This window comes from Lolium perenne, chromosome 2 (assembly GCF_019359855.2).
Source record: "Lolium perenne isolate Kyuss_39 chromosome 2, Kyuss_2.0, whole genome shotgun sequence".
In the NCBI taxonomy this organism is placed as follows: Eukaryota; Viridiplantae; Streptophyta; class Magnoliopsida; order Poales; family Poaceae; genus Lolium; species Lolium perenne.
This window is the reverse complement of record NC_067245.2, coordinates 243920562-243992650: the sequence shown is the minus strand read 5'-3', so window position 1 is coordinate 243992650 and position 72089 is coordinate 243920562. Positions and strand designations below refer to the sequence as shown.

Sequence of the window (72089 nt, the reverse complement as noted above, 5' to 3'; positions counted from 1 at the left end):
TGCTGTCTCACAGCGGTGGCTTGAGGGCGCTGCAGGGGAAGTTCCGCCGGAAAGTGCTCATGGCAACCATGCAAGCTCACCAGCGTGCTGTATCCCGAGAGGAACTGGTCAAAGCTTTGCTATTCGCAAAAAAAAAGCGGGCCAAGATCTGGTCAAAGCTTCGTCGATGGCTTGCCGCGAGAGGCTTGGAGTCCAGAGTCAATAAACTAGCTGGTCGAGGACTTGGGCGGTTTACACCGATTCATATTAACTGACTCAAGTTTGTTAGTCTAGTTAACAAATGCATCTAGATACATCCATATCTAGACAAAATTGAGTCAATTAATATGAATCAGAGGGGAGTGCCTGAAAGTGTTTCATGCTACCAATTAATGCGGCAGACGGGGTAGGCTGTAGAAGTAATTGTGCTACTACTCATACAATGAACTGATTGTGTGGGTGTCAAATTTTGCAACACGATCATCCACTGAATGCTTAATTATAGTTCTAGCGCCAAAGGGGTACAAATCATAACAAAGATAGTACATACTACAACACCAGAACATAAGAGTACGAATCATAAAGTAGGTCAACATTTTGCATCAGGGCTGGGTGGTCCTGAGACTACCGGGACGCCCCTGATGATCTCCGGGCGTGCATCCACTTCAACGCAAAGCTGTGTACTCGGTTCACGGCCTCCTTCTGTAGGCTGGATAATCTCAGGTGCAGGACCTTCGTCTATGAAAGGCTCGTCATCAGTACCATCCACAGGTGCATCAGGGCTGGGTGGTCTTGAGACTACCAGGACGCCCCTGATGATCTCTGGGCGTGCATCCACTTCAACGCAAAGCTGTGTACTCAGTCCACGGCCTCCTTCTGTAGGCTGGATAATCTCAGGTGCAGGACCTTCGTCTATGAAAGGCTTGTCATCAGTACCATCCACAGGTGCATCAAACTGAGATTCATCTTCAAATCTCCCATCAAACTGAGAGACCTCTTCAACTCTATGCTTCTGCAATTAGTACATCAACAGATTAGACAAACATCTAAGGGATGCAACCTGAACAAATGCCGTTTTACATATTTACCTTCTCATCTGGCACATCACATGTCCCAGAGCTGAAACCCGTTTCCTGAAGCAAGCGCTTTTTCTCTCCTTCCCGTCCATCCATCTGCAACAAGTTAAATTTGAGTACAGAACCTTGCACAGCAATGCAAACTATTGATCGAAACAGCGGCATCATCAATATAAATAATTAACTACATATGCCAGCACACATACAGTGTGAGCAAGATCTGCTTCTCCCGCTGAAGGATCATTATATGGTTCACCATGATAAACCCACCTAACATATGTGCGGTCCATCCCAAAAATGTGTAAATGATCTTCCACTACATGGTGAGGCCTCTTCTCACCATTCATACATGTGCAGCGCGGGCAATACACGTCCAGGTTGTGACCTTCATGAGCTCTAATAAACCCCATAAAGGGTTGAACACCATTTATATATGAAGGGGAACATAAGTGTCCATGCAGTATCCAAGTTCTGTCCATCTGTTTAATTATGAGATACAATGGTTGGTGATTAATTTAAGGCGAAGTAGGAAATGTATATCCATCGAGTACAAAACTATACTAGTACATGATTATGCATTTCAGCAATCATGTCGAGTACAAAACAAAAATTGCCCATCGACATTTTAGCAAACAGATCGTGTACAAAACTCTGCCATGGCATTTCAGCAAATTAACGGATCGAGTGCAGAACTGACTCTATATGCCCACGCAAATGAACAAATTGATCGAGGACAAATCGAGCGGAAAACTATAAAGTGCCAATTAGTTCGAGCATACTGACGATTTTTTAAGCAGCATCAAGAAAATATAAATCGTTAGGCCGTCTTGCCGGATGCATGATTGAGCTAGAGATAGCAGCCCTACCGTGGATCAACTTGACCGCCGATGCGTCTCGAGAAGAACGACGGGGAGGGGAAGCTTCTTCTTCGCACGGACGGGACGGGGAGGGGAAGCTCTTCGCACGGACGGGGATAAGTTGTGTAGCGGTGGGTGGGGGGTCATGCGGCCGGGCCGCCCGGTAGGTGGTGTTTAATGGATTTGCGTGTGTAATTTGCCGTGCACAAGGTTGAGGAATAGGCGGTTCCCTTTGCCGCACGCACAATTCAAACTATCCCGCCCATGTAGTTTAAATTCGCCCTATTTTCCTTAAATCGACATAAAGTCATGTGAGTGGTTGGAAATTAGCAAAGTTGCTTGAAAAATAGTAAAACTCTGGAATTATCCTTTAAATATGCTCTACTTCGTGTGAAAATCGGGGTGTGGAGGCATGTTGAGCTGTTTTATTTGTACTTTCTTCATTAAAATTCCCATTTTATGCACTTTGGATGGAAAAAAATCATTTGTACATAAATTTTGACAACGCCATTTGCAAACATTAATTGTTTTACATGCCAAGATGCACCCATCCACCAAATATGGGGCAAAAGTTTATCACAATCTAGATATATATGTATAATTAGTGAGGGACCCCTTTTGATTTTGTGCAATTTCCACTAATTAGCTAGAGAGAAGGGGTCAATTAATTAGGCCATGTTAGGGGCTATGTGTTTAGGGTTGTGTGGATTCAAATACAACTTCTTTATTTGTGTTATCAGTACTTATATATATAATTAATTGAATTATCAGTACTTATTATATAATTAATGAATCCCAATAATGTCTATATATATGATCGATATAGGCCATATATATTAATTGGGGTTATATAATCTAGGGTTTACTAGCTATATATAGCAAGGTTTTATTAGATTGGGTTATTAATTAGATTGGGGTTATGTGTTTTAACGAGGGTTTGATTATCTAATTAAGGTTAGTTTTCTATATATATATATACGATTTAGGGTTTAGTTTTAATGGCACATATATTTAATTAGAGGACCGTGAGGACCCCTTGCCTGCTTGATGCGCAATTAAGGGTCGTCGTTGGCCTATAGCTAGCTATATAGGGTTTTATGGTTTATTTAATTAGAGGGTTTATGTGTTAGGGTTAATTATAACTTATTGTGAATTAAATTACAACTTTTTATTAGTGTGCTACACAATTAATCAAAACTCTAGCTAGATCGATCGAGTGTGCACAGACATGCACTATTAGAGGCACCCGCCTTTGCGCGTAAAGTGCAAGCATAATGTGTGTCGTTGCGCTGGCCACACCAATCGATAAAAAGAGAGATAGAGATGAGAGATTATTGAAATCGCCAAGAATGTTCAAATATATATATATATATATATATATATATATATATATATATATATGCATGCATGGTAGGCCATGCATGCATGCACACTAATTATATATATATATATTGTGAGGCAACTTAATCAAATGTACGTGTTTTTCATTCGAAAACTTGTCAAAATTCAAGTTAATTAATTTATCAGTGCTAATTAGTTGGTCGCCTGCTTGATGCACAATTAAGTGACGTTGGCCTATATATATATGTAGGGCTTAATTAGGGTTTAGTGTTTAGTGTTTAGGGTGTTTAGGGTGTACGTTTAGGGTTTTGGGTTTTGGGTTTAGGGTTTAGGGTGTTTAGGGATTAGGGATTAGGGTTTTAGGGTTGTATGGTTTAAGGTTTAGGGATCATCGATCGAGTGCACACACACATTATTATTAGAGGCACCCGCGCCTTTGCGCATAAAGTGCATGCGTATATAAGTGTGTTTTTTGGCCACCAACGATATATAGATCGAGAGAGAGAATGAACTATATATATATCCCCAAGAATATATTCAAATATATATATTGAAATATATGCACGAATGATATGCAAGCTAGGTATGCCATGCGCGCATGCACACTAATTATATATATATATTATGAGACAACTTAATCAAATGTGTTTTCATTCGAGAGAACTTGTCAAAAATCAAGTTAATTAATTTATTAGCGCTAATTAGTTGGTCGCCTGCTTGATGCGCAATTAAGTGTCGTTGGCCTATATATGTAGGGTTTAATTATAGGGTTTAGGGTTTAGGGTTTAGTGTTTAGGGTTTAGGGTGTAGTGTTTAGGGTTTAGGGTCTAGGGTTTAGGGTTTAGTGTTTACATTGTTTAGGTTGTACGTTTAGGGTATAATTAGGGATTAGGATTTTAGGGTTTAAGGTTTAATTAGGGATCCTCGATCGAGTGCACACACACATTATTAGAGGCACCCGCGCCTTTGTGCATAAAGTGCATGCGCGTATATATATATAAGTGTGTTTCTTGGCCACCAACGATATATAGATCGAGAGAGAGAGATTGATATATATATATATATATCCCCAAGAATATGTTCAGATATATATTGAAATATATGCACGAATGATATGTGCAAGGTATGCCATGCGCGAATTCACACTAATTGTATATATATATTATGAGGCAACTTAATCAAATGTGTTTTCATTCGAGAGAACTTGTCAAAATTCAAGTTAATTAATTTATCAGCGCTAATTAGTTGGTCGCTTGCTTGATGCGCAATTAAGTGTCGTTGGCCTATATATATAGGGTTTAATTAGGGTTTAGGGTTAGCTAGCTAGGGTTTTAGGGTAAGGGTTAGGGTTAATTAGGGTTTAGGGTCTATATAGGGTTTAGGGTTTAGGGTTTGGGGTTTAGTGTTTGGGGTTTATATTAGGGTCTAGCTAGGGTTAGGGTTTAGGGTTTAGTGTTTAGGGTTTAGGGTTTAGGGTGTAGTGTTTAGGGTTTAGGGTCTAGGGTTTAGGGTTTAGTGTTTAGGGTTTAGGGTTTAGGGTGTAGTGTTTAGGGTTTAGGGTCTAGGGTTTAGGGGTTAGTGTTTAGGGTGTTTAGGGTGTACGTTTAGGGTATAATTAGGGATTAGGGTTTTAGGGTTTAAGGTTTAGGGATCATCGATCGAGTGCACACACACATTATTAGAGGCACCCGCGCCTTTGCGCATAAAGTGCATGCGTATATATATAAGTGTGTTTCTTAGCCACCAACGATATATAGATCTAGAGAGAGATTGAAATATATTTAGGGTTTATGGTTTAGGGTTTAGTGTTTAGGGTGTATGTTTGTTAGGGTATAATTAGGGATTAGGGATTAGGGTTAATTTAGGGTTTAAGGTTTAGGGATCATCGATCGAGTGCACACACACACTATTAGAGGCACCCGCACCTTTGCGCATAAAGTGCATGCGTATATATAAGTGTATTTCTTGGCCACCAACGATATATAGATCGAGAGAGAGAGATTGAAATATATATATATCCCCAAGAATATGTTCAAATATATATTGAAATATATGCACGAATGATATGCAAGGTATGCCATGCGCTCATGCACACTAATTATATATATATTATGAGACTACTTAATCAAATGTGTTTTCATTCGAGATCGAGAACTTGTCAAAATTCAAGTTAATTAATTTATCAGCGCTAATTAGTTGGTCGCCTGCTTGATGCGCAATTAAGTGTCGTTGGCCTATATATGTAGGGTTTAATTAGGGCTAGGGTTAGGGTTAGTGTTAATTAGGGTATAGGGTCTAGGGTCTAGGGTTTAGTGTTTAGGGTTTAGGTTTTAGGGTTTAGTGTTTAGGGTTTGGGGGTTTAGGGTTTAGGGTTTAGGGTTTAGGGTGTTTAGGGATTAGAGATTAGGGTTTTATGGTTTAAGGTTTAGGGATCATCGATCGAGTGCGCACACACATTATTAGAGGCACCCGCCTTAATTTGCGCATAAAGTGCATGCGTATATATATAAGTGTGTTTCTTGGCCACCAACGATATATAGATCGAGAGATAGAGATTGAAATCCCCAAGAATATGTTCAAATATACGCACACACATGAATTATTAGACGCACCCGCGCCTTTGCGCATAAAGTGCACGCGTATATATATATAAGCGTGCTTCTTGGCCACCAACGATATATAGATCGAGAGAGAGAGATTGATATATATATCCCCAAGAATATGTTCAAATATATATTGAAATATATGCACGAATGATATGCAAGGTATGCCATGCGCGCATGCACACTAATTATATATATATTATGAGACTACTTAATCAAATGTGTTTTCATTCGAGATCGAGAACTTGTCAAAATTAAAGTTAATTAATTTATCAGCGCTAATTAGTTGGTCGCCTGCTTGATGCGCAATTAAGTGTCGTTGGCCTATATATATATGTAGGGTTTAGGGTTCGCTAGCTAGGGTTTTAGGGTTAGGGTTAGGGTTAATTAGGGTTTAGGGTCTATATAGGGTTTAGGGTTTGGGGTTTAGGGTCTAGCTAGGGTTAGGGATTAGGGTTTAGTGTTTAGGGTTTAGGGTTTAGGGTTTAGGGTCTAGGGTTTAGGGTTTAGTGTTTAGGGTGTTTAGGGTGTACGTTTAGGGTATAATTAGGGATTAGAGATTAGGGTTTTAAGGTTTAGGGATCATCGATCGAGTGCACACACACATTATTAGAGGCACCCGCGCCTTTGCGCATAAAGTGCATGCGTATATATAAGTGTGTTTCTTGGCCACCAATGATATATAGATCTAGAGAGAGATTGAAATATATTTAGGGTTTATGGTTTAGGGTTTAGGGTTTATGGTCTAGGGTTAGGGTTTAGGGTTTAGAGTTTAGTGTTTAGGGTTTAGGGTGTAGTGTTTAGGGTTTAGGGTCTAGGGTTTAGTGCTTAGGGTGTTTAGCTAGGGTGTACGTTTAGGGTATAATTAGGGATTAGGGATTAGGGTTTTAGGGTTTAAGGTTTAGGGATCATCGATCGAGTGCACACACACATTATTATTAGAGGCACATGCGCCTTTGCGCATAAAGTGCATGCATATATATATAAGTGTGTTTCTTGGCCACCAACGATATATAGATCGAGAGAGAGGGATTGATATATATACATATCCCCAAGAATATGTTCAAATATATATTGAAATATATGCACGAATGATATGCAAGGTATGCCATGCGCGCATGCACACTAATTATATATATATATTATGAGACTACTTAATCAAATGTGTTTTCATTCGAGATCGAGAACTTGTCAAAATTCAAGTTAATTAATTTATCAGCGCTAATTAGTTGGTCGCCTGCTTGATGCGCAATTAAGTGTCGTTGGCCTATATATGTAGGGTTTAATTGGGGCTAGGGTTATGGTTAGTGTTAATTAGGGTATAGGGTCTAGGGTTTAGGGTTTAGTGTTTAGGGTTTAGGGTTTAGTGTTTAGCTTTTAGGGTTTAGGGTTTAGTGTTTAGGGTTTTTGGGTTTAGGGTTTAGTGTTTAGGGTGATTAGGGATTAGGGTTTTAGGGTTTTATGGTTTAAGGTTTAGGGATCATCGATCGAGTGCGCACACAAATTATTAGAGGCACTCGCCTTAATTTGCGCATAAAGTGCATGCGTATATATATAAGTGTGTTTCTTGGCCACCAATGATATATAGATCGAGAGATAGAGATTGAAATCCCCAAGAATATGTTCAAATATACGCACACACATGAATTATTAGAGGCACCCGCGCCTTTGCGCATAAAGTGCATGCATATGTGTGTTATTCTGGCCACCAACGATAGATCGAGAGAGAGAGAGATTGAAATCCCCAAGAATTAGAGGACCCCCTTGCACAAGTGTTGGCCATCTATATATAATATGAATCCCAATAATGTTCATACATGATAGGGCATATGTGTGAAGCAATTTTATTTCGAGAACTTGTAAAGATTCAAATTTATCAGTGCTAATGGAAACTAGTGCACATTAGAGGGACCCCCTTGCATACGTGTTGGCCATCTATGTATAGTTTGAATCCCAATAATGTTCATACATGATAGGCTATATGTGAATCAATTTTTTCTTCCAAGAACCTGTCAAGATTCAAATTTATCGGTGCTAATGGAAACTAGTGCGCACTAGACGAGCCCCTTGCGCAAGTGCTGGCCATTACATATAGTTTAAATCTCAAGAATGTTCATACATGATAGTCCATATGTGCAAAGGAATTTTTTTCCCCGTGAACTTGTCAAAATTCAAGTTTATCGGTGCAAATGGAAACTAGTCCAAAAAAATACATAGAGGTCCAAAAGAACTAGACACCAACTAATAGGACCTGCAACTTTACAAAAAGGACCCCAAAACATATAGAAGAAAATCAATCGAGTCCTTCTGGACCGCACATCAGATCTCTGCTCCGCATCCTTTCCAGCAACTCCGTCGCCGGGGACGCACCACTTGGGACGGTGTCGCCGGTAGTCGCCAGGACGAAGGAGAAGAAGGGCCTCAGCAATGACATATTGGCTCTGAGAAGGGCCGCTGAAAGGCCAAGATGTTCACGGGCAAGACGGATGACGCCGTCGTATGCCCCGAGCTTGTGAACGTTAGCAGCTTGACTTCCCCACCATTGGCCAGATCTGAAGCACTGACCAAAGCAAGCCTCACCGGTAGCGCCATCACCTTGATGGCACCAGATCGGGGTTTGGCCGGCAAGATCCGCCAGATCTGATCCGCCAGATTCACCATAGTCCAGATCTGAAGCCGATGACGAGATCCCCGACTCCATTGCGCCATTCTGCTCATGGGAAACACTGGATCTAAGCTTACAACAACGCTAACTCCCTCGGATCCAAATTAGCTGACTCAACTTTGCTTATCTAAATATGGGTGTATCCACACATGTTTTTACTCTAGATACATACACGTCTAAGTATAGTTGAATCAATTAATTTAGTTCGGAGGGTGTGCGATATACAGAGAAAAGTCAGCCTCGTCTCCGGCCGGCGAGGCCGCCGGAGAGAAGGGGGAGAGGAGCTGGGGGAGTGGGAGAGACTCGAGAGAGAAAGAGAAGAGGAAGAAATGAGAGCTCCCTGGGGAAGAACATTAGTTTTGTCGTTCTGCTCGTAGCTTGAAACTAAAAATTTCGGCCGCGCGCCAAATCATCCCGCCGCATCCATTCGAAAATCCCGTGACCAGTTTTACCCTTTTAACCCTGGTCTGGAAGCTACAACCCACCGACCATGGAGGGCTCTTTCGGTAACAATGAAATATCTTGCCTAGATCCCGAACCCTCCCCACAGGCCCACACCCACCCACCAACCATTCGCCCCATTAGCTCAAAAATACTCTCACACGCCAAAGCTCTGACTCTCTATAGTACTAGATCTGCTTCGCCACCGGCATACTCCTCCATAGCGTAGCCTTGATCGTGTTGGCTGTCCACCCACCTGATCCGCTCCCCCGCCGCCCTAGCCACCGAAGGATCTGCTTCACCGCCGACCTCGCCACCGACGGATCTGCTTCACCGCCGACCTCGCCACCGACGGATCTGCTTCACCGCCGACCTCCACCGACGGATCTGCTTCACTGCCGACCTCATCCACAGCATAGCAATCAACGCCTTTCCTGTCGACCCACCGGATCCTCTCCAACGGAACCAGGTCTACTTCACCGCGCCCCCCTCCACAGAAGCCGATCTATTCCACCGACTACCTCGGCGCAGCGGCTGTATCAACTTCACCGAATCCCTTGCCAGCCAACCAGATCTGCTTCACTAACGCGTACTTCTACTGAAACAGGGTCGACTCATCGTCTCCCGCGTTCGCCGCCACTGGAATGCAAGTTGTCGCCCCCGTCCACCCCGCCGCAGCTTGGTTAGTACGCTGGCCCGTTATATCGCGGTGTTTCTTTAGCCATGTTTTGTGTAGTTATTTGCAGATCTCATATGCCATTAACTTTCTTGATGTGTTACTTTGCATGAAGTTCGTTTAAATATTGTACAGTACAAAAGCATTATCCGGTCGCTACCATCCTGTTCATTCTACTGACACCTGTGTGCATCCACATATTTATAGCCTTATACCCATTCATTTGCTGCCAACTGTTTTTGTACTGGATGCTATTCCTTTTATAGTCATGCTATGGGCATTTCCAATCTGGTTGTTCTTATACCACGTCATTAGCTCACCGCTAGCCGCTAGCTATTTTCTCGTGCCTGCTATTCTCACACTGCTTTTATAACCATGCTATGTGCATTTCCAATCTGCTTTCTCTTATACCTCGTCTTTAGCTTATAGCTATTTTTTTCCATGAATGCTCCTGTCGCACAGCTTGTATAGTTATTGCTGTGTGCATGTCTTGTCTTTGTATTATCGTTCACTAACTTGTCAATGTTATTTTTCCTAGGGATTGATCATGCGAACCACTTATTAGAATATCCAACATTAACAACGGGGACGCTAGGGAAGGTTGGTATCTGAGTTCTTGGTTGGTAACTCTGGCAGTTTACTTCCGTTATTATCTATAACCTATATGCATTGTTCCTTATGCAAGAGATTAACACTTGGAACCCTGCCATAGCAATGCCATCCATGCTTTACTATGTTTCTGCCTATTTGATATGCTTGTCTTGGAGCAGCTGCGAAAGTGATTTGAACCTGACATTTGGTCATTCTTAATGCCAGTTTACTTTATGTGGAAAACCTTGGCATTACCCTACTCTAAATCTGAATGTCTGAAATTCGTATCTCATGCAAAGCAACATCTAGTTGGTTTTAATCTGATATCTGGTAAATATTGGCTTATTCATTTGGCAGCTCAAGTTTTTTGTTATTTGAAACCAGCTGACTTGGTCTTAAATGTGATATCTAAACACAGATTAAGGACAATGGAGCAGGAGGATTAGCATTTCACTTGATGGCTGAACCTAAAATGACAGGCATGTCGACCATGACTAGTGCACGCAAGAGAAGGACATGCAGCGAGCCAGTATGTGCTTAGTACATGCATCTTATCTTATCTTGTGCTTATTTCTGCTACATGTTGTTATCTGATCTCTACATTGCGTAATACATTTTTGAATAGTTAATTGTTGTAACTATGTTTGCAATATTACCAGAATGCAGTTTTAGTGAAGCAGTCATCATTAGAAGATACTCGCCAAAGCGACCCTGTGCAACATTATGATGTAAGTCTGCTTACTACAAGTTCCATACATTGTCTTATTTATGCAACTTGTTATTATCTTATATCTACATTGCATAATAAATGATTGAATTGTCGTCGTGGTGAACGAGCAGATGCCATAGGATGGCTTAGATTGGGGCCGAATGGACGCAAGAGGATTCGGGGGAGGGTTTGCGATCAGGTGGGAAGAGATTCCGGATGGTTTCCTCAAGAACTTGGCCAAGGCCAGAGGTTGAAGAAGAAAGACACAAGGAAGAACTCCCTCTAGATCACCATTTTCATTGATGCACAAGCTACAGGCTCTGCCTTCCTACATACACGCGTACATACTTGCCCTCTTTTTGAGAAGGGCTGCCCCCTCTCCTTATATAGGGGAGAGGGTGGCTTACACTGCAAGAAACCCTAACGGCATCTTTGACTGGACAAACTACTTTACAGAGCTACTGTACAAAGCTACTTTAATCATAGATGACACCGGGGCCTTCTTTTATCAGGGCTGCTGATGTCCTCCGGCTTCTTTGGACGTCACATCTCTCTTTGGCCCCAGGGCTCTGAATAAAGTTACTTTGCTTGGCTCATCCTTGTCTTCTTGCTCTGAAGAGAATCTTTGACCAGACCTGCCGACAGGCTCTCCTTTCCGGTATCTTCTATACCGGGTTCCGGCATACCCCTTTGGGGATACCGGTTTAGCCTTGCTCTCCCGGATTCCTACTAGGCTTCCGGCAAGAACATTAAACCGGTATCTTGATGGCTCAAACCATCCGGTTTGGCATGCCTTTGGCATACCGGGGGTTATCCCCCCAACATTAGTCCCCGAAGCTGGTATAGTCTGGAGGATCCTATCCTACGGACCATGCCAGGTTTTCATCTTTTTAAGATACCGGTTTAGTCACTCATCTTTTGAGCTTGGTTCCGGCACCTTTACCCTTGTTCCTTTTCTTCTCTTCGCAAGGCTTGTTCCGGCACCTCTTTTCTCCGGCACCTTGTGTCTTTACTCCCTCCTCGGCGAAGTCGAGAATATATCGGGTCCCGCGCCTGCCAGTGACATGCGCACTGTAACTGACGCGCCAGTGTCCGCTGTCACATCGTTTCGACTCCCGCGCACGCATTAAATGCACCGCAGCGGATCCCACTAGCCGCTCTGGATCCTTTGGGTATCTCCGTGTGGCCTCCTGTTTTTGCGTGTATCTCCTTGACACGTGGCGGCCCATGATGCGAACCGCCGTGGCCGCGAGGCGAACCGCCGCGGCCCAGCGGTTCCACGCCCACTTTCTCTCTCTTATATAAACGCAACTGCCCGTTCCTCTTCATCTTCTTCGCATTCTTCTCCTTCGCGCACAGAGCTCCACGCCTTTGCGCCTCCGCCGCTCTCCGTCCGCCGTCGCCCGTTCGAGCTTCGGTGCCCGGCGAACTCACGCCGTGCCGCCGCCGGACTTCGCTGTGCGGAGATCTTCGGCAGCAACTTCTTCGCGTCTGCCGCATTTGTGCTTCTTCGCGAGCTTCTCCGCCTCGCCGTCGACGGTGCTCGCCGGCGGCTGTAGACCCGCTTCTTCGCCAGCAAACTCTCTCCCCAGCGACCGCGCCGCTCAAGGTTGGTATTAATTTCTCTTTACTCGGCGTTCGCTTGCTTTCCAGATCTTGAGCCTTTGGTGTTCTCATTTGCTCCTTTTTCTTTGGTTTTCCTCTTACTCGTAGATCTTCACGCGGGGTTCGAGTCTGGGATTTCTGTTTCTCCACCTACCCTCGCGATGTCCGACGAGGAATCCTCCTCCGCATCTTCTTCTTCCCTTTCTCTTAAGCGCCGTAGACCTTCTCCCGGTGAATCTACGGCCTCAGATCCAATGGAAACCGATTCCGGCAGCCAGCAGGAATCCGGTAACCCCCAAGAGTCCGGCGGCAACCTAGAATCCGGTAGCTTTAGCCAAGCTTCCGGTAGCCAAGAGGCCAGCAGCTCTGGCCAAGCCTCTAGCAGCTCCAGCCAATCTTCCGGCGAGGAGCCTTCCCCACCCACTCGCGGAGCCTGGATGGGCTCCAACGTTACTGAGTTCGAGATTGATTGGCTGTACCGGTCTCGAAGGATTCCGGAAGGAGTTTCCTGTCGGATTCCGGATGACGAGATCGAACCGGATCCGGAAGACGACGAGTTTGTTGTTTTTCTTGCTCACTTTGAGCGTGGCTTCGGCCTTCCTGCCTCTACTTTTTTCCGGGAGTTCCTAGATTTCTACGAACTCCAACCTCACCACCTTCCTGGCAACGCCATTTTCTATCTCTCTTGTTATGCCACCTTCATGGAGGCTTACATCGGCATTCGTCCCACTTGTGAGACGTTTGCCCGCTTCTTCAACTTACGGAGGGCAAGTGTGTCGGTCTGCAGGATCAGCTGATCGCACTCCTTGTGCCCCTCCTCCAGCCGCGCGGCCTTCTCCTCGGCACCCTTCCGGGCCTTGGTCATCTCCTCCAGCTCTGCCCGCAACACCACAGTGGCATTGCAGGCATTCTCCAGAGCCTCGTCCAACTTGGCCGCTGCAGTCACTTCAGCGGCCTTGAGGGCCTTGGCGTGGTCAAGCCCCAGCTGAATCAACTGAGACTTGAGCTCCTGGTAGCTGGTCTTGAGGGCGTTTAGCTCCTCCTGGTGCTGCCGGCTGAGCTCATCCTTCTCCCCTCAGAATCGAAAAATGAGTGTTAGCAAGGCTACACTAGTAAAACTGAAAAGAAACCAAGTTCAAAGGAGAAAGGAAAAAATAGTACGTTGGGCCGTGGCGAGCTGCTCCTTGAGAGCATCGATGGAAGCTTCCGGGATCACTGTTGAACAGAAATTGTAAATATCACAAGGAAAAGAGGTTTCCGGTAGCAAAGATGCCGGTGAAACGAAAAACTTACCTTGGCACTTGTCATGTGCCTCAGCGAGCTCCCGGTGCTCCCATAAAAGCTCCTCGAAGAGGGCCTTCCGAGTGTCAGCGGTGACCTGTTCAAGAAAAAGAAGAAATAAGGTAAAATTTTGTGCTAAGAACCAAGTTCTTAACCCGAAACTCGGGATTTGGCGGTGCCGGTTTTGCGCATTTCTAAGGTAAATTATGTGTTAAGAAGAAGATGTTTAACCCGAAACTCGGGATCGGCAAAGGTGCCGGTTTTGCGCTAGAAACTTAAGTTAAGTTTTGCGCTAAGAGCTGCGCTCTCACCACAAAACTCGGGGACTGGGAAGATAGACAAGAGAGAAACCGGCATGAAACTAAGGAAAAGATAAAGCGGAACCGGAAACGAAGAAACCGGCAAAGGTTGAAAGTTAATAGAACATACCGTCAGATTGTTCGTGGAATCGTACCACGCGCTGTCAAGCTCTTTTACGGCAGCCCGGAGCCGCATGAAGTGCTCCTCAGAACACCGATCCCCGACAGGATCAGGTGCCGGCAGCCGATCCTTGCCCATGCCGCGGGTCGCCGGAGTGATGTCCGCGGCGTTCCACTTTTGGGCGTACGGCAGGAGGTGCCCCAGGTCCCGGCCTTGGCGCTGAAACTCCGTAATGCGGCCGAGGAGGCCGGTGGCCTTCATGCGGCAGGAGGTGCCCCACGGTGGGCGCCAACTGTCGTCGTGGTGAACGAGCAGATGCCATAGGATGGCTTAGATTGGGGCCGAATGGACGCAAGAGGATTCGGGGGAGGGTTTGCGATCAGGTGGGAAGAGATTCCGGATGGTTTCCTCAAGAACTTGGCCAAGGCCAGAGGTTGAAGAAGAAAGACACAAGGAAGAACTCCCTCTAGATCACCATTTTCATTGATGCACAAGCTACAGGCTCTGCCTTCCTACATACACGCGTACATACTTGCCCTCTTTTTGAGAAGGGCTGCCCCCTCTCCTTATATAGGGGAGAGGGTGGCTTACACTGCAAGAAACCCTAACGGCATCTTTGACTGGACAAACTACTTTACAGAGCTACTGTACAAAGCTACTTTAATCATAGATGACACCGGGGCCTTCTTTTATCAGGGCTGCTGATGTCCTCCGGCTTCTTTGGACGTCACCTCTCTCTTTGGCGCCAGGGCTCTGAATAAAGTTACTTTGCTTGGCTCATCCTTGTCTTCTTGCTCTGAAGAGAATCTTTGACCAGACCTGCCGACAGGCTCTCCTTTCCGGTATCTTCTATACCGGGTTCCGGCATACCCCTTTGGGGATACCGGTTTAGCCTTGCTCTCCCGGATTCCTACTAGGCTTCCGGCAAGAACATTAAACCGGTATCTTGATGGCTCAAACCATCCGGTTTGGCATGCCTTTGGCATACCGGGGGTTATCCCCCCAACATGAATAGTCTACTGTTGTAACTATGTTTGCAATATTACTAGAATGCAGTTGTAATGAAGAAGTCCTTAGTAGAAGATAGAGCGCAAAAAAGGTTCCGGGGTGAGCCTATGCAACGATATAATGTAAGTCTGTGCTTAGTACTTGTGACTATCTCATATCGACAATGCTTAATACATGTTTGCATAGTTCATCGTTTAACTCTTTTTGCATTATTATCAGAATGCAGTTGTGATGAAGCAATCTTCATCAGAAGAGAGGCCCACAAAAAGTTCTGATCTTTATTCTAATGCATCCTCTCATAGCTGTCAACCTAGACCATTCTTTTCATCAAACAGTAAATATCTCAAGGCTGTACTTTATAAAAGACATGGTATTGCTGCTTTAAGATCTGTAGCTGATATGTTGACCAAGAGTACACAAGATTCAATCAAGGCGATTGCCAACTGTCAACGTGTTATTGATGATGCTAATAGAAGTCTTCAATGATTCTATGTAATTTTTTTATTTGGGCACATTAATTGCCTTGTAATTTTCCTGTTATTTTATTTGTGTATGTAATTGTGTGTATCATTGATATCAGATTGTAGGCTCATGAAATTTAATGCAATTTGACTAGTCAAACAACCAGGGCCCTAGAACAGATTGGGCCGGCCTATTTACAGTAGTGTGGGACCCACTTTCATTTTGGGCCGGCTCACTTACTTATTGGGCCGCCCCGTTAACACGATAATGGGCCCACCTGCTTATTGGGCCGGCCCACTATCTTGTTGGGCCGGCCCACTTGCTATATGGTGGACCCCACATACAAAATGGGCCAGCCCTTTAACAGGCAAGTGGGACCCACCTGTGTTTTTGGCCCGGCCCACTTTCTTGTTGGGCCAGCCCACTGGCTATGTGGTGGACCCCACATACAAAATGGGCCGACCCTTTAACAGGAAAGTGGGACCCACCCGTGTTTTTGGCCCGGCCCACTTTCTTGTTGGGCCAGCCCACTAGCTATGTGGTGGACCCCACATATTGAGTGGGTCGGCCCTTTAACAGGAAAGTGGGACCCACCTGTGTTTTTGGCCCGGCCTACTATCTTGCTGGGCCAGCCCACTGGATATGTGGTGGACCCCACATACTAAATGGGCCGGCCATTTAACAGGAAAGTGGGACCCACCCCTGTTTTTGGCCCGGCCCACTATCTTGCTGGGCCGGCCCACTGGCAATGTGGTGGACCCCACATACTAAATGGGCCGGCCCTTTAACAGGAAAATGGGACCCACCCATGTTTTTGGCCCGGCCCACTTTTTTGTTGGGCCAGCCCATTTGATCTATTGTGGACCCCACGTACTAAATGGGCCGGCCCGGTAGCAGGAAAGTGGGACCCACATGCTAATTGGGCCGGCCCAATAACTTCTTAGGCCGGCCCAATAACTTCTTGGGCCGGCCCACTTGCTTTAAGGTGGACCCCACTTGTAAAATGGGCCGGCCCGATAACAGGAAATTGGGTCCCACATGTCTTGTGGGCCGGCCTTTTTGCCTGTTGACCGGTCAAACGAGTGCATTCGGCCCGACCCACATGCTTAGTGGGCCGGCCCATTAATGTTTTGACCAGTCAACCTTAGAGGTTAGGCCCGGCCCACGTAACTAATGGTCCAGCCCAGCTATATAGTTGACCGGTCAAACTAAGTCAGCTGGCCCGGCCCGCAAACTTAATGGGCCAGCCCGCTTAAGATTTGGCAGGCCTCGTGTGGGCCTACCATCTACCACGGGGTTTCAGCCGGTTAACGCCGTTAAGTGCCAGTTAACGGTGTCTGCCACGTGGCAGTTTGCATGACGTCAGCAGTCAACGGGCTCCCGGAAACACTTCTGCAACGGTCCAATTTTCCGTGGCGGAAGGGCACCCAAGCGCGACGGGCCGAAAAAACGTGGTAGGAATTTGCCTGACGCAGTTTCGACAACAGAACCCATATCGTCGGGTTAGGCCCATAGGCGACGAAAAATACCCCTTAGCGGACGATTTTGGGACGTTGCCTATCAGAACTTTTCTTGTAGTGAGTTGAACCGACATCTGTCGGGGGCAATTGATACAATGTTAGAAGAGTTCACTGAGCCCAAGGAGGAGGCGAAGGGAAAAGAACCAATGGAGGGTGAGGTTCACACACCAGTTTATTCAGCTGGTGATTACATTAGTATTGACCATCCCGAACAACAAACCACACCCATTACACCTAGGTATTATCCTAGTAGTTTCCATGGAGGATATGAGGGTGGAGAGGAATCCGGAAACCATCAGCGTTCCGAGACTCCTATAGAGAACTCAACAGGTTGGCGTTGGGGGTCAGACACGGGAAGCTCAGGCGATCCAGTCAGAGGTAATTCTGAGATGAATGAGGACGCCACAACCCAGTTCCAGAACAATCAATATAATAGGGGAGACTATGAGGATTACCCTATACTGATTGAGTCAGATACTGACGGTGGAAATACCTATGGCGGAGTCACAGGGGAGTACACCCGATGGGTGGATTATGATGTATTGAATAATCAGTTCGTGAACACAGATTTCTCCCTGGGATCATCCTCTGATTCCGACTACCAGCCGACGGGAAGACCCTATGTTCTAGATTCTGCCAGGAGGACTACACGTTCGACCGGATGGAAGCCTGGATGTACCGGGAGTAAAGCACGACTAGAGACCACCATGGGAGGCGAGACTACAATACAGTTGTACCACATGTATTGTAGTGTGTAATATTTGTAGAAAGTTGTACATATACTTCAATAAGTGAGTTTGCATACTCACATCGTCACTGAGTATTGTAATAAAACCACTTAAGTATGTATATACATGGTATATGTTTGGTATGATTTGGATTTGCTTCTTGATTTCCATTGAGTGACTAGTTCTGTGCACAAAGTTGAGCTCAGAAAACTTGCGCATGGAGTAACTATGAGTACCACTTTGTGTGGGGGATATGTCGGGAGCGACGGGTGAGGAGAGTGAAGCACAACGCCTCGAGCGCGAGGCCAAGCAGAAGGAGGAGGCTGATGAAGCAGCCAGAAACCAGTTTCCACCACCACCACCACCTATGACGCAACAGAACTTCCTCCAATACATGCAAATGTTGGAGGAAAGGCAACGTATGACTATGGAGCAGCAAAACAAGTTCTTTCAGGAGCTGCTTCAGCAGAACAGGGTGGAGAGGCCAGATAATCAGGGAGTCACTTTGTCGGACTTCCAGAATACCAAGCCAATATCCTTCGCATACGCGCATGAACCAATGGACGCGGAGGATTGGTTGATGGACACTGAGCGAAAGCTCAATACTGTAGGATGCAACAACCTGGAGAAGGTCAGATACGCAACACACTTGTAATGTGGACCCGCCGCATCGTGGTGGGATAACATAGTAGCCGTTTATCCGGCTGAAAAGGTGTTTACATGGGAAGAGTTCAAGAGGAAATTCAGGGAATCCAATGTCCCTAAAATTATAGTGGAATTGAAGCGTCGAGAATTCGAGAGTCTCGAGCAGAAAGATAAGGCCATCCTGACTTATGTCAGGGAGTTTTCAAAGCTGTCCCGGTATGCAGTTGAGGAGGTCAATACCGAGGACAAGAAGAAGAAAAGGTTCTTGCGGGGATTAAGTCCCCAGTTCAAGGTACAACTCAAGATGATGAGAGCTATCGAGTTCCAGGAGTTGGTGGATGCAGCCATCACTCTTGAAGATGATTTCAAGCAGCTGCAAGAGGAAAAGAGAAAGAAGGCTAAATTTGAGCCTAAGAGATATGTCAGCAACAAGCCTAACACTGGCTTGAGTTTCAAACCAAGGTACAACAACAACAACAACCAAAGGAGGAACCAAGGATTCCAGCCTGCAAATCAGATATTGTGCCGAAGCTGTGGAAAACCAGGACACGTTTCCAAGGATTGCAAGAGACCAAGGATAATATGCTTTGGTTGTCACGAGGAAGGACACATGCTTAGGGATTGCCCTAAGAAGAAGAATGGAGGAGGTCAGTCAGGAGGAGGAGGAAACTGAGGCGGGAACACCGGAGGGAACTGGAAGAACAAGAAACCCTTCGGCAAGTTGAACTGCACCAGCTTGGAGGAGGTGGTGAACTCCGATCAGGCAGTGATAGGTACGCTTCAGATACTTACTCATCCTGGCAAAGTACTTTTTGATACTGGTGCAACTACATCATTCATTTCTCATCAATTCATCATCAAACATGGGATTAGTTGCACTAAGTTAGATACACCCATAACCATACTTTCTGCGGGGGGAACGATAGTAGTAACCCATACCAAACAAGGACAAGTCATTATGATCAATAAGTGCGCGTTTGACGCAGACCTGTTCATTTTACCGATGAAGGACATTGATGTCATTCTTGGTATGAATTGGTTAGAGGCAAATGGAGCATTGATAGACCGTCTGAACAAGACAATGTCTTTGAAAAGCCCCGATGGAAGTAGAATGATCTACCAAGTAGATAAGCATACACATATAGAAGTAGAGCTACAATTGAATAGCATGAAGGAAGTAAAGCTGGAGGATATACCTGTAGTGAATGAATTCCAGGATGTTTTTCCTAAAGAATTACCTGGAATGCCACCAGATAGGGAGATAGAGTTTACTATCGACCTAATTCTAGGAACAGCTCCAATTGCTAAAGCACCATACAAGATGGGGCCTAAGGAGTTGAAAGAACTCAAGGAACAATTGGATGACTTGGAACAGAAAGGATTCATACAGGAGAGTATCTCACCATGGGGATCACCTGTGTGATATTCGTGGATAAAAGAGATGGAGGCCGAAGGATGTGCGGAGACTACATGATTCTGAATAATGTTACTATCAATAACAAGTACCCACTTCCTAGAATACAAGATCTTTTTGATCAAGTTAGAGGCGCGGGAGTCTTTTCCAAGATTGATCTAAGATCCGATTATCATCAGATAAAGATCAAGAAGGAAGACGTTCCGAAAACAGCCTTTGTCTCAAGGTACAGACATCATGAATACCTAGTAGTACCTTTTGCATTAACCAATGCCCCAGCAATCTTCATGAATCTTATGAATAAGATCTTCATGCCATGTTTAGACAAGTTTGTCATCGTATTCATCGATGATATCTTGATATATTCCAAAGATAAAGCTGAACATGCTGAACATCTGAGGATAGTGTTGTAAACACTAAGAGAACATCAACTCTATGCCAAATTCAGCAAGTGTGAGTTTTGGCTAGATCAAGTAGAATTTCTTGGTCATGTTATTAGCAAGGATGGAATAGCTGTTAACCCAAGCAAGGTAGCAGCAGTTTTAGACTAGGAAGCACCAAAGACTGTTAAGGAAATCCGAGGATTCTTAGGAATGGCAGGATACTATCGGAGATTCATTGAAGGATTATCCAAGATAGCAGGACCAATGACTAATCTGTTAAGGAAGAACACACCATTTGTGTGGTCGGATGAGTGTGAGAAGAGTTTTCAGACTCTGAAAGAGAAACTCACCACAGGACCGGTGTCAGCAGTCCCGGAAGTTGGCAAGGATTACACCGTGTACTGTGACGCATCCAAGCATGGATTGGGTTGCGTACTCATGCAAGATCGGAAAGTAATATCTTATGGATCGAGGCAACTCAGACCTCATGAAGTGAACTATCCAACGCATGACTTAGAATTAGCAGCAGTAGTATTTGCACTTAAAACTTGGAGACATTTTCTCTATGGAGCCAAGTGTGAGCTCTATACGGATCATAAGAGTCTCAAGTACTTCTTCACTCAGAAGGAACTCAATATGAGACAGAAAAGATGGCTTGAACTAATCAAGGATTATGATTTGACCATCAATTATACTCCAGGAAAGGCTAATGTAGTAGCAGACGCCTTGAGTAGGAAGAGCACTGGAGGAGTGGAATAAGAATTATCACGGGAGTTGAAGAAGGAAATAAGTCAAGCCCAGATACAACTTTGGGAGAAAGAAGCTCATGAAGGACTATCGGCTTTACAAGTAGCCGATGAACTAAGTGTTAATCTGAAGAATGAGATAATCATGGGTCAATTGGACGATCCATTCATCGTGGAGGAGATGAGAAGGATTGATGAGGGAAGACCATCAGAATTTCACCGAGGAGAGTCGGGATCATTATGGTTCCAGAAAAGGATTTGCGTTCCGGATATTGATGAGATCAAGGAAGTTATACTCCGGGAAGCACATCAAACACCATACTCTATACATCCGGGAAGTACAAAGATGTACATGGATCTCAAGGAATTGTTCTAGTGGAATAACATGAAGAGAGAGATAGCACAATACGTGGCGGAATGCCATACCTGCCAAAGAGTGAAAGCTGAACATCAAAGTCCGGCAGGAAAGTTACAACCTTTACCAATCCCAGAATGGAAATGGGAGGAGATAGGAATGGATTTCATCACCGGACTACCCATGACTAATAAAAAGAAGGACATGATATGGGTAATCGTGGACCGGTTGACGAAGAGTGCACACTTCTTAGCAGTAAACCAGCAGGACAAAGGAGAAAAACTCATCGATCTTTACATCAAAGAGATTGTGAGTAAACATGGAGTACCCAAGAAGATCGTGTCAGATCGAGGATCCGTGTTCACATCAGCATTTTGGAAACAACTACATGAAGCTTTATGATCCAAGTTAGACCCGCCTATCATCCCCAGACAGGTGGACAAACAGAGAGAATAAACCAGATATTGGAAGATATTCTTTGGGCTTGTGCCCTAGACTTCGGAGGATCATGGGAGGAGCAGTTACCACTAGCAGAGTTTTCATACAATAATAGCTATCAAAGCAGCATCAAGATGGCACCATTTGAAGCTCTGTATGGAAGGAAGTGTAGATCACCGATATGTTGGTATGAGGCAGGATCAAGCAAGGAGTTTAATCCAGATTATGTCAAGGAAAAGCAACAGATCATTGACATCATAAGAGATAGGCTGAAGATAGCTCAAAATCGACAAAAGAGCTACGCACACCAAAAGAGAAGAACATGGGAGCCACAAGTTGGAGACATGGTATACCTTAAGGTAAGTCCGATGAAAGGTCTTCAGAGATTTGGAGTAAAAGGGAAGTTGAGCCCTAGATACATTGGACCTTTCAAGATACTGAGTCAAAACCGAGGGTTAGCCTTTGAATTGGATCTACCGGGAAGGTTAGCTCAAGTTCACAATGTATTCCATGTGTATCAACTCAGGAAGTGTTTAAAGACCCCAAACGAGCCAGTATCACATGATGAGCTCGAGTTACAACCAGACTTGACCTACATCGAGAAGCCAGCCAAGATTCTCGAGGAGAACTGGAAACAACTCAGGAATAGAGCCATTAAGTACTGCAAGATTCAATGGAAGCATCATCCCGAGAGGGAAGCCACCTGGGAAAAGGAAGAAGACCTGAGAAAGTCGTACCCAGAACTGTTTAGGTATTACAACCACAACTTCGGGATGAAGTTTTCTTTAAGGGGGAAAGGCTGTAATGTCCCAGGTTTAGAGACGATCGAGGGGTAGATTTTAGAAAGGGATGTGCATTGCATCGTAAATTCTGGGGAAATTTCGCGCTTTTAAAACAAAACTGCATCGAAGGGGGACAAGTTTCTCTCTCGACACCTTACAGGGTTAGGGTTTCGAGAGTGCGACAAACTTGCATCTCACCTAACTAATTTAGGGTTTTGAGAAGAGAGGAGCGTTTGTGCATTACAATTTAAGTTGCATGATTGAATTCAAACAAACTTGTGTTTGAATTTCAAATTCAAACATCATATAAATATCTCATAACTCAAAATTGAGGCAATTCTTTAACAAATTATAAAGAATAAAGAATATAAATAATTCAACTATTAAGTAAAGCTCATTAGAGAAAATTGGAGCTTTATTGATATTCACACAAAATACAATGTCAATCACGATATCCAGAATTGAAATATGAATTTACAACACATTACAAGAATTGACTAAATAAAAGGAAAAAGAAAAAAGAAAATTACAAGTTAATGAAATGTCCTAAACTACATGTTGATCTTCATGAAATCCTTGATCAAGATGATCTTGCACTTCATCTTGATCATCTCAATGTTCCCTGCACACAAACAAAGAACAAAACAAAGGTTATGCCAAGTGGCAAAGCCACTTGGCAGGTTAGCAAAAGAAAGCAGAATTGAGAGGATATGACCATGATCAGCCGAGCTGATCCATCCACTGGACCAAGTACCAACCAGCACACACATAAGTAGCTCACAAGCCTGTGTGCATGTCACACAGCACACACAAGCCAGGGAGAGTCACGAACAAGTGTCAGGCATTGCCGTCGACCAGTGAAGCAAGGGCAGGGCACATAAAAGCTTTTCATAGCAAACCCTAGTCATTTGCATCGACAAGGAGCTTATGGGTAAGAACACAAGAACACAAGAACAGGAAGAACAGCCACTGCTGTTCAACCTATCCCAACAGCCACAGAGATAAACCAAGTAGCACAAGCTTGCAAGGAGGAGCAGGGCAGGCGCAAGCACATCACAAAAGCAAAACCTCTACACCAACACCATTTTCTAGGAGCTGGAGTGAGGTATACACAGATGAACATGAGCAAGCCATGGTTTTGCTCATAAATAAGCATGTGCATATGTCACAGAAGCAAAAAGGGGTAGAATACCCTATTTGTATCATCACTTGGCTACTAGACATTTGGTGTAAGCAAATATGGGAAAGGCCAATAAGGGATCATCCAAGGGAACACTAGTTATGTCAAATTAGTGGCACAACTAAGGAAATCCAGCAAGGGATTGATTCACAGCTAGCCTAGCCCAACTCACCTAGCACCTACAGCTAGTTACACCATCAGACAGATAGGCAACTTGTGCCTATTCCTGTTTGTCAACAACAAAGATCACTGGAAATCCAACAAGGAATTATCCAGTGATGCATTCACAAAGCCACAGCAAGCCAACAAGGGTGGGAGCTACCTAACAGCAATGAATTGCTGTCAAGGTCACCTCTACCACTGAAACAACCCAAATCACCAAGCCTTGCACAGTTATCATCACCCAGATGGGTTCAAATGGAGGGCTAGGGTACACAACCAAGTGTTGGCATCCATCTAGCCCTGCCATAGTTAATAGGATGATCACAACTGCAAGCAGTTCACATCATTTATCCATTCAACAAAGCAAGTCAACACAGATAAATGAATTACACAAGCAATTGATGCACCAGAACCTTGCAGATGATCCAATGGATCATTGCAAGCATCAACTGATGCTTGAGAAAGCACCATCACACACCAGGACAAGCCTGTGTGACACACACACAGCACAGAGTGAGCAGCAGGGAGGCGCAGATACCAAGGAGCAGCTTTTACAAGCAACTGATGATCATATGATCATCAGAAGCTTGCTAAAGCATGCTAGAACCACTTCTAGTATCAATACATGGACCAGATAATTAAACCAACCATATAACTGAATAATTGCATCACAGATAAGTGAATAAAGCATTACAATTGTATCCAGAAGCACAACAAAGGCATGAGGTACCACTGGATCAAGTACACATGGATAGCACACAGCACACATCACTGGATGATGATGCTTAGCCAATAACAATGCTCAATTGAGCATGACCATGAATTATAGCATAGAGATAGCACAACTAAAGCACTGGCTCTTGCAAATTGCAAGGATGACACACAGTCATCAGGCCAGAGGCAAGGAATTGCACACACAGGAGAGACAGGAGCAAGATAGCAGCAACAGTAATAATTAAATAGAGCCTAGCATCACAGTATGCTAATGAGCAAGGGCTCATGATTTACAACAGCAATTGATAGAGAAGAACATCACAGCACAGTAGCTAGGAACCATGGCAGCAGCACAACAGCAGCATACGCAGAGCAGCAGCACAACACAGCAGCATACGCGCATCCATGGCAAGCACAGCAGCAATAGCGCAGCAACAAGCCAAGCCATAGGACAGCACAACAGAGCACATCGGCATGGCCAGCATCTCCACGAGGAGAGGCAGGCCAGTAGCTAAAGCTAGGCACAGAGGAGAAGGAAGGAAGGAAGAAGACGGAGGCGCACTAACCTGGAGCAGCACCACGGCGTCACCGTGGCGGCACGGCGGCACAGCCTGGCCACGTCAGCGCCAAGCCATGGCCAAGCCAGGCGTTCGCCGAAGCGCAGAAGCTCCAGCGCAGCCGCGGCGAGGCACACGGCCACGCCACAACACCAGGAACGTCGGTGGCGATGAGATCTCCGCGAATCACCATGGCCGCGTCGCAGAGGCGATGGGGGCGACCGGTGGCGGCGAGGAAACACAGATCGGCGCAGACCAATCGGTGCGCCATCGTGTGGCCGTTCGATTGCGACCGATCTCGCCGGCGGGGATGGCCGGTGGCGGCCGGAGTAATTCGGCTTGGCGCAGGCGACCACGGCGTCGCGCGAGAGAGAGGAGAGCTAGGGTTCGCGAGAGAGAAGGAAAAGGGGACGGGTGCATCCGACCGAGCCGAACGTGCGGCTCAGGTTAGGGTTAACCCGCTGGGCCACCCTGACAAGTGGGCCCAGGGGCATATTAGACATTTCACAATTCCATTTAATCCTGAAACTTTGAAAATACATAGAAAATGATAAATAGCTCTAAAAAAATAATTAAAAATATGATAACTACTCAGGATAAAATTCTCTATCATAATAAAATATGAAATGGAATTTTTGAAGACAAACAAGATTAAGTCCAAATTTGATGATTAAAATAATCATTTAAATCACACCTTATATTTTCAATAATGAAAATAAGTCCATAAATGCTTTTGGACTTTAAAAACACCTTGACAACATTTCAAGGTAGTATTTTACCCTAAACAGAGTATCCCTAAATCATTCTTAGTATTAACCTCTCACATGAAATGATAAAAACACCGGAAGGGGGAAACAACCCTAAAAGCTGAATCATGCATAATTGCTTCTTTAACCATTGTCCTTATTGTACAATGATGCTATTTTTCAGCAACAGAGGACAAGGGTCAGCCCACACCATCCAACTGCAACACTTTGCAGTGTTCAGGCAAGTTCATCACTTGCTCATGTCATTTGAGTATTTTTACCAAATTACTTGCAAAGTACTATGTTTATCACTATTGCATAAAAAGCAAAACCACTATTTTCATAACTATGAATATGACTAAGTGGTGGGCAATGGAACCATGGATTATGTTGATATGGTGGAGGTTCCATTGCAAGGGTTTATATCCATCTAGGATTAAACAACAAATGTCGTCCAGTGATTCTTGTGCCGTAATACCCGTGTTAACCATAAGATCTGGAGTGGGACGGAATAGTCAATCGTATTTCCACCTCTTGTACATCAACGGACGCGCTTTACCGTAGACACTTGTAATCTGTTGGGGGCAAGCGGTAGGCTGGGGAAGCCAAAAGTTCCCCACGTCATTTTCCATAGACACTTGTCGCCCGAGGAGCAAGCGGTAGGCTAGGGAAGCCAAAAGTTCCCCACGGTTATTGCGGTCTATGATGGGTTGCAGCTACCGGCGAAGGAGTTTGTGGTAAGAGCCCAGAACTGTTGTCATGGTCGGGGTCCATCCTTAATTGGTATAAGAGGACCGGCGAGGACCCAGGGTCGGGGTATGCTACAAAGGGTGGGTGTGCGAGGTAGAGGAGGAATATGATTGGCTATTCACACCGAAGGAAGTGTGGACGGGAAAGCTGCCCGGTTGGCACCAAGGTTAAGATCTCTTATGGGTAAAGCAACACACCTCTGCATTAAACACCTCTTTTCTATAATGAACTTGTTGAGTACGCTCGTACTCATACCACTCTTAAATCCCCTGCTTAGATTGTCTGAATCGACTGGAAGAGCACAACGACGACCCTGAAGGAGCCGAAATCATCAGCTATGAAGAACCAGACCTCTCTAGAGGTGTTGAAGGTGTAGACTACCTCATAGTCTACGGAACCAGGGAGGGTTCCGGAGGAGAGCACGTTTAGACCTTCCAAGTAGTAGTAGTATCCGAGCAGTACGAACTCTTAGTACTTAACTGCTCGAGGAGAATAAATGTATAACCTAGTAAGACTCTTATATTTTAAGATAAGTTGGATTCGCCTCGAACCCAGGAGTGGTTGGAGATTTGCCCAAGAGGCAATAATAAAATTGGTTATTATATATCTTTATGTTTATGATAAATGTTTATATACCATGCTATAATTGTATTAACCGAAACATTGATACGTGTGTGATATGTAAACAACAAAGAGTCCCTAGTATGCCTCTTAACTAGCTTGTTGATTAATGGATGATTAGTTTCATAATCATGAACATTGGATGTTATTAATAACAAGGTTATATCATTGTATGAATGATGTAATGGACACACCCAATTAAGCATAGCATAAGATCACGTCATTAAGTTATTTGCTATAAGCTTTCGATACATAGTTACCTAGTCCTCATGACCATGAGATCATGTAAATCACTTATACCGGAAAGGTACTTTGATTACATCAAACGCCACTGCGTAAATGGGTGGTTATAAAGGTGGGATTAAGTATCCAGAAAGTATGAGTTTAGGCATATGGATCAACAGTGGGATTTGTCCATCCCGATGACGGATAGATATACTCTGGGCCCTCTCGGTGGAATGTCGTCTAATGTCTTGCAAGCATATGAATAAATTCATAAGAGACCACATACCACGGTACGAGTAAAGAGTACTTGTCAGGAGACGAGGTTGAACAAGGTATAGAGTGATACCGATGATCAAACCTCGGACAAGTAAAATATCGCGTGACAAAGGGAATTGGTATCGTATGTGAATGGTTCATTCGATCACTAAAGTCATCGTTGAATATGTGGGAGCCATTATGGATCTCCAGATCCCGCTATTGGTTATTGGACGGAGAGAGTTCTCACCCATGTCCACATAGTTCACGAACCGTAGGGTGACACACTTAAGGTTTGATGTTGTAATGGTAGAACTTGAATATGGAATGGAGTTCGAAGTATTGTTCGAAGTCCCGGATGGGATCCCGGACATCACGAGGAGTTCCGGAATGGTCCGGAGAATAAGATTCATATATAGGAAGTCATTTTATAAGTTTAAAAATGATCCGGTGATTTTACGAAATGTTCTAGAAGGTTCTAGAAAAGTCCGGAAGGAATCACTAAGGAAGGAGGAGTCCCGGAGGGACTCCACCTCCCCATGGCCGGCCAACCCTAGTGGGGGAGTCCAAGGTGGACTCCACCTAAGGGGGCCGGCCACCCCCCACATGGAAGGGGGGAATCCCACTTGAGGTGGGAGTCCCACCTTGGGTAGGTTTCCCTACTACATGGAAGGTTCTTGTGTTGGGGTCTTATTCGAAGACTTGTAGTCCAACACTTGGGGATCCACCTATATAATGAAGGGCATAGGGGAGGGGGCCGGCCACCACAAAGCCACAAGCTGGCTGCACCCCTTGAGGCCGGCCACCCCCTCTCCCAAACCCGAGCCGCCCCCTGATACGTCTCCGACGTATCGATAATTTCTTATGTTCCATGCCACATTATTGATGTTATCTACATGTTTTATTCACACTTTATGTCATATTCGTGCATTTTCTGGAACTAACCTATTAACAAGATGCCGAAGTGCCGATTCTTTGTTTCTGCTGTTTTTGGTTTCAGAAATCCTAGTAACGAAATATTCTCGGAATTGGACGAAATCAAAGCCCAGGGGCCTATTTTCTCACGAAGCTTCCAGAAGTCCGAAGGAGAGACGAAGAGGGGCCACGGAGGGGCCACACCCTAGGGCGGCACGCCCCCCCCCCCTTGGCCGCGCGGCCCTGTGGTGTGGGGCCCCCGTGCCGCCTCTTGACCTGCCCTTCCGCCTACAAATAGCCTCCGTGACGAAACCCCCAGTACCGAGAGCCACGATACAGAAAACCTTCCAGAGACGCCGCCGCCGCCGATCCCATCTCGGGGGATCCAGGAGATCGCCTCCGGCACCCTGCCGGAGAGGGGAATCATCTCCCGGAGGACTCTACACCGCCATGGTCGCCTCCGGTGTGATGAGTGAGTAGTCTACCCCTGGACTATGGGTCCATAGCAGTAGCTAGATGGTTGTCTTCTCCCCATTGTGCTATCATTGTCGGATCTTGTGAGCTGCCTAACATGATCAAGATCATCTATCTGTAATTCTATATGTTGCGTTTGTTGGGATCCGATGAATAGAGAATACTTGTTATGTTGATTATCAAAGTTATATCTATGTGTTGTTTATGATCTTGCATGCTCTCCATTACTAGTAGATGCTCTGGCCAAGTAGATGCTTGTAACTCCAAGAGGGAGTACTTATGCTCGATAGTGGGTTCATGCCTGCATTGACACCTGGGACAGTGACAGAAAGTTCTAAGGTTGTGTTGTGCTGTTGCCACTAGGGATAAAACATTAGTGCTATGTTCAAGGATGTAGTCACTAGTGCCTTTACGCGCCATACTTAATGCAATTGTCTGTTGTTAGCAACTTAATACCGGAGGGGTTCGGATGATAACCTGAAGGTGGACTTTTTAGGCATAGATGCAGTTGGATGACGGTCTATGTACTTTGTCGTAATGCCCAATTAAATCTCACTATACTCATCATGATATGTATGTGCATGGTCATGCTCTCTTTATTTGTCAATTGCCCAACTGTAATTTGTTCACCCAACATGCTGTTTATCTTATGGGAGAGACACCTCTAGTGAACTGTGGACCCCGGTCCAATTCTCTTTACTGAAATACAATCTACTGCAATACTTGTTCTCTTGTTTTTTACGCAAACAATCATCTTCCACACAATACGGTTAATCCTTTGTTACAGCAAGCCGGTGAGATTGACAACCTCAACTTCGTTGGGGCAAAGTACTTTGGTTGTGTTGTGCAGGTTCCACGTTGGCGCCGGAATCCCTGGTGTTGCGCCGCACTACATCCCGCCGCCATCAACCTTCAACGTGCTTCTTGGCTCCTCCTGGTTCGATAAACCTTGGTTTCTTTCTGAGGGAAAACTTGCTGCTGTGCGCATCATACCTTCCTCTTGGGGTTCCCAACGAACGTGTGAATTACACGCCATCAAGCATATTTTCTGGCGCCGTTGCCGGGGAGATCAAGACACGCTGCAAGGGGAGTCTCCACTTCTCAATCTCTTTACTTTGTTTTTGTCTTGCTTAGTTTTATTTACTACTTTGTTTGCTGCACTAAATCAAAATACAAAAAAATTAGTTGCTAGTTTTACTTTATTTGCTATCTTGTTTGCTATATCAAAAACACAAAAAAATTAGTTTACTTGCATTTACTTTATCTAGTTTGCTTTATTTACTACTGCTAAAATGAGTAATCCTGAAGTTGAAGTTCGTTCGTTTAAGCAACAAGGGGGAGAATGTTTAAGAGATGCTTGGTATAGAATTATTAATGCCCATAATAGGTGCACTAAGAAACACTCCACCACTATTTTACTCAGGAATTTTTATGTTGGTATCTCTAGCTGGAATAGGCATGTTCTTGATTGTCTCGTAGGAGGTAACTTCTTAAGTACCCCTGCATTAGAAGCTAGCTGCATTATTGAGAGTCTATTTGGAATACCCCCTGTTGATAAAGTTAAAACTGAAATCTCTCTTGAAGATGTTATGAAAAAATTGGAAACCATAGAGAAAAATTTTCCAAGTATTGAAGCTAAATTGGAAATGTTACTTGATAAAACTGATGAACTTGATAAATCCTTAGTAGGAATCGATGAAAGAATTAGTGCCCTAGGAACTTGTGTTGTCCATGATGATCAAATTAATAGGATTGATGAACTTGAAAAGGCTATGGGAACCTTGGGTTCAACATTTTCTTCTCTTAAATATAAGGAGAAAGCTTATGTGGGTAAGGAGCAAAAGTTTATGTATGTCTCTAAAGTGCCTAGACCAAAGAAGTATTATTATAGGCCTAAAATTGACAAAGCCCTTAGTACCACCATGGATGGGGGAGCTCATGATAACAATGCTCCACCCTTCGATAATACTTGATACACACTTTCTGCGCCTAGCTGAAAGGCGTTAAAGAAAAGCGCTTATGGGAGACAACCCATGTTTTTACCTACAGTACTTTGTTTTTACTTTGTGTCTTGGAAGTTGTTTACTACTGTAGCAACCTCTCCTTATCTTAGTTTTGTGTTTTGTTGTGCCAAGTTAAGCCGTTGATAGAAAAGTAAGTACTAGATTTGGATTACTGCACAGTTCCAGATTTCTTTGCTGTCACGAATCTGGGTCCACCTCCCTGTAGGTAGCTCAGAAAATTAAGCCAATTTACGTGCATGATCCACAGATATGTACGCAACTTTCATTCAGTTTGAGAATTTTCATTTGAGCAAGTCTGGTGCCATTTTAAAATTCGTCAATACGAACTGTTCTGTTTTGACAGATTCTGCCTTTTATTTCGCATTGCCTCTTTTGCTATGTTGGATGAATTTCTTTGATCCACTAATGTCCAGTAGCATTATGCAATGTCCAGAAGTGTTAAGAATGATTGTGTCACCTCTGAATATGTCAATTTATATTGTGCACTAACCCTCTAATGAGTTGTTTCGAGTTTGGTGTGGAGGAAGTTTTCAAGGATCAAGAGAGGAGTATGATGCAACATGATCAAGGAGAGTGAAAGCTCTAAGCTTGGGGATGCCCCGGTGGTTCACCCCTGCATATTCTAAGAAGACTCAAGCGTCTAAGCTTGGGGATGCCCAAGGCATCCCCTTCTTCATCGACAACATTATCAGGTTCCTCCCCTGAAACTATATTTTTATTCCATCACATCTTATGTGCTTTTTCTTGGAGCGTCGGTTTGTTTTTGTTTTTTGTTTTGTTTGAATAAAATGGATCCTAGCATTCACTTTATGGGAGAGAGACACGCTCCGCTGTAGCATATGGACAAGTATGTCCTTGGTTTCTACTCATAGTATTCATGGCGAAGTTTCTCCTTCGTTAAATTGTTATATGGTTGGAATTGGAAAATGATACATGTAGTAATTGCTATTAATGTCTTGGGTAATGTGATACTTGGCAATTGTTGTGCTCATGTTTAAGCTCTTGCATCATATGCTTTGCACCCATTAATGAAGAAATACATAGAGCATGCTAAAATTTGGTTTGCATATTTGGTTTCTCTAAGGTCTAGATAATTTCTAGTATTGAGTTTGAACAACAAGGAAGACGGTGTAGAGTCTTATAATGTTTTCAATATGTCTTTTATGTGAGTTTTGCTGCACCGGTTCATCCTTGTGTTTGTTTCAAATAAGCCTTGCTAGCCTAAACCTTGTATCGAGAGGGAATACTTCTCATGCATCCAAAATACTTGAGCCAACCACTATGCCATTTGTGTCCACCATACCTACCTACTACATGGTATTTTCCCGCCATTCCAAAGTAAATTGCTTGAGTGCTACCTTTGAAATTCCATCATTCACCTTTGCAATATATAGCTCATGGGACAAATAGCTTAAAAACTATTGTGGTATTGAATATGTAATTATGCACTTTATCTCTTATTAAGTTGCTTGTTGTGCGATAACCATGTTCACTGGGGACGCCATCAACTATTCATTGTTGAATTTCATGTGAGTTGCTATGCATGTCCGTTTTGTCTGAAGTAAGAGAGATCTACCACCATATGGTTAAGCATGCATATGTTAGAGAAGAACATTGGGCCGCTAACTAAAGCCATGATCCATGGTGGAAGTTTCAGTTTTGGACATATATCCTCAATCTCAAATGAGAAAATTATTAATTGTTGTTATATGCTTATGCATAAAAGAGGAGTCCATTATCTGTTGTCTATGTTGTCCCGGTATGGATGTCTAAGTTGAAGAATAATCAATAGCGAGAAATCCAATGCGAGCTTTCTCCTTAGACCTTTGTACAGCGACATAGAGGTACCCCTTTGTGACACTTGGTAAAAACAATGCATTGTGATGATCCGGTAGTCCAAGCTAATTAGGACAAGGTGCGGGCACTATTAGTACACTATGCATGAGGCTTGCAACTTATAAGATATAATTTACATGATGCATATGCTTTATTACTACCGTTGACAAAATTGTTTCATGTTTTCAAAATCAAAGCTCTAGCACAAATATAGCAATCGATGCTTTTCCTCTATGGAGGACCATTCTTTTACTTTCAATGTTGAGTCAGTTCACCTATTTCTCTCCACCTCAAGAAGCAAACACTTGTGTGAACTGTGCATTGATTCCTACATACTTGCATATTGCACTTATTATATTACTCTATGTTGACAATATCCATGAGATATACATGTTACAAGTTGAAAGCAACCGCTGAAACTTAATCTTCTTTTGTGTTGTTTCAATGCCTTTACTTTGAATTATTGCTTTATGAGTTAACTCTTATGCAAGACTTATTGATGCTTGTCTTGAAGTGCTATTCATGAAAAGTCTTTGCTTTATGATTCACTTGTTTACTCATGTCATATACATTGTTTTGATCGCTGCATTCACTACATATGCTTTACAAATAGTATGATCAAGATTATGATGGCATGTCACTCCAGAAATTATCTGTGTTATCGTTTTACCTGCTCGGGACGAGCAGAACTAAGCTTGGGGATGCTGATACGTCTCCGACGTATCGATAATTTCTTATGTTCCATGCCACATTATTGATGTTATCTACATGTTTTATGCACACTTTATGTCATATTCGTGCATTTTCTGGAACTAACCTATTAACAAGATGCCGAAGTGCCGATTCTTTGTTTTCTGCTGTTTTTGGTTTCAGAAATCCTAGTAACGAAATATTCTCGGAATTGGACGAAATCAAAGCCCGGGGCCTATTTTCTCACGAAGCTTCCCGAAGTCCGAAGGAGAGACGAAGAGGGGCCACGGAGGGGCCACACCCTAGGGCGGCGCGGCCCCCCCCTTGGCCGCGCGGCCCTGTGGTGTGGGGCCCCCGTGCCGCCTCTTGACCTGCCCTTCCGCCTACAAATAGCCTCCGTGACGAAACCCCCAGTACCGAGAGCCACGATACGGAAAACCTTCCAGAGACGCCACCGCCGCCGATCCCATCTCGGGGGATCCAGGAGATCGCCTCCGGCATCCTGCCGGAGAGGGGAATCATCTCCCGGAGGACTCTACACCGCCATGGTCGCCTCCGGTGTGATGAGTGAGTAGTCTACCCCTGGACTATGGGTCCATAGCAGTAGCTAGATGGTTGTCTTCTCCCCATTGTGCTATCATTGTCGGATCTTGTGAGCTGCCTAACATGATCAAGATCATCTATCTGTAATTCTATATGTTGCGTTTGTTGGGATCCGATGAATAGAGAATACTTGTTATGTTGATTATCAAAGTTATATCTATGTGTTGTTTATGATCTTGCATGCTCTCCGTTACTAGTAGATGCTCTGGCCAAGTAGATGCTTGTAACTCCAAGAGGGAGTACTTATGCTCGATAGTGGGTTCATGCCTGCATTGACACCTGGGACAATGACAGAAAGTTCTAAGGTTGTGTTGTGCTGTTGCCACTAGGGATAAAACATTAGTGCTATGTTCAAGGATGTAGTCACTAGTTACATTACGCGCCATACTTAATGCAATTGTCTGTTGTTAGCAACTTAATACTGGAGGGGGTTCGGATGATAACCTGAAGGTGGACTTTTTAGGCATAGATGCAGTTGGATGACGGTCTATGTACTTTGTCGTAATGCCCAATTAAATCTCACTATACTCATCATGATATGTATGTGCATGGTCATGCTCTCTTTATTTGTCAATTGCCCAACTGTAATTTGTTCACCCAACATGCTGTTTATCTTATGGGAGAGACACCTCTAGTGAACTGTGGACCCCGGTCCAATTCTCTTTACTGAAATACAATCTACTGCAATAATTGTTCTACTGTTTTCTGCAAACAATCATCTTCCACACAATACGGTTAATCCTTTGTTACAGCAAGCCGGTGAGATTGACAACCTCACTGTTTCGTTGGGGCAAAGTACTTTGGTTGTGTTGTGCAGGTTCCACGTTGGCGCCGGAATCCCTGGTGTTGCGCCGCACTACATCCCGCCGCCATCAACCTTCAACGTGCTTCTTGGCTCCTCCTGGTTCGATAAACCTTGGTTTCTTTCTGAGGGAAAACTTGCTGCTGTGCGCATCATACCTTCCTCTTGGGGTTCCCAACGAACGTGTGAATTACACGCCATCACCCCCTCTCTCCTCCACCTCTCCCGCACGCTTAGCGAAGCTCTGCCGGAGTTCTCCATCGCCACCGCCACCACGCCGTCGTGCGGCCAGATTCAAGGAGGAGCTACTACTTCTGCTGCCCGCTGGAACGGGGAGAAGGACGTCGTCTTCATCAACACCGAACGTGTGACCGAGTACGGAGGTGCTGCCCGATCGTGGCACCGTGATCAAGATCTTCTACGCGCTTTTGCAAGCGGCAAGTGATCGTCTACCGCAGCAACAAGAGCCTCATCTTGTAGGCTTTGGAAATCTTCAAGGGTGAGTCTCCATCATCTCCTCGTTGCTCCCGTCTTCTAGATTGCATCTTGGCTTGGATTGCGTTCTCGCGGTAGGAATTTTTTTTTGTTTTCTATGCAACGAATCCCTACAGTGGTATCAGAGCCGTGTCTATGCATAGATGGTTGCATGAGTAGAACACAATGGTTTGTGGGCGTTGATGCTTTTGTTGTCTTTAGTTTGAGTACTTTGCATCTTTGTGGCATAGTGGGATGAAGCGGCTCGGACTAACTTTACATGACCGCGTTCATGAGACTTTTTCCTCGTTCGACATGCAACTTGTATTGCATAAGAGGCTTTGCGGGTGTCTGTCTCTCCTACTATAGTGAAGATTCAATTTACTCTTCTATTGACAACATTAGTATCACCGTTGTGGTTCATGTTTGTTGGTAGATTAGATCTCTCTCAAAAACCCTAAACCATGTAAAATATGCAAACCAAATTAGAGACGTCTAACTTGTTTTTGCAGGGTTTGGTGATGTGATATGGCCATAATGTGATGATGAATATGTATGAGATGATCATTATTGTATTGTGGCAACCGGCAGGAGCCTTATGGTTGTCTTTAAATTTCATGTTGAGTAGTATTTCAAAGTAGTTGTAATAGTTGCTACATGAGGTGAACAACCATGAAGACGGCGCCATGGACCTTGACGCTACGCCGACGATGATGGAGATCATGCCCGTTGATGATGGAGATCATGTCCGTGCTTTGGAGATGAAGATCAAAGGCGCAAAGACAAAAAGGCCATATCATATCACATATGAACTGCATGTGATTTTAATCCTTTTATGCATCTTATTTTGCTTAGATCGCGATGGTAGCATTATAAGATGATCCCTCTCACTAAAATATCAAGATAATAAAGTGTTCATCCATTAGTAGCACCGTTGCCAAGACTTGTCGTTTCGAAGCATGTCGTGATGATCGGGCGTGATAGAATCAACAAGTGCATCAACGGGTGCAAGCCAGTTTTGCACATGCGGATACTAAGGTGGCCTTGACGAGCCTAGCATGTACAGACATGGTCTCGGAACACGTGATACCGAAAGGTAGAGCATGAATCATATGATTGATATGATGAACACTTTGAGTGTTCGCCATTGAAATTACATCTTGTCTCGTGATGATCGGACTTAGGTGTGGTGGATTTGGTTCGTGTGATCACTAAGACAATTGGAGGGATATTGTTTTGAGTGGGAGTTCACCTAGATTTTTAATTATGTTGAATTAAAATTTGAACTCAATTTGTCATAAACTTAGTCTAAACTATTGCAAATATATGTTGTAGATATGGCGTCCTCAATCAATTTTAACCTGTTCCTAGAGAAAGAAAAGCTTAAGAGCAACGGTAGCAACTTCACCGACTGGTTCCGTCATGTGAGGATCTTCCTCGCTGGCGGAAATCTGCAATATGTGCTTGATGCACCGCTAGGTGACCCTCCTGCAGAAACTGAAACCGATGAAGTAAAGAATATTTACGCTACTCGGAAAACTCGGTACTCTCAAGTTCAGTGTGCCATCCTGTGCAGTCTGGAAGCCGATCTTCAAAAAAGTTTTGAGCACCACGATCCTCATGAGTTGGTCAATGAGCTGAAAGCTATATTTGAAACTCATGCGGCCGTGGAACACTATGAAGCATCGAAACACTTCTTCAGCTGCATGATGGAAGAAAGCAGCTCCGTTAGTGAGCACATGCTCGCCATGACCGGGCATGCGAAGAAACTCAGTGACTTGGGAATAGTGATTCCTAACAGACTGGGAATTAATCATGTCCTTCAATCACTGCCACCAAGTTACAAGAACTGTGTGATGAACTACATTATGCAGAACATGAACAAAGAGTTACCTGAACTCTTCGCCATGTTAAAGTCTGCTGAGATTGAGATCAAGAAAGAGCACCAAGTGTTGATGGTCAACAAGACCACCAGTTTCAAGAAACAGGGCAAGTCTAAGGGAAAATTCAAGAAGGGTGGCAAGAAATCTGCCACGCCTCCTATGAAACCTAAGAATGGCCCTAAGCCTGATGCTGAGTGCTATTACTACAAGGAGAAGGAACACTGGAAGCGTAATTGCTCCAAGTATCTGGCTGATCTGAAGAGCGGCCTTGTCAAGAAGAAGAAAGAAGGTATATCTGATATACATGTTATAGATGTTTATCTCACTGGTTCTCGTACTAGTACCTGGGTATTTGATACTAGTTCGGTTGCTCATATTTGTAACTCGAAACAGGAACTAAAGAATAAACGAAGACTACTGAAGGATGAAGTGACGATGCGCGTTGGAAACGGATCCAAAGTCGATGTGATCGCTGTCGGCACACTTCCTCTACATCTACCTTCGGGATTAGTTTTAAGCCTAAATAATTGTTATTTTGTACCCGCGTTAAGCATGAACATTATATCTGGATCTTGTTTAATGCAAGACGGTTATTCATTCAAGTCTGAGAATAAAGGTTGTTCTATTTTTATGAATAATATCTTTTATGGTCGAGCACCTGAAAAGAATGGCTTATTTCTGTTAGATCTCGATAGTAGTGATACACATATACATAACATTGATGCTAAGCGAATTAAATTAAATGATAATTCTACTTATATGTGGCACTCGCTGCCTTGGTCATATTGGAGTGAAACGCATGAAGAAACTCCATACTGATGGATTACTTGAATCACTTGACTTTGAGTCACTTGATAGATGCGAAGCATGTCTGATGGGAAAAATGACTAAGACTCCATTCTCTGGTATGATGGAGCGAGCTACTGACTTATTGGAAATCATACATACTGATGTATGGGGACCAATGAGTGTAGCATCGCGCGGTGGTTATCGTTATGTTCTAACCTTCACAGATGATCTGAGTAGATATGGGTATATCTACATGAAACATAAATCCGAAACTTTCGAGAAGTTTAAGGAATTTCAAAGTGAAGTAGAAAATCAACGTAACAAGAAGATTAAATTTCTACGATCTGATCGCGGAGGTGAATATCTGAGTTATGAGTTTGGCATGCATTTAAAGAAATGCGGAATACTTTCACAATTGACACCGCCAGGAACACCTCAATGAAACGGTGTGTCCGAACGTCGTAATCGAACTCTCTTAGATATGGTTCGTTCTATGATATCTCTTACTGATTTTTCGTTATCATTTTGGAGTTATGCATTAGAGATAGCCGCATTCACTTTAAATAGAGCACCATCAAAATCCGTTGAAACGACACCGTATGAATTATGGTTTAATAAGAAACCTAAGCTGTCGTTCCTTAAAGTTTGGGGTTGCGAAGCCTATGTAAAGAAGTTACAACCGGACAAGCTAGAACCCAAAGCGGAGAAATGCGTCTTCATAGGATACCCTAAGGAAACTATAGGGTACACTTTCTATCATAGATTCGAAGGCAAAATCTTTGTTGCTAAGAACGGAACCTTTCTTGAGAAAGAATTTCTCACTAAAGAAGTGACTGGAAGAAAAGTAGAACTCGCTGAGATTGATGAATCTTTACTCGTTGATCAGAGTAGCGCAGTACCGGAAGTTGTTCCTGTGCCGCCTACACCAACAACAGAGGAAGCTAATGATAATGATCATGAAACTTCGAACGAGGAAGCTACTGAACCTCGCAGATCGACAAGGGAACGTGCCACTCCTGATTGGTATGATCCTTGTCTAAATGTCATGATTGTGGACAACAATGATGAAGACCCTGCGACGTATGAAGAAGCGATGATGAGCCCAGATTCCAACAAATGGCAAGAAGCCATGAAATCCGAAATGGGATCCATGTATGATAACAAAGTATGGACTTTGGTAGACTTACCTGATAGCCGCAAGGCTGTCGAGAATAAATGGATCTTCAAGAGAAAACCAGATGCTGATGGTAATATTACTGTCTATAAAGCTCGACTTATCGCAAAGGGTTTCCGACAAATTCAAGGTGTTGACTACGATGAGACTTTCTCACCTGTAGCGAAGCTAAAATCTGTGAGGATTTTGTTAGCAATAGCTGCATTTTCCGATTATGAGATTTGGCAGATGGATGTCAAAACAGCGTTCCTTAATGGAGACATTGAAGAAGAGTTGTATATGGTACAACCCAAAGGTTTTGTCGATCCTAAAAATGCTGACAAAGTATGCAAACTTCAGCGTTCAACTTATGGACTGAAGCAAGCATCGAGAAGTTGGAACCGATGCTTTGATAAGGTGATCAAAGACTTCGGGTTTATACAGTGTCATAGAGAGGCCTCTATTTACAAGAAAGTGAGTGGGAGCTCTGTAGCGTTCCTGATATTATATGTGGATGACATATTATTAATTGGGAATGATATAGAACTATTAAGCAGTGTAAAAGGTTATTTGAATAATAGTTTTTCAATGAAAGACCTTGGTGAAGCATCATACATATTAGGCATCAAGATTTATAGAGATAGATCAAGACATCTAAAAGGGCTATCACAGAGTACATACCTGGACAAGATTCTAAAGAAGTTTAGAATGGACGAAAGTAAGAAAGGGTTCTTACCTATGTTACCAGGCAAGGTCTTGAGTAAGACTCAAGGACCGGCTACGGCAGAAGAAAGAGAAAGGATGAGTCGGATCCCCTATGCCTCGGCAGTAGGCTCTATTATGTATGCCATGCTATGTACTAGACCGGATATAGCACATGCTGTTAGTTTGACTAGCAGATATCAAAGTGATCCAGGAATGGAACATTGGACAGCGGTCAAGAATATCCCGAAGTACTTGAAAAGAACTAAGGATATGTTTCTTTGTTATGGAGGTGACCAAGAGCTCGTTGTAACAAGTTACACCGATGCAAGTTGGAACACTGATCCTGATGACTCTAAGTCACAGTCTGGGTACGTGTTTATATTGAATGGTGCTGCAGTAAGCTGGGCAAGCTCGAAGCAGTGCACGGTGGCGAAGTCTTCAACAGAATCAGAGTACATAGCGACTTCAGAGGCTTCATCAGAAGCGGTATGGATGAAGAGGTTCATTGTAGAGCTCGGTGTAGTTCCTAGTGCATTGGACCCACTAGTCATCTACTATGACAACATGGGTGCCATCGCCAATGCACAAGAACCAAGGTCACACAAGAGGCTGAAGCATATCAAGCTGCGTTACCACTCGATTCACGAGTACATCGAAGATGGAGAAGTAAAGATTTGGAAAGTACACACTAATCTGAATGTATCAGATCGGTTGACTAAAGCTCTCCCTAGGGCAAAGCATGACCAACACCAGAATGCCATGGGTGTTAGGTACATTACAATGTAATCTAGATTATTGACTCTAGTGCAAGTGGGAGACTGTTGGAGATATGCCCAAGAGGCAATAATAAAAGTGGTTATTATATATCTTTATGTTTATGATAAATGTTTATATACCATGCTATAATTGTATTAACCGAAACATTGATACATGTGTGATATGTAAACAACAAAGAGTCCCTAGTATGCCTCTTAACTAGCTTGTTGATTAATGGATGATTAGTTTCATAATCATGAACATTGGATGTTATTAATAACAAGGTTATATCATTGTATGAATGATGTAATGGACACACCCAATTAAGCATAGCATAAGATCACGTCATTAAGTTATTTGCTATAAGCTTTCGATACATAGTTACCTAGTCCTCATGACCATGAGATCATGTAAATCACTTATACCGGAAAGGTACTTTGATTACATCAAACGCCACTGCGTAAATGGGTGGTTATAAAGGTGGGATTAAGTATCCGGAAAGTATGAGTTGAGGCATATGGATCAACAGTGGGATTTGTCCATCCCGATGACGGATAGATATACTCTGGTCCCTCTCGGTGGAATGTCGTCTAATGTCTTGCAAGCATATGAATAAGTTCATAAGAGACCACATACCACGGTACGAGTAAAGAGTACTTGTCAGGAGACGAGGTTGAACAAGGTATAGAGTGATACCGATGATCAAACCTCGGACAAGTAAAATATCGCGTGACAAAGGGAATTGGTATCGTATGTGAATGGTTCATTCGATCACTAAAGTCATCGTTGAATATGTGGGAGCCATTATGGATCTCCAGATCCCGCTATTGGTTATTGGACGGAGAGAGTTCTCACCCATGTCCACATAGTTCACGAACCGTACGGTGACACACTTAAGGTTTGATGTTGTAATGGTAGAACTTGAATATGGAATGGAGTTCGAAGTATTGTTCGAAGTCCCGGATGGGATCCCGGACATCACGAGGAGTTCCGGAATGGTCCGGAGAATAAGATTCATATATAGGAAGTCATTTTATAAGTTTAAAAATGATCCGGTGATTTTACGGAAGGTTCTAGAAAAGTCCGAAAGGAATCACTAAGGAAGGAGGAGTCCCGGAGGGACTCCACCTCCCCATGGCCGGCCAACCCTAGTGGGGGAGTCCAAGGTGGACTCCACCTAAGGGGGCCGGCCACCCCCCACATGGAAGGGGGAATCCCACTTGAGGTGGGAGTCCCACCTTGGGTAGGTTTCCCTACTACATGGAAGGTTCTTGTGTTGGGGTCTTATTTGAAGACTTGTAGTACAACACTTGGGGATCCACCTATATAATGAGGGGCATAGGGGAGGGGGCCGGCCACCACAAAGCCACAAGCTGGCCGCACCCCTTGAGGCCGGCCACCCCCTCTCCCAAACCCTAGCCGCCCCTCTCTCCTCCACCTCTCCCGCACGCTTAGCGAAGCTCCGCCGGAGTTCTCCATCGCCACCGCCACCACGCCGTCATGCTGCCGGATTCAAGGAGGAGCTACTACTTTCGCTGCCCGCTGGAACGGGGAGAAGGACGTCGTCTTCATCAACACTGAACGTGTGACCGAGTACGGAGGTGCTGCCCGATCGTGGCACCATGATCAAGATCTTCTACGCGCTTTTGCAAGCGGCAAGTGATCGTCTACCGTAGCAACAAGAGCCTCATCTTGTAGGCTTTGGAAATCTTCAAGGGCGAGTCTCGATCATCTCCTCGTTGCTCCCGTCTTCTAGATTGCATCTTGGCTTGGATTGCGTTCTCGCGGTAGGAAATTTTTTGTTTTCTATGCAACGAATCCCTTCAGGAGTATCCCTCTTAGGACCCAAGAGGAGCTCCGAGATGATATGTACATGTTGCTTGTAATAATAAATGAATGAGTTATGGACCTGCTATGTTCTGTTGTACTACTTTGAGGGATGTAATATTTGCGGATTGGTACTTCGTGAATGTTATATCAACGACTGGCATACTACAACATGCAGTGGTATGCAGGGTCACCACAGTTCGCCATTGCCACTGGTGGTGGAGGAGACGGCAGTGGAGCGACGAGGGCTGTGTTTGTTGCCGGCGGGGTGTGGTGGCTACCATTGAGCCGGGAGACCTTTTATAGACGCCGGCGTCGGGAAGAAAGCGCGGGAACAGGCGAGAAGAGGCGGGAAGATCGCATGGGAACGGGCGCTGGCGTGCGAACACCGGCGACGCGTGGAGGCTACGCGACACCAACGAGACGTCTCGCCTGCCCCTCCGTCACCATTAAGGCAAAGATGCCGCCGTGTGTCACTACGCGCGAATAACTTCCGTCGCGAGGTAGGCGACGGTTAGGTTAAAAGTAACTGTGCCGCTGACGGGTCGGCCCCGCCACTCCCCGCCTCGCTTTTCGGTGTGTCCGGCGTCCCCGGAGCGTCCCCTGTGGGACGGGGACGGGCTCGGGGCGCCGGACACCGTATGGGGCCGCGCCGGACAAAAATGGGCTTTGGGGGACGCAGTTGGTACAGTTTCTTGGTCCGGCGCGCCCCAAATTGCTTTGGGGGACGCTTTGGGGGACGCGGCTGGAGATGCTCTAAGCATGTTTATGAGAGCATCTGTAGCTGCGTTCCTCAAAGCGGTCATAAAGGAATTTGGGCGCACCGGATAAAAAATCATTTCACCCGGGTGTCCAATGTCTCTTTCCGTTCGGCGCGGTCTAATACGGTATCCGGCGTTTCGAGCCCGTTTCTGCTACACAGGAGACGCTTCGGGCACGCTGGACACAACGAAAAGCGAGGCGGGGAGACGCGAGCCCGACGCGTCAGTGAACAGACACGAAACAGCCGCTACGTAGCGACGGTGTCGTTGACGGGAAGGGGAACCATCGCATTGGCAACCGCGTCGATCGACATGCGAACCGCCGAAATGGAGCACGGACTCTGCGGAAGAGCAACCGCCGCTCTCTTTGATATCTGCGCCGCCGTTCATCCGCGCTCAATAAGACCCCTATGTATGCGCTTTCCCCGATCTACAACCGGCCACCATTCATCGAAGCTCTTGTCTCTCACAATAAGCAACCTCTCTCAGCTGCCATCAGACACTGACGGCAAGGGTAAGCCGCCGGGATGGCGTCACTGGTGGGACAAAGCTGCAGCGCCTAGCAGCGATGATTCCCCGCCGCCGGACAACGATGAGGAATGGGAGGCCGAGGAGGAGGAGGAGGAAGAGGCTGAAGACTGAGGAGGCGGCAGCGACGGCCCATGCGAAGGCGAAGGCGCAGCCGGCGAGCACCATCGATGACGAGGAGGACAGAAGTTCCTCCGACGCGTCGAACGACACCGTCTCTTCGGAAGAGGTGACGAGCAGGAAGCGTCACCGTGAGGACGACGAGGCGGGGCCATCAAAGAAGAAGAAGTTTAATTTTTCTATGTAACTTGTTTATATTTTTCGAAGTTTTTAGATGTTATTTGCTTATGTTGCACCACTTTGAATATTAGCAGCAATTTTTAGTACAACATTACCTACACATTTCCTCTATCTTTTAAAATAAAAATATACTAGTATTTTAAAGTTTTGGGGCACGTTTGGGGAACGCGGCTGGAGAGCGACGTTCCCCAAGCACAACATGAATGAAACATGTCCTCCAAACAATAGATCTAACACCATTTAGGAGCGCTTTGAGGAACACGGCTGGAGATCTGAATCCTAATGAGCACCGAAAGGATCTCTTCCTCTCCACTTAACGGGGAGACCCCGTACCATCATATGCATCTCCGCTAGACTGGGAACCAGCATTTCAGAATTAGTGACTTAAAGGACAGATTGTTTAGATGTCATGTTTAGAGCATCTCCAGTAGCGTTTTCCAAAATGGCTTCCAAATAATGTCAGCTTGAACATTTGGGGAACACGTTGGTGTGGTGCCGCGTTTGGGTTGCGCCTCCCTAGTCGGGTTCCCACATTTAGAGACCCCAAAACAATAAAGATGCACGAAAATAAAAGTCTCATTTAAATTTGATTATATTTTACAAGTTTAAATGAAAATGGCTAGGATCATTTAAACCCTAGCCTACTGGCCGCCCGGCGGTACATTCGCCGCCTCTCCCTCCGGCGTGTGATGAGAAGACGCCCTCCCGCAGTGTCGTCACCTCCCCTCCGCCGCTGCTCCTGCTGGAGGGAGAGTTCGACGCCTCGGCGAACTCGTGCATCGTTGTCCTCCTCACGGCATGGGCATCATCGTGCAGCTTCTTCTGCGACTTGAAGGACTCGACGATCGCTCGTTGCTGCGCCACCAGCTCCTCCGGGTCTAGCCCGTCGTCGGACCAGACGATGTCGTCGTTCTCATCCTCGTCCTCGTCGTTGTCATCGTCGTCGATGTCCTTCTCCTCCTCCTCCTCCTCTTCTACCGCCGCCAACACCATCGCGTTCGCCTCTCAGGCCGCCGCTGCCGTCTCCTCCTCCCGCAGTTGTTGCTCCATCACCTCCCGCTGTTGCCGTTGCTAGAGCTCCCATAGTCGCTCCCGCACCTACTTAGTGCGCCGCTGCTCATGCATTTCCTGCAAACTCTGCCGCAGCTCCAGCTCGTCTGCACGCCATCGCTGCTGTAGCTGCCCCGCACGCCGCCGCTCGCCCATCTCCTCCCTCGGGCGAGGTGATGTTTTGCAGTTGCACACCATTGGGTAACCCCAAGATGAAGGTATGATGAGCATAGTAGCAATTTTCCCTCAGTAAGAAACCAAGGTTTAATCAACCAGTAGGAGAAAAAATGAATTTTGAAGGTGTTGCTAGCAGACTTTTGGCAGGATGCACTACCGGTGTCAGCAACAACGTGGAACCTGCACACAACACAACCAAAATACTTTGCCCCAACTTACAGTGTGGTTGTCAACCTCACCTATTTTTCCCGACACGAAGGAGTCCAGAGCAGAGATCGAGGAGGGCACCAGGGACGCCACACCAGCCCTTCGAGCGCCCCTGGCCGCGCCATGGGGTGGTGTGGGGCCTCCTGGCGCCCACCGACCTCGCCCGTCCACATATATATTGTCTTCGACGCAAAAACCCTAAATAATCCAGCCTCCGTCCACGAAAAGTTCCATCGCCTCCGCCATCATCCAAACAAGTTACGGGGGTCAGAAGTTCCTGTTTTGGCACCCTGCCGGGAAGGGGGTGAATGGATCGTAGCGAACAAGAGGGAGGGGGTGAATGGACGCTACACAATTTCTATGTCTTTTTCAGTTTTTTTAGCAAAGCGGAAGGTAAAGGTGAAATCTTTAGTGGTGGAGAAGATCCTACTATGATCCTAGACAAGTGCAACAAGTAAAGGAACAAACTTGATAGTAAGAGTAAGGAGTGGGACAACCGGATGGTGCGGAGACGAGGCGAGGTTTGTTTCCTGCAGTTCCCCTCACAAAAGAGAGTACGTCTGCGTTGAGGAGCTGCTAGCCTCACACAAGAGGCTAGGCGGCCACACCACGAAGGAAGGCCTCACCTTCTTCCTCGAGAGAGCTCCACGAAGGGGCTCCCCCTTCTCCACTATGGCACCAGTCGAGGCGGTGGTTCCTTCACAAGGTTGGGGCGAGCTCCACAACACTAGGAGGCTCCCAACAACCTATGGGGCTAGCACAACACCAAGCTAGCCTCCATAGGTGCACTTCTTCCAAGATCCCACCATAGGAACCCTAACTCCAAGATCCACTAAGGACTAGAACGAATTGGTGAAATCTCTCTTGGTAGAACTATAGATCGGGGCCTCCTCCACCACTCCTCAAAATTTGGGCAAGATTTGTTGAATGGTTGGGGAGATCCTCAAGGTTTAAGCTCAGCCACAATGGAGGAGAGAGAGAGGAGAGATAAAATCGTGTTGGGGAAGAAGGGCCCTTTAAATAGGCCCTCCAAAATCCAACCATTATCTCCAGTTTTTGCCTAAGCGGTACTACCGCTTTGTGAAGCGGTACTACCGCTCTGGATTCGAAATCCCACAGAACTTATCGACGTGGACATATAGCGGTACTACCGCTCGCGGTACCGCTCAAGGTACCGCAATGGTCTCCAGGGCTTACTGGATCCCAAGCGGTACCGAAGCGGTACCAGAGCGGTACGGCCGTAACTTCTGTTACGGTACTTAAGCGGTACCTCGGGCGGTACTACCGCTCTCAAGTAGCACTACCGCTCAAGGTACCGTAAAGGTACTGTAACCTGTTCTATGGGTCAATTCCAGCGTAAAACACCAGAGCGGTACCGTGAGGCGGTACCAGTAGGGGTAGCGGTACTACCGCTACCGGTAGTACCGGCCTGACAAAAACTGTCTTCTCCTCTTTTACTCTCCAACCATGTCACCTCGCGATACACACACAAAACCAGAAAATCTTAAAACTACGCTTCAGTCCTCCGATCTTGACGTATCCGGCGAGGTCACCATGCGCTTGCAAATCTAACAAGGATACTCATAGCACACGGTGATATTGTTTAAGTGTTGTCATCAAACACACAAAACCCGGGGTTTAGACTTTGCTCTTTCAATCTTCCCATTTTTGGTGTTTGATGACAACACAAGAATTTGCAATGGCATAAAATAATATGATATGATATTTAGATTTGCAAAATCTCGACGGTGCTCCCCCTAGACATGTGCATATTATGAATATGCATTTGAATACAAATGCACAGATCCTAGAGACATAACTCCCCCTAAATTTTACAAACCAAGCACATATGCAACAAGGATACTTGACATGTTCAAATAGCATATGCACAATATGGAGGCAACATAAGATCATGCAAGGAGTTTTGGGTGAAGTTATCATACCTTTGCCTTGAGAATACCCAAACTCACCATAAGGTGCCTCCATAGAGTTGATGTAGCCACAAGAAGAGATAAACAACGAGGACCAAAATTCTACAACAACGAAAGTCCCCATGCAAAAACCCATCCGAATAGGAACTTATCTCCCTTTGGCATCGGAACACCAAAAAGGAGGGTAAGGAAACTACAAGGATGGTAAGGGAAAACACACAATCAAACTTGCAAAAACCAAAAGGAAAACAAAGCTTGGATGAGACTCTCCAAAAACATGGAGGGAAAGATAACAAAGAAGAAGGACAAAAGAAAGTCACAAGGAAACACAAAGAACCGAAAAACTCCTCAAGGAGGAGTTTGGTGGCCGAAGCCACCGTGTAAGAGTATAGTAGTGTGAGGTCGCGTAGATGTATCTAGGACTCACGACTACAACTCAACATGAAGCGCATTAGTCACTTGTTTGACAAATAGCATATGTTTTGGATTTCTTTATGCATTATGGGGGGAGGGATAGCTCAATAAGTTTAAACCGCACTCCCCCTATGTTCATGCGTGCCTTTCATCTAGATATATAGTTTGAGAGTGGTATGTGCGCACGACGGTCAAGCGAAGTTTGATGGATCAATGATATTTAGCTCATGCCTCAACTCAATGAAACGCTTCTCGTCCAAGGGCTTCGTGAAGATGTCCAAAAATTGCTCCTTGGTACCAATGAAGGATAGAACAATATCCCTGCGAGCAATGTGATCTCGAATGAAGTGGTTCCTTATCTCAATGTGCTTCATCTTGCCATGAAGAACCGGATTGTAGGCGATCTTGATTGCGCTCTCATTGTCACACAAAAGAGGCACCTTGCTATACTCGAGTCCATAATCCTGCAAGGTTTGCCTCATCCACAATATTTGAGCACAACTACTTGCCGCAGCAACATACTCGGCTTCCGCGGTGGAGACGGAGACACAACTTTGCTTCTTCGAGGACCAACACACCGAAGATCTTCCAAGAAAGTGACAAGCTCCGGATGTAGACTTCCTATCAACCTTGTCGCCCGCCCAATCGGAGTCGGTGAAGCCAACCAAAGAAAAGTCCCTGTCCCTTGGGTACCATAGTCCGAAGTGTGGGGTATCAACTAAATATCGAAAGATCCTTTTGACCGCCACTATGTGGCTTTCCTTCGAGCTTGCTTGAAACCGTGCACACATACCGACGCTTAACATTATATCCGGGCGAGAGGCACAAAGGTAAAGAAGCGAACCTATCATCGAACGATAGAGCTTGGGATCCACCGCCTTGCCGGTCTCGTCAAGGGAGAGTTGACACTTGAGATGCATCGGAGTTCCAATGCCCTTGTGATACGTCTCCAACGTATCGATAATTTCTTATGTTCCATGCTTGTTTTATGACATTACTTACATGTTTTGTTCACACTTTATGTCATTATTATGCATTTTCCGGAACTAACCTATTGACAAGATGACGAAGTGCCAGTTCCTGTTTTCCTGTTTTTCGAAAATATTCTCGGAATTGGACGAAATCAACGCCCAGCATCTTATAATTCCACGAAGCTTCCAGAACACCGGAGAGGCACCAGAGGGGAGCCCTGGGGGGCCCACACGTGTGGGCGGCGCGGCCCAAGGGGGGGCGCCCCCCTATTGTCTGGCGGCCTCGTCAGCCCTCCGACTCGATTCTTCGCCTATAAGAAGCCCACTGACCTAAATCTTTGATAGGAATAAGCCACGGTACAAGAAACCTTCCAGAGCTGCCGCCATCGCGAAGCCAAGATCTGGGGGACAGGAGTCTCTGTTCCGGCACGCCGCCGGGACGGGGAATTGCCCCCGGAAGGCATCTCCATCGACACCACCGCCATCTTCATCACAGCTGCTGTCTCCCATGAGGAGGGAGTAGTTCTCCATCGAGGCTAAGGGCTGTACCGGTAGCTATGTGGTTAATCTCTCTCTCCATGTACTTCAATACAATGATCTCATGAGCTGCCTTACATGATTGAGATCCATATGATGAGCTTTGTAATCTAGATGTCGTTATGCTATTCAAGTGGATTTTACTTATGTGATCTCCGGAGAATCCTTGTCCCACGTGTGTAAAGGTGACAATGTGTGCACCGTGTGGGTCTCTTAGGCTATATTTCACAGAATACTTATTCACTGAGTTATGATTTGAGTTGGATGTTATCTTGCCAGAGAGTAATTCAGAATAGCATAGTGAAGTGCTTAGTTATATTCCTTTATGATTGCAATGTGCTTTGTATCACTATTAATCTATGTGCTACTCTAGTGATGTTATTAAAGTACTCTATTCCTCCTCCATGATGTAATGGTGACAGTGTGTGCATCATGTAGTACTTGGCGTAGTTTATGATTGTGATCTCTTGTAGATTATGAAGTTAACTATTACTATGATGGTATTGATGTGATCTATTCCTCCTTTCATAGCTTGATGGTGACAATGTGCATGCTATGTTAGTACTTGGTATAATTGCGTTGATCTATCATGCACTCTAAGGTTATTTAAATATGAACATCGAATGTTGTGGAGCTTGTTAACTCCGACATTGAGGTGCTCTTGTAGCCCTACACAATTAATGGTGTTCATCATCCAACAAGAGAATGTAGAGTGGTTTTATTATGTGATCAATGTTGAGAGTGTCCACTAGTGAAAGTATGATCCCTAGGCCTTGTTTCCAAATACTGCAATCATCGCTTATTTACTGTTTTACTGCATCATTACTTCCTGCAATATTACTACCATCAACTGCACGCCAGTTGTAGACATCAAGTATTTTCTGGCGCCGTTACTACTGCTCATATTCATTCATACCACCTGTATTTTAGTATCTCTTCACCGAACTAGTGCACCTATATATCTGACAAGTGTATTAGGTGTGTTGGGGACACAAGAGACTTCTTGCATTGTGATCGCAGGGTTGCTTGAGAGGGTATCTTTGACCTCTTCCTCCCCGATTTCGATAAACCTTGGGTGATCCACTTAAGGGGAAACTTGCTGCTGTTCTACAAACCTCTGCTCTTGGAGGCCCAACACTGTCTACAGGAAAAGGAGTGTGCGTAGACATCAAGCTATTTTCTGGCGCCGTTGCCGGGGAGGAAAGGTAAAAGGTACTCACACTCCGGATCCCGGCTACTAAGCTATTTTCTGGGTGAGTGCTCGAAGCTATTTCCTTTAGATCCTGCAATTGCATCTTTTTTGTTTCTTGTTTTATTCTCACTAGTTTGGCATAATGGAAAGCAACTATGAGCTTTTTAATCTATTTCCTGAGTTAAGACATGGATTGTTTGCTGCAAAAATGAAAAAACCTATGGAATCTTATTTGCATGCTAGTAGCAATGATATTAGTATGAACGCTTTGAACACCATTGTTGCTAATGATATGTAAAATTCTAAGCTTGGGGAAGCTGGTTTTGATGAGCTTGATATTTTTAGTCCCCCAAGCATTGAGGAGAAAATTTTCTTTGATGATACTTTGCCTCCTATTTATGATGATTATAATGATAGTGGTCTTTTGGTGCCACCTACTATGGAGGATAAAGGTTATTATGATTACACTATGCCTCTTATATTTGATGATTATGGTGATGAATTTGCTCCCACTATTATTAATAAAATTGATTATGCTTATGTGGAGAGCAATAATTTTATGCATGAAACTCATGATAAGAATGCTTTATGTGATAGTTATATTGTTGAGTTTGTTCATGATGCTACTGAAAATCTTTATGAGAGAGGAAAATATGGTTGTAGAAATTTTCATGTTACTAAAACACCTCTCTATGTGCTGATATTTTTGAAGTTACACTTGTTTTATATTTCTATGCTTGTTGCATTATGCCTACATGACTTGTTTATTTATAAGATTACTTTTCATAGGAAGTGGGTTAGGCTTAAATTTGTTTTGAATTTTCTTCTTGATGCTATCTTTTGCTTCAACGCTTATTTCTTGCGAGTGCATCATTAAAATTGCTGAGCCCATCTTAATGGCTATAAAGAAAGCACTTCTTAGGAGATAACCCATGTTTTTATTTTGCTACTGTTTTGTTGTGTCTTGGAAGTTGTTACTACTGTAGCAACCTCTCCTTATCTTTATTTTGTTGCATTGTTGTGCCAAGTAAAGTCTTTGATAGTAAGGTTGATACTAGATTTGGATTACTGCACAGAAACAGATTTCTTGCTGTCACGAATTTGAGTAGTATTCTTTGTAGGTAACTCAGAAAAATCTGCCAATTTACGTGAGTGATCCTCAGATATGTACGCAACTTTCATTCAATTTGAGAATTTTCATCTGAGCAAGTCTGGTGCCTCTAAAAAATTCGTCTTTACGGACTGTTCTGTTTTGACAGATTCTGCCTTTTATTTCGCATTGCCTGTTTTGCTATGTTTGTTGGATTTCTTTATTCCATTAAATTTCAGTAGCTTTGAGCAATGTCCAGAAGTGTTAAGAATGATTGTGTCACCTCTTAACATGTGAGTTTTTGATTATGCACTAACCCTCTAATGAGTTTGTTTTGAGTTTGGTGTTGTTATCACCAGATTTTGGCCAAATCAGGAAGTGGGCCGTAAGGGAGATGGGCTTGGAAGGTTACACGTGGCAGATCTCTGAAGCGGCCTTGCACGAAGAGTTTGGGCTAGATTGCCCGTGTATCTTTAATTATGGTAGATTGTATCTTAGATTAAAAGTTAGAGTTTGTATCGTGCACGGTGGGGATTATCCCCACGTTAGAAAGTCCCCTGGACTATAAATATGTATCTAGGGTTTATGAAATAAACAACAACCAACGTTCAACCAACAAATCAATCTCGGCGCATCGTCAACTCCTTCGTCTCGAGGGTTTCTACCGGTAAGCATCATGCTGCCTAGATCGCATCTTGCGATCTAGGCAGCAGAAGCTTCATGTTGTTCATGCGTTGCTCGTACTGAAGCCTTTTTGATGGCGAGCAACGTAGTTATCATAGATGTGTTAGGGTTAGCATAGTTCTTCGTATAACATGCTATCGTAGTGCAACCCTTGCATATCTAGCCGCCCTTACACCTATCTTAGGTGTAGGGGCGGCACCCCGCTTGATCATTATTTAGTAGATCTGATCCGTTACGGTTGCTCCTTGTTCTACAAGGATTAATTTAATATCTGCAATAGTTAGGCCTTACAAAGGGTTGGAGGATCCAGCGGCACGTAGGGTGTCGTTTGCTAGTCCTAGGCAGGATGTTCCGGGGATCAACCTCGTGTTGGTTTTTAGGCCCTACCTAGGATCGGCTTACGATCACCGTGCGTGGCCGCGAGGCCCAATCGTGAGTAGGATGATCCGATTATGCGGTGAAAACCCTAAATCATCGTAGATCGCATTAGCTTTATCTTGATCAAGCAGGACCACCATATATTCGTGCACCTCGTACGAATCATGGGTGGATCGGCTCCCTGAGCCGATTCACAGGATAACCTGAGAGCCGATCGAGGCTCGTATTTAATGTTTACGTGTATGCCATGCAGGAAACTAAGCGAGGCATCTCCATCACCTTCCTGCCCAGGTATAGGTCAGGTGGCACGCCCTTGCATCAGCATCGGACGTGTGTACCAGAGGCTTTGCGGGCCGTCGCTCGGAGGGACCTCGGCCAGCCGCAGCCCTAGGTTGTTCCCGGCTCTACTGTGTTGCCCGTCGCTGCCCGCCGGTGGGTTTTGACCGCAACACATTCTGGCACGCCCGGTGGGACAAGCTTCGTCATCGACCACATCGCCATCTACGTCTGAGATGGCGGACGGCACTCCAGTCACGTACGAGGATCCTATCGACGAGCTCAAGAAGAAGTATGACGAGATCAAAGTCATCCTCGAAGCCGACCTCATCGGCTCTTTCCACAGAACCCGTTCGCATGGCATCAGGTGGAAGGGGTTCTCGCCTAATGGTGCACTCGATGGGATAAACCTCTCCACCCCGTCGGAAGAACGCACCAGGTCCCTACGGCAGGAGATCAACTACTTGGTGGCTCACTCGCTACACCGCCACTCTGAGAACCTGGTAAACACGTTGGAGCGTGTCGCTCTTCGCGTGATCCAGGAGATCATGAGGCACCAGTACTCGCCGTCAGGACCAGCTCTCGGGACGCATCAAGGAGAGTTGCCACTCCAGTCCCGTCCACCGCTGCCATTTGCGTTGGCAGCACCAGAAGTGCCGACTTCACCGGCATTCGTCGTCTACAAGATCGGTGGTGACCCTAGTGACTACCAGTTCTTGCATGAGGCGCCTAAGGAGAACCCTCACGGGTACACGTGCACGTATGTGCCAGATTGCGGTAACTGGGCGCTCACAAACCAGGCCACAACATCAGGGACTTCTGGGAAAACAGGAGGGACGTCAGCGACAGATCTTGAGAAGCAGACGTGGCTAACTAAGTACGCCACCCCGACGAACCTCCAGAGCTCAGCTCCTGCAGTTGGCTCAGAGCTGGAAAAGCAAACATGGCTGGCTAAGTACGCCACCCCGGCGAATCTTCAGAGTTCAACTCCTGCAGCCAGCACAGCGGATCAGATCAGCACCATACTGAGAGACCAGTTCGGCATGGTGCCGAAAAGGAGGGCAATCGGCTATTCCAAGCCGTACCCTGACTACTACGAATTGATCCCGCTACCACCTAAATATCGGCTCCCTGATTTCTCCAAATTCAGTGGATCAGATGGTTCCAGCTCCATCGAGCATGTGGGCCGATATTTGGCACAGCTAGGAACGGCCTCAGTGTCGGATTCACTACGCGTGAGGTTCTTCTCACAGTCCCTCACGGGATCGGCTTTCGGGTGGTACACCTCGTTGCCACCAGACTCGATCCGGACTTGGAAGCAGTTGGAAGAACAGTTCCATATGCAGTACCACTCAGAGGCTTCCGAGTCTGGCCTTGCCGATCTAGCACAAATACGTCAGAAGCGTGGAGAAACTGTGACAGAATACATCCAGCGCTTCAGGAATCTTAGGAACCGATGTTATTCGGTTCGTGTGACTGAAAAGGAAGCAGTCGAGTTGGCAGTAGCGGGCCTTGCAACACCGCTCAAGGACATGGCCTCCCAAGCAGACTACCCCTCACTGGCGCACATGGTTCAGAAACTATCGGCATATGAACAGCGCCACCCAGACCTGTACCAGGATAAATTCAAGCGTGCAGTAGTCCTGGTCGAGGCAGAGGAAGACGAAGTTTCTGCGGGAGATCAAGAGGTAGCAGTGGCTGAATGGACTCGGGGGGCAACCCCCGTGTCCTGCAAATGGGTAAAGCCACCAGGCCCGCCCAGGGGGTTTGATTTTGACGTGACCAAAACTGAGCAAATCTTCGACCTCCTGCTCAAGGAGAAGCAGTTGACGATTCCTGAAGGTCTCAAATTCCCCACGGTACAAGAGCTGAACGGAAAGCCATACTGCAAATGGCATAACTCGCTCTCCCATGCCACCAACGACTGCAGGGTGTGGCGTCAGCACATCCAAGCGGCGATAGAAAAAGGGCGTCTGATTTTCAACCAGTACGCCATAAAGGTCGACACCCAACCCTTCCCCGCCGTTAACATGGTGGAATGCACTTACCCTGAAGGTTGCCAGCCAGGGTCCTCGTTCAGCATCAACATGGTAGGACCTGGGCACCACTCTGGCAAAGATGGAGACGAGGGCAGCTGCTCTCGTAGCAAGGACACAGAGGAGGCCGCTCCACGCGATCGGCTCCGTTATGATGGCAAGCGCTACGTCACAGAGGGAGAAGTGAAGAACATAAGATATCAGCGACCCCTCTCTGATCACCTCCTCAACAAGTATATGAGTCAGTATGACCAACGCCGACGATCCAGCGATGATGATGAAAGAGATCGTCTGGCTAGAGAAGCCAGAAGATATCGTCGGCATGATCGCGATGAGGAGGAGCACGAGCGCCGTGCCAAAGGAAAACCAAGGGAGCAAGACGACAACGACAGGCACTGGGACTGCCCCTTCTTCAGACACTGCTGGGATTCAGGAATGAGCCGATTGCCCACAATCGGCAATTGCCCAGAATGCAACCAGAAGAAGAAGGAGGCAGCCAACGTGTCCGTGTTCAAGCGCTTAGGGCCTATCCCGCCACAAAGCAAACGTGCTGAGTCCCCTCGATGGGAAGATCTCGAGGATTCAGAAGACGAGGGACAAGAAGAAGAAGAAGATAGGTACCACCGTCCAAGGTGGTGCCCTGATGGACTCAGCCGTTCCCAAAAGCGCAGGGTTCAGCGACTGCACGGCCTGGAGGAAGCCGAAAGGTTATACTTGCATACGCTAAGGAAGGCACGACCTGATCTGGCTGCGAAAGTTCAGCGAACCCTGGACGAAGAGGGTCGTCCACGGAAAATGGAGTGGCGTCCCAAGCAAAGGAATGCCGATGATGAAACATCGGCTGGTACAAACATGGTGCTCGTCCTTCCGACGGAGCTTAGTGCTCCACGATTACACGATGCACTCAAGGTGGACAACAGCAAGCGCATCAACATGATAAGGTCCGAGGTTGGGCTGGTTTTATCCACCAGCCTGACCGAGTAGCGAGAACAAACCGATGAGCAAACGGGGCGAGGCTGATCCTTGTGATCGGCCCCAAAAATTATGAAGGGGCATTACAGAACCTTCAGTCAGCGGTTCAATCGATATGGAGGCCGATTCCAGCAATCGGCCAAAATTATCTTCACCACATTTTCTGCTTGTGTTCGACATCGATCTACTGGGCAGCGGTCACGTCGGCGGATGAAAGTCAACACGAATCCTCGCAGAGCCGACGTACAAGTACAGTGCCCTGGCTAACCACAAAGCCGATATCTGCAGTCACCTGGCAGATTCGGCTCGGGGGGCATATAGGCAGATAAACATGTGTAAACATGTGCGCAGTGAAACATTATGGGCCGATTAGGAAAAATCGGCCAGTAAAAAAAAAATTCATAACAACATACAGCCGATGCAAGGGCATCGACTTTAGAATTAAGAAGCGAAGCCGATGCGCAGCCATCGACTCTAGTACAGTTACACAAGACCAAGACCTACTGGCTATGTGCTCAACCTTTTGCGTCAGTTAAGCTGTTGGTGTTTCATCTACAACATCGGCGCCCAGTGGAAGGAAACTGATCGATGGGGGCAAGTCTGGCTGATTCTTCATGGTGGCTATCTCGGATTACCAGATTACCTAAGGTCAGAGCCTTTTTGTTTGATCTGTGCATCCATGCCAGGTATTCTCGCCTTGATTGAGGCTCGGGGGGCAGCTCGCCCTCAAATATCTTTGTTTTGGAGAGCCGATTTCGTTGGAATCGGCTGGTTCCATATTAATAACTTGGAAGCCAATGGTAACGTGTTTGGCTGATTCATCACTATTCTCGCCTTGGGTGAGGCTTGGGGGGCAACTCGCCTGAAAGTTTCTTGGCTCCGGAGAGCAAATTTGGTTGGAATCGGCTGGCTCTACATCGCAACTGTTCTGAAAAGGGGTGCTTTTGCTACAGAGGTATCAGCTTTAGCATCCAAGCTGATTCAGCGACAGTTCCAGGGTCCTTGTAAAGACACCTGCTCAAGACTAAACCCACGGCTTACTGCGATCGGCAGTGCTATCATCATCGGTAAGACTGGCTAATTTGGAGGGATGACTGAATTGACCTGTCTCGCAGATTATCGTGAGAGACCGATGCGTTGCCATCAGTCATTGGACATTGATTGGGCTAACGGTCGACAAAGTCAGATGAGGGAAAATCGGCTGAATCAGCATACAGGACATCGGCAAAGTCAAAAGAAGTTTTCATTGATAATAAAATTTCTTACAAGGAGAAGCCGATTGTTCAACAAAAGGGAACGGATTACTACTGCCAACCCTATGCTAGCAAATCCCTACTCTAAGGGATGTTGCTGTCGTTGCCGTCGCTGAGGTAGTTGCCGCCATTGCTGCTGTCGGCGGGTTCTTCGTTGCTGCTACTGTGATCTTCAGCAGAGGCCTCCTCCTCGTCATCATCATCGTCCTCGTCTGACCAAGCCCAGCCCCGGATACGCTTTGGTGGTGGTTCGTCGGAGGAGGTGTCGTCCTCCTGTTCCTTCTTCAGGTCGGAGGAGACGTCTTCTTCTTCGTCGTCCTCTTCTTCTTTGGTGACGGAGGTGAATTTGCCCCGGAAGGGAGGGTCGTCGTCATCGCTCTCCGCCTCCAGTGCTTCGTCAACCAGGTACTGGAGGTCATCTTCCCCATCGGTTAGGGGCATGGCCCCATCTGACCAGACGAGGTCCTCACCCTCCGGCACAAAGTCGAAGTCCCACTCCCGCTTGTCGCAATGTTTGGGAGCCCGGCGGTTGTACGCCTCCATCTGGTCGTGCTCTGGAACCAACTCGCTTGAGGAAGAGGATTGGAGAGAGAGGGAAGAGGAGGAAGAAGACGACATGGCTGAGGGAGAAGAGGGTTTTTTGGTGCCGATAGCTAGAACAGAGGAAGGGGATGAAGAGGGCTAATCGATCGGCACGGATAAATAATGAGAAATCTGGTGGAAATTTAATGCTATTGCAGTTTCCGAGGAGGTGGTGCTAAAGCTATCGAATTTTGCAGAGAAGTTGAAAAGACAGGACATCATGATGAAGGATGCTGCAACGGGTCTGCTCTGCCAAGACATGACCCTTCGAAGGAAAAACAGAGTGGTTTTGGAATTATCATTGCCAAAACCAGGGGGGCATGTGTTATCACCAGATTTTGGCCAAATCAGGAAGTGGGCCGTAAGGGAGATGGGCTTGGAAGGTTACACGTGGAAGATCTCTGAAGCGGCCTTGCATGAAGAGTTTGGGCTAGATTGCTCGTGTATCTTTAATTATGGTAGATTGTATCTTAGATTAAAAGTTAGAGTTTGTATCGTGCACGGTGGGGATTATCCCCACGTTAGAAAGTCCCCTGGACTATAAATATGTATCTAGGGTTTATGAAATAAACAACAACCAACGTTCAACCAACAAATCAATCTCGGCGCATCGCCAACTCCTTCGTCTCGAGGGTTTCTACCGGTAAGCATCATGCTGCCTAGATCGCATCTTGCGATCTAGGCAGCAGAAGCTTCATGTTGTTCATGTGTTGCTCGTACTGAAGCCTTTTTGATGGCGAGCAACGTAGTTATCATAGATGTGTTAGGGTTAGCATAGTTCTTCATATAACATGCTATCGTAGTGCAACCCTTGCATATCTAGCCGCCCTTACACCTATCTTAGGTGTAGGGGCGGCACCCCGCTTGATCATTATTTAGTAGATCTGATCCGTTACGGTTGCTCCTTGTTCTACAAGGATTAGTTTAATATCTGCAATAGTTAGGCCTTACAAAGGGTTGGAGGATCCAGCGGCACGTAGGGTGTCGTTTGCTAGTCCTAGGCAGGATGTTCCGGGGATCAACCTCGTGTTGGTTTTTAGGCCCTACCTAGGATCGGCTTACGATCACCGTGCGTGGCCGCGAGGCCCAATCGTGAGTAGGATGATCCGATTATGCGGTGAAAACCCTAAATCGTCTTAGATCGCATTAGCTTTATCTTGATCAAGCAGGACCACCATATATTCGTGCACCTCGTACGAATCATGGGTGGATCGGCTCCCTGAGCCGATTCACAGGATAACCTGAGAGCCGATCGAGGCTCGTATTTAATGTTTACGTGTATGCCATGAAGGAAACTAAGCGAGGCATCTCCATCACCTTCCTGACCAGGTATAGGTCAGGTGGCACGCCCTTGCATCAGCATCGGACGTGTGTACCAGAGGCTTTGCGGGCCGTCGCTCGGAGGGACCTCGGCCAGCCGCAGCCCTAGGTTGTTCCCGGCTCTACTGTGTTGCCCGTCGCTGCCCGCCGGTGGGTTTTGACCGCAACAGGTGTGGAGGAAGTTTTCAAGGGTCAAGAGAGGAGGATGATATATGATTAAGAAGAGTGAAAGGTCTAAGCTTGGGGATGCCCCGGTGGTTCATCCCTGCATATTTCAAAAGACTCAAGCATCTAAGCTTGGGGATGCCCAAGGCATCCCCTTCTTCATCAACAATTTATCAGGTCACTTCTCTTGAAACTATATTTTTATTCGGTCACATCTTATGTACTTTACTTGGAGCGTCTGTGTGCTTTTATTTTCATTTTGTTATTTTCATTCTCTGAATAAATGCTTGTGTGGGAGAGAGACACGCTCCGCTGGTTCATATGAACACATGTGTTCTTAGCTTTTAATGTTCATGCCGAAGGTTGAAACTGCTTCATTCATTGTTATTTGGTTGGAAACAGAAAATGCTACATGTGGTAATTGGTATATGGTCTTGAATAATTTGATACTTGGCAATTGTTGTGCTCATGTTTAAGCTCTTGCATCATATACTTTGCACCTATTAATGAAGAAGTACATATAGCTTGTTAAAATTTGGTTTGCATGATTGGTCTCTCTAGAGTCTAGATATTTTCTAGTGAAGTGTTTGGACGACAAGGAAGACAATGTATAGTCTTATAATGCTTGCAATATGTTCTTATGTGAGTTTTGCTGTACCGGTTCATACTTGTGTTTGCTTCAAACATCCTTGCTAGCCTAAGCCTTGTATTGAGAGGGAATACTTCTCGTGCATCCAAATCCTTGAGCCAAAAACTATGCCACTTGTGTCCACCATACCTACCTACTACATGGTATTTCTCTGCCATTCCAAAGTAAATTGCTTGAGTGCTATCTTTAAACACTTCAAAAGTTATTACCTCTTATTTGTGTCAATGTTTTATAGCTCATGAGGAAGTATGTGGTGTTTATCTTTCAATCTTGTTGGGCAACTTTCACCAATGGACTAGTGGATTCATCCGCTTATCCAATAATTTTGCAAAAAGAGCTGGCAATGGGGTTCCTAGCCCCAAATTAATTAACCTTAATAGACACTCCTCCATGGTATGTGATTGATGGAAGGCACCAGAGGATTCGGTTAGCCATGGCGTGAGAAAGCAAAGGTGGGGACGAGTGTCACCTAAATAAAACTAAAGTAAAAGGCACTCCTTCATGGTATGAGATTGTTGGCAGGCACCCGAGGATTCGGTTAGCCATGGTTTGTTAAAGCAAGGTTGGAAGGAGTGCCACCCAAAAATAAAAAATTTCATGGGAGCCGCTCTTTGAAAGTCTGTCTGGCAAGGGGGTTAGAGTGCCCACTACCATTCGTTGACAACAACAAACCTCTCTCAAGACTTTACTTTTATGCTCTCTTTATGTTTTCAAAATAAAAGCTCTAGCACAAATATAGCAATCAATGCTTCCCTCTGCGAAGGGCCATTCTTTTACTTTTATGTTGAGTCAGTTTACCTACTTCCTTCCATCTTAGAAGCAAACACTTGTGTCAACTGTGCATTGATTCTTACATGCTTGCTTATTGCACTTATTATTTTACTTTATGTTGACAATTATCCATGAGATATACATGTTACAAGTTGAAAGCAACCGCTGAAACTTAATCTTCCTTTGTTTTGCTTCAATGCCTTTACTTTGAATTTATTGCTTTATGAGTTAACTTTTATGCAAGACTTATTGATGCTTGTCTCGAAAGTACTATTCATGAAAAGTCTTTGCTATATGATTCAGTTGTTTAATCATTGTCTTTACCATTGCTTTGAATCACTTCATTCATCTCATATGCTTTACAACAGTATGATCAAGATTGTGTTGGTAGCATGTCACTTTAGAAATTATTCTTTTATTGTTTACCTACTCGAGGACGAGTAGGAACTAAGCTTGGGGATGCTGATACGTCTCCAACGTATCGATAATTTCTTATGTTCCATGCTTGTTTTATGACATTACTTACATGTTTTGTTCACACTTTATGTCATTATTATGCATTTTCCAGAACTAACCTATTGACAAGATGCCGAAGTGCCAGTTCCTGTTTTCTGCTGTTTTTGGTTTCAGAAATCCTAGTAAGGAAATATTCTCGGAATTGGACGAAATCAACGCCCAGCATCTTATAATTCCACGAAGCTTCCAGAACACCGGAGAGGCACCAGAGGGGAGCCCTGGGGGGCCCACACGTGTGGGCGGCGCGGCCCAAGGGGGGGCGCGCCCCCCTATTGTCTGGCGGCCTCGTCAGCCCTCCGACTCCGATTCTTCGCCTATAAGAAGCCCCCTGACCTAAATCTTCAATAGGAATAAGCCACGGTACGAGAAACCTTCCAGAGCCGCCGCCACGCGAAGCCAAGATCTGGGGGACAGGAGTCTCTGTTCCGGCACGCCGCCGGGACGGGGAATTGCCCCCGGAAGGCATCTCCATCGACACCACCGCCATCTTCATCACCGCTGCTGACTCCCATGAGGAGGGAGTAGTTCTCCATCGAGGCTAAGGGCTGTACCGGTAGCTATGTGGTTAATCTCTCTCTCCATGTACTTCAATACAATGATCTCATGAGCTGCCTTACATGATTGAGATCCATATGATGAGCTTTGTAATCTAGATGTCGTTATGCTATTCAAGTGGATTTTACTTATGTGATCTCCGGAGACTCCTTGTCCCACGTGTGTAAAGGTGACAGTGTGTGCACCGTGTGGGTCTCTTAGGCTATATTTCACAGAATACTTATTCACTGAGTTATGATTTGAGTTGGATGTTATCTTGCCAGAGAGTAATTCAGAATAGCATAGTGAAGTGCTTACTTATATTCCTTTATGATTGCAATGTGCTTTGTATCACTATTAATCTATGTGCTACTCTAGTGATGTTATTAAAGTAATCTATTCCTCCTCCATGATGTAATGGTGACAGTGTGTGCATCATGTAGTACTTGGCGTAGTTTATGATTGTGATCTCTTGTAGATTATGAAGTTAACTATTACTATGATGGTATTGATGTGATCTATTCCTCCTTTCATAGCTTGATGGTGACAGTGTGCATGTTATGTTAGTACTTGGTATAATTGCGTTGATCTATCATGCACTCTAAGGTTATTTAAATATGAACATCGAATGTTGTGGAGCTTGTTAACTCCGGCATTGAGGTGCTCTTGTAGCCCTACACAATTAATGGTGTTCATCATCCAACAAGAGAGTGTAGAGTGGTTTTATTATGTGATCAATGTTGAGAGTGTCCACTAGTGAAAGTATGATCCCTAGGCCTTGTTTCCAAATACTGCAATCATCGCTTATTTACTGTTTCACTGCATCATTACTTCCTGCAATATTACTACCATCAACTGCACGCCAGTTGTAGACATCAAGTATTTTCTGGCGCCGTTACTACTGCTCATATTCATTCATACCACATGTATTTTACTATCTCTTCGCCGAACTAGTGCACCTATACATCTAACAAGTGTATTAGGTGTGCTGTGGACACAAGAGACTTCTTGCATTGTGATCGCAGGGTTGCTTGAGAGGGATATCTTTGACCTCTTCCTCCCTGAGTTCGATAAACCTTGGGTGATCCACTTAAGGGAAAACTTGCTATTGTTCTACAAACCTCTGCTCTTGGAGGCCCAACACTGTCTACAGGAAAAGGAGTGTGCGTAGACATCACCTTGGCGTCCTTCATGTCGAATCGCTTGAGCATGTCTTGGAGGTACTTTGCTTGATTAATGAAGGTGCCTTGTCGCATTTGCTTGATCTCGAACCCAAGGAAGTACTTGAGTTCACCCATCATCGACATCTCAAACCTATTAGTCATCAACTTAGCAAACTCATCATTGAACTTTGTGTTAGTCGAGCCAAATATGATTTTATCTACATAAAGTTGGCATACGAAGAGCTCCCCATTGACTTTCTTAGTAAAAAGAGTGGGATCGATTTTCCCCACTTCGAAACCACAGTCTACAAGCAACTCCTTTAGATGCTCATACCAAGCTCTAGGAGCTTGTTTGAGTCCATATAGGGCCTTTTTTAGCTTGAAGACATGGTCCGGGAAATGGGGGTCCTCGAACCCCGGGGGTTGCTTCACATATACCTCCTCATGTAAAGGACCATTGAGAAAAGCACTCTTAACATCCATTTTTTTGCAACTTGAAGCCATGATGAGAGGCAAAGGACAAAAGGATACAGATGGACTCAAGCCTTGCAACGGGTGCAAAGGTTTCACCAAAGTCCACGCCTTCAACTTGAGAATAGCCTTGTGCCACCAATCTTGCTTTGTTGCGGATGACAATACCATGTTCATCTTGCTTGTTTTTGAAGACCCATTTGGTACCGATAACATTGCGGCAATGATCGGGTCGCTTCATGAGAGTCCACACATCATTCCTCTTGAAGTTGTTGAGTTCCTCTTGCATTGCTATCAACCAATCGGGATGTTCAAGCGCATTATTAACCTTGAGTGGTTCCACCATAGAGACAAAGGCGTGGTGCTCACAAAAGTTTGCTAGTTGCCTCCGGGTGGTTACTTTGCTCTTTAAATCACCAATGACATTACGCAAAGAATGTGACTTGAGGCGCAAGTGTCTTGTAGTAGGATCTTCAAGGCGAGTATCGGCTATAGGAGAAGATTCTTGTGGGTCCACTTGGCCTTCATCATGATTTAGATCCTCGCCTTGACCTTCATTGTTGTTGAAAGGGGCATCATCATCATCATTATTATGAGAGCCCGATGACTCGGGTGTATTAGGAAGGGGATTGTCCATAAAGATCATCCCCGAGCCATTCGGTGAAGAACTTGAAGCTTGGCCTTGGTCACTTGATGTTGGTTGTTGAGGTAGATGAGCTTGCGGTAGATGTTGTTCTTGAGCTTGTTGAGGTGAGCTTGCACTTGATTGTTGTTGTAGTTGTTGAGGTTGAACTTGAGGTTGTTGTAGAGGTTGGCTTGCACTTGTATGATCAACGGAAGAAGCTTGGCCTTGTGGTGTAGATGGCTCCACTTGGGTGGAACTTGGTCCTTCCCCGGTACTCATAGAAGGTAGCTCTTGAGGTCGGCGAATACCAACACCCATTGATACGTCTCCAACGTATTGATAATTTCTTATGTTCCATGCTTGTTTTATGATGATACACACATGTTTTATACACACTTTATGTCATTTTTATGCATTTTCCGGCACTAAACTATTAACAAGATGCCGAAGAGCCAGTTGCTGTTTTCTGCTGTTTTTGGTTTCAGAAATCCTAGTAAGGAAATATTATCGAAATTGGACGAAATCAACGCCCAGGGGCTTATTTTTCCACGAAGCTTCCAGAAGACCGAAAGGGAAACGAAGTGGGGCGACGAGGCGCCGCCACACTAGGGCGGCGCGGCCCAAGGGGGGCCCGCGCGGCCCTAGCGTGTGGCCCCCTCGTCAGCCCTCCGACTCCGCCCTTCCTCCTACATAAGCCTTCGTCGATAATAACTCCAGTACCGAGAGCCACGATACGGAAAACCTTCCAGAGACGCCGCCGCCGCCAATCCCATCTCGGGGGATTCAGGAGATCACCTCCGACACCCTGCCGGAGAGGGGAATCATCTCCCGGAGGACTCTTCACCGCCATGGTCGCCTCCGGAGTGATGTGTGAGTAGTTCACCCCTGGACTATGGGTCCATAGCAGTAGCTAGATGGTCGTCTTCTCCTAATTGTGCTATCATTGTTGGATCTTGTGAGCTGCCTAACATGATCAAGATCATCTATTTGTAATGCTACATGTTGCGTTTGTTGGGATCCGACGAATATGGAATACTATGCTATGTTGATTATCAATCTATCTATGTGTTGTTTATGATCTTGCATGCTCTCCGTTATTAGTAGAGGCTCTGGCCAAGTCGTTACATGTAACTCCAAGAGGGAGTATTTATGCTCGATAGTGGGTTCATGCCTCCATTAAATCTGGGACAGTGACAGAAAGTTCTAAGGTTGTGGATGTGTTGTTGCCACAAGGGATAAAACATCAATGCTATGTCTAATTAAGGATGTATTTGTTGATTACATTACGCACCATACTTAATGCAATTGTCTGTTGTTTGCAACTTAATACTGGAGGGGGTTCGGATGGTAACCTGAAGTTGGACTTTTTAGGCATAGATGCATGATGGATAGCGGTCTATGTACTTTGTCGTAATGCCCAATTAAATCTCACACTACTCATCATAACATGTATGTGCATGGTCATGCCCTCTTTATTTGTCAATTGCCCAACTGTAATTTGTTCACCCAACATGCTATTTATCTTATGGGAGAGACACCACTAGTGAACTATGGACCCCATTCCATTCTTTTACATCAAATACAATCTACTGCAATACTCGTTCTACTGTTTTCTGCAAACATCATCATCCACACTATACATCTAATCCTTTGTTACAGCAAGCCGGTGAGATTGACAACCTCACTGTCACGTTGGGGCAAAGTAATTTGGTTGTGTTGTGCAGGTTCCACGTTGGCGCCGGAATTCCTGGTGTTGCGCCGCACTACACTCCGCCGCCATCAACCTTCAACGTGCTTCTTGGCTCCTACTGGTTCGATAAACCTTGGTGTCTTACTGAGGGAAAACTTTCCACTGTACGCATCACACCTTCCTCTTGGGGTTCCCAACGGACGCGTGCTGTATGCGTATCAAGCACTTTTTCTGGCGCCGTTGCCGGGGAGATCAAGACACGCTGCAAGGGGAGTCTCCACTTCCAATCTCTTTACTTTATTTTTGTCTTGCTTATTTTATTTTACTACTTTGTTTATTGCATTATATCAAAACACAAAAAAATTAGTTGCTAGCTTTACTTTATTTACTATCTTGTTTGTGTTCTCCATATTAAAAACACACAAAAATTAGTTACTTGCATTTACTTTACTTATTTCATCATGTTTCCTCCTAAGTTTATTCTTAAAGATATACCGGTAGGACGAGGGTCTATCCTTGGGAAAGATAATATAGAAGATTTTTTCACTCATATTAGTACGGTTGAAGATTTTGAAGATAGACACTTGGTAGAACTTGCTCCTACTTATGAAATTGTTGTTGCTTCTTTAGTACACGCGTTAGAAGCTAGATTTGTTAATCTCAATCCCGTGATTCAACATATGTTTCTTACACTCTGTGATATGGAAGAAGGAGAAAAGAAAGATTTTGTGTTAGAAACCCTTCTTAAAGAATTTGGTGGTATAGCAAGAGAAGCTAGAAAAGTCTTTACTAAATATAATATGCTTGGCTCTTATACCAACTTTGCTAGTGTCCTTGAAAAGATGGAAAAAGATAGACAAAAGTACACTAATCAAGTTAATTATGAGGGGGATATTAAAACATCAATACCTTGCAAGCTCTTAGGAATGTGTGAGGCTCTAGAAAATAACTATGCTTGGCTTGTCCCTGAAAATTTGTTTGATGAGAATAGCAAGCCTAAGACTAATGAAAAGGGAGCCTCTGAAACTTACATAGATAAGATACAATGCATAGTTGAGAAAACTCCAAACCCCGATGCCAATGCATCATCTCTTGATAATACTTGATACACACTTTCTGCGCCTAGCTGAAAGGCGTTAAATAAAAGCGCTTATGGGAGACAACCCATGATTTTACTTCTGCACTTTTATTTTATATTTGAGTCTTGGAAGTTGTTACTACTGTAACAAACTCTCCTTATCTTAATTTTGTTGCATTGTTGTGCCAAGTAAAGTCTTTGATAGTAAGGTTCATACTAGATTTGGATTACTGCGCAGAAACAGATTTCTTGCTGTCACGAATTTGAGTAGTAGTCTCTGTAGGTAACTCAGAAAAATCTTCCAATTTACGTGAGTGATCCTCAGATATGTACGCAACTTTCATTCAATTTGAGCATTTTCATTTGAGCAAGTCTGGTGCACCTAAAAAATTTGTCTTTACGGAATGTTCTGTTTTGACAGATTCTGCCTTTTATTTCGCATTGCCTGTTTTGCTATGCATGATGGATTTCTTTATTCCATTAACTTTCAGTAGCTTTGTGAAATGTCCAGAAGTGTTAAGAATGATTATTTCATCTCTGAACATGTGAATTTTGATTATGCACTAACCCTCTAATGAGTTGTTTTGAGTTTGGTGTGGAGGAAGTTTTCAAGGATCAAGAGAGAAGGATGATACAATATGATCAAGGAGAGTGAAAGCTCTAAGCTTGGGGATGCCCCGGTGGTTCATCCCTGCATATTTCAAGAAGACTCAAGCATCTAAGCTTGGGGATGCCCAAGGATCCCCTTCTTCATCGACAACATTATCAGGTTCCTCTAGTGAAACTATATTTTTATTCCATCACATCTTATGTGCTTTACTTGGAGCGTCTGTATGTTTTAGTTTTTGTTTTTGTTTGAATAAAATGGATCCTAGCATTCATTGTGTGGGAGAGAGACACGCTCCGCTGTTGCATATGGACAAATATGTCCTTAGCTTTACTCATAGTGTTCATGGCGAAGGTTGAAACTGCTTCGTTAATTGTTATATGGTTGGAAACGGAAAATGCTACATGTGGTAAATGGTATAATATCTTGAATAATGTGATACTTGGCAATTGTTAGCTCATGTTTAAGCTCTTGCATCATATACTTTGCACCTATTAATGAAGAAATACATAGAGCTTGCTAAAATTTGGTTTGCATGATTGGTCTCTCTAAGGTCTAGATATTTTCTAGTAAGGGTTGAACAACAAGGAAGACGGTGTAGAGTCTTATAATGCTTGCAATATGTCTTTTATGTGAGTTTTGCTGTACCGGTTCATACTTGTGTTTGTTTCAAATAACCTTGCTAGCCTAAGCCTTGTATTGAGAGGGATTACTTCTCGTGCATCCAAAATCCTTGAGCCAAAAACTATGCCATTTGTGTCCACCATACCTACCCACTACATGGTATTTCTCCGCCATTCCAAAGTAAATTGCTTGAGTGCTATCTTTAAACACTTCAAAAAGTTATTACCTCTTATTTGTGTCAATGTTTTATAGCTCATGAGGAAGTATGTGGTGTTTATCTTTCAATCTTGTTGGGCAACTTTCACCAATGGACTAGTGGCTTCATCCTCTTATCCAATAATTTTGCAAAAAGAGCTGGCAATGGGATTCCCAGTCCCAGATTAATTTACCCTCATAATTTTACAAAAATAGACACTCCTCCATGGTATGTGATTGTTGGACGGCACCCGAGGATTCGGTTAGCCATGGCTTGAGAAAGCAAAGGTGGGGAGGAGTGTCATCTAAATAAAACTAAAATAAAAGGCACTCCTTCATGGTATGAGATTGTTGGCAGGCACCTGAGGATTCGGTTAGCCATGGTTTGTGAAAGCAAGGTTGGAAGGAGTGCCACCCAAAAATAAAATTCATGGGAGCCGCTCTTTGAAAGTCTGTCTGGCAAGGGGGTTAGAGTGCCCACTACCATTCGTTGACAACAACAAACACCTCTCAAAACTTTACTTTTATGCTCTCTTCTTGTTTTCAGAATAAAAGCTCTAGCACAAATATAGCAATCAATGCTTCCCTCTGCGAAGGGCCATTCTTCTACTTTTATGTTGAGTCAGTTTACCCATTTCCTTCTGTCTTAGAAGCAAACACTTGTGTTAACTGTGCATTGATTCCTACATACTTGCATATTGCACTTATTATATTACTTTGCATTGACAACTATCCATGAGATATACACGTTACAAGTTGAAAGCAACCGCTGAAACTTAATCTTCCTTTGTGTTGCTTCAATGCCTTTACTTTGAATTTAGTGCTTTATGAGTTAACTCTTATGCAAGACTTATTGATGCTTGTCTTGAGAGTACTATTCATGAAAAGTCTTTGCTATATGATTCAATTGTTTACTCATTGTATTTACCATTGCTTCGAATCGCTGCATTCATTACATGTGCTTACAATAGTATTGATCAAGATTATGATGGCATGTCACTTCAGAAATTATCTTTGTTATCGTTTACCTACTCGGGACGAGTAGGAACTAAGCTTGGGGATGCTGATACGTCTCCAACGTATCGATAATTTCTTATGTTCCATGCTTGTTTTATGATGATACACACATGTTTTATACATACTTTATGTCATTTTTATGCATTTTCCGGCACTAACCTATTAACAAGATGCTGAAGAGCCAGTTGCTGTTTTCTGCTGTTTTTGGTTTCAGAAATCCTAGTACGGAAATATTCTCAGAATTGGACGAAATCAACGCCAAGGGGCTTATTTTTCCACGAAGCTTCCAGAAGACCGAAAGGGAAACGAAGTGGGGCGACGAGGCGTCGCCACACTAGGGTGGCGCGGCCCAAGGGGGGCCCACGCGGCCCTAGCATGTGGCCCCGTCGTCAGCCCTCCGACTCCGCCCTTCCGCCTACATAAGCCTTCGTCGATAATAACTCCAGTACCGAGAGCCACGATACGGAAAACCTTCCAGAGATGCCGCCGCTGCCAATCCCATCTCGGGGTATTCAGGAGATCACCTTTGGCACCCTGCCGGAGAGAGGAATCATCTCCCGGAGGACTCTTCACCACCATGGTCGCCTCCGGAGTGATGTGTGAGTAGTTCACCCCTGGACTATGGGTCCATAGCAGTAGCTAGATGGTCGTCTTCTCTAATTGTGCTATCATTGTTGGATCTTGTGAGCTGCCTAACATGATCAAGATCATCTATTTGTAATGCTACATGTTGCGTTTGATAAAATAAGAAGCACTTCCTATGGCATCCGGGGGAATTACATCCTTCCTATGGCATCCGGGGGAATTACATCTCCTTTCTCACAAGAAGCACTTCGCTCCTGCAAAGATCTATCATCTTCATCGAATGTCACATCACAAGATTCTACAACTCGCCCATTTGACTTGTTGAAGACTCTATAGGCGTGAGAATCCGTAGCATAGCCAACGAAAATTCCTTCTTGAGCCCTTGAATCAAACTTGGATAGACGTGTGTCCTTGACAAGCACATAGCATTTGCATCCGAAGACCTTGAAGTATGACACATTGGGCTTGTTGCCGGTGATAATCTCATATGGTGACTTCTCTAGACCCTTGCGAAAGTAGAGACGATTAGTAGCATGGCATGCGGTAGAGATAGCTTCCGCCCAAAAGTTATAGTTGGACTTGTACTCCATCATCATTGTTCGAGCAGCTTCGATTAAGGTTCGATTCTTCCTTTCGGCGACCCCATTTTTTTGGGGAGTATATGGCGTGGAGTATTGATGTTGGATTCCTTGTTCGCCGAGGAAGTCATCCAAGGTGTAGTTCTTGAACTCCGTTCCATTGTCGCTCCTTATTGCGAGGATCTTGGTGTCGTAATTGCGTTGAACTTGATTGGCAAATTCCATCATGGTCCGTTGAGCCTCACTCTTGTACTTGAAGAAGAATACCCAACAATAGCATGAATAGTCATCAACAATGACGAGGCCATACTTCTTCCCTCCAAGACTTTCATGAGACGGTGGACCGAAGAGATCAACATGTAGAAGCTCCAAGCATCTTGTGGTAGAGATGATTGTCTTGGCCTTGTGAGGAGCTCCATGCATTTTTCCTTGTACGCAAGCCCTACAAACACGATCTTTGCAAAAGGAGACATCTTCTTTTAGTCCGAGAATGTGGCCACCCTTGTGGAGACTTTGCAAAGTCCTCATGTTGACATGGGCTAGTCGGCGATGCCAGAACCAACCCTTGTCACCTTTAGCGAATAGGAAAAGAGCGGAAGATGTTGTCTTTCCGGAGAAATCAACAACATACAACCCGTTCTCTACATATACGACAAAGGCTACACACAGTGTCTTGCTCCACAAGAGGACCACCATATGTTCATCAAAGAAAGTACATAGACCCATACGAGCAATTTGATGAACGGAGAGTAAATTTTAACCAAGGGTCTCGACAAGGAGGACATTCACAAGTGAGATGTCGGGTGTTACCACCACCTTGCCAAGACCCAATACCTTAGAGCACGTGTTGTCGCCATATGAAACGGTAGAGTGAGATGGCTCGAGGTCAACAACAATATCCTTGCTTCCGGTCATATGACTTGTGGCTCCACTATCAACCACCCATTTAGCGCCACCGGAAGCATAGTCCTACAAGGACTCAAGTCTTGGATTTAGGTACCCATTTTTCAATGGGTCCTATCATGTTAGTAACAAGAGGTTTGGGAACCCAAATAGTCCAATCAACATTGTCCTCTTGAGGACCAATAAAGCGAGCACGAATATGTCCATAGTAATCAACAAAAAGAACATGAGAAGGGTTGTTAGAGCCGGCGAAACCCTTAGAGGCGGAGTTGGGTACTCCATCCCTTCTTGAGCTAGCATCGCTTTCCTCATGGTTGATTTCCATGTTCTCCTTCTTCTTCTTCTTCTTCTTCTTCTTCTTCTTCTTCTTCTTCTTCTTGGTCCTCCTATTCC

General features: G+C 45.0%; 1 protein-coding gene across 1 annotated transcript; it reads right to left on the bottom strand.

Moving 5' to 3' along the window:
- Positions 1–13252: 13252 nt before the first annotated feature.
- On the bottom strand, positions 13253–45448 carry LOC139835770 (uncharacterized). Its single transcript, XM_071825635.1, has 4 exons — positions 45118–45448; positions 13837–13959; positions 13705–13758; positions 13253–13617 (listed from the first exon to the last, which is right to left on the bottom strand). Exons 1-4 carry the CDS (start codon positions 45446–45448, stop codon positions 13253–13255), a joined length of 873 nt encoding a protein of 290 aa, XP_071681736.1.
- Between the last annotated feature and the right edge of the window lie 26641 nt (positions 45449–72089).

What these genes read in the sequence shown, in the direction of transcription:
- LOC139835770 (XM_071825635.1), bottom strand. Translation starts at nt 45,448, where the DNA reads ATGGTGTTGGCGGCGGTAGAAGAGGAGGAGGAGGAGGAGAAGGACATC. An exon ending in GGCACATGACAAGTGCCAAG is followed by an intron (nt 13,759 to 13,836) that starts GTAAGTTTTTCG and finishes TCTGTTCAACAG; the next exon opens with TGATCCCGGAAGCTTCCATC. An exon ending in GCAGCTCGCCACGGCCCAAC is followed by an intron (nt 13,618 to 13,704) that starts GTACTATTTTTT and finishes TTCGATTCTGAG; the next exon opens with GGGAGAAGGATGAGCTCAGC.